The 64,329-nt window shown below is 34.0% G+C and overlaps 4 protein-coding genes across 4 annotated transcripts in view; 3 read left to right on the top strand and 1 right to left on the bottom strand.

Annotated features, from left to right (window-relative positions):
• Positions 1-14,726: 14,726 nt before the first annotated feature.
• LOTGIDRAFT_63729 (hypothetical protein) lies at positions 14,727-18,933 on the bottom strand (the record flags this gene model as incomplete). The annotated part of the gene is made up of 5 exons (XM_009065348.1): positions 14,727-14,833; positions 16,094-16,975; positions 18,117-18,263; positions 18,457-18,600; positions 18,864-18,933. Coding segments are annotated over 5 exons (1,350 nt in total), but the record flags the coding sequence as incomplete, so codon positions are not given.
• A 12,458-nt stretch (positions 18,934-31,391) lies between these two features.
• Positions 31,392-32,394, top strand: LOTGIDRAFT_155135 (hypothetical protein; the record flags this gene model as incomplete). The annotated part of the gene is made up of 3 exons (XM_009065636.1): positions 31,392-31,446; positions 31,599-31,790; positions 32,183-32,394. 3 exons carry the CDS (start codon positions 31,392-31,394, stop codon positions 32,392-32,394), a joined length of 459 nt encoding a protein of 152 aa, XP_009063884.1.
• A 6,520-nt stretch (positions 32,395-38,914) lies between these two features.
• LOTGIDRAFT_107883 (hypothetical protein) lies at positions 38,915-44,429 on the top strand (the record flags this gene model as incomplete). The annotated part of the gene is made up of 10 exons (XM_009065635.1): positions 38,915-39,046; positions 39,468-39,506; positions 39,772-40,007; positions 40,706-40,791; positions 41,258-41,353; positions 41,691-41,827; positions 42,544-42,693; positions 43,054-43,186; positions 43,512-43,753; positions 44,205-44,429. 10 exons carry the CDS (start codon positions 38,915-38,917, stop codon positions 44,427-44,429), a joined length of 1,476 nt encoding a protein of 491 aa, XP_009063883.1.
• Positions 44,430-55,053: 10,624 nt separating this feature from the next.
• The window catches only part of LOTGIDRAFT_155133 (hypothetical protein), a gene marked incomplete at both ends in the record, with an annotated part of 9,848 nt that continues 572 nt past the window's right edge, over positions 55,054-64,329 (top strand). The window contains 11 exons of the mRNA XM_009065634.1: positions 55,054-55,130; positions 57,835-57,962; positions 58,668-58,891; positions 59,237-59,470; positions 60,097-60,184; positions 60,482-60,577; positions 60,916-61,058; positions 61,179-61,334; positions 63,044-63,176; positions 63,522-63,763; positions 64,048-64,168. Coding sequence (XP_009063882.1) covers positions 55,054-55,130; positions 57,835-57,962; positions 58,668-58,891; positions 59,237-59,470; positions 60,097-60,184; positions 60,482-60,577; positions 60,916-61,058; positions 61,179-61,334; positions 63,044-63,176; positions 63,522-63,763; positions 64,048-64,168 — 1,642 coding nt within the window. The remainder of the gene's footprint in view (positions 55,131-57,834; positions 57,963-58,667; positions 58,892-59,236; positions 59,471-60,096; positions 60,185-60,481; positions 60,578-60,915; positions 61,059-61,178; positions 61,335-63,043; positions 63,177-63,521; positions 63,764-64,047; positions 64,169-64,329) is intronic.

The raw sequence follows: 64,329 nt of genomic DNA, 5'->3' as shown, positions 1-64,329 counted from the left end.
TAAGCACAGACTACGTTAACCACACAGAACTAGTTCATCATCTATATCTGACTTGTAATCAACAGGAACAATTAAAGCCAAACGTTGTATCCTTGACTCCATTGTACACTTCAGATTTTTCTCCAACTTTATAGTTCTTGTACGTAAGAGTTACTTGACGCACCTTACCATCTGCACCAGGAAATACCTCTTTGATTAATCCAAGTCGATATTCTCCACGGAGTGTGTTTTTATCGGCTACAATTACAACATCACCACATTGTAGGTTGCGACTAGATGTAGCCCATTTTTGACGTATGACAAGAGTTGGAGCGTACAATTCAATCCATTTCTTCCAGAAATAATCTGTGACGGTTTGTACCAAACGATATCTGGAATGGATGGAGCTATGAGGTTGCCAGCCTCCTGGATTTTTGGCAGTGGCTCTCCCTAGTAATAGACTGTTTGGTGTAAATACTTTTATGTCTGCATCTTCAGTGTGACCCCAATTGGTCTTTCGTTAAGTAAATTAGATACTTCAGTGCAGACTGTGGGGAATTCTGGCACTGAAAGGCGTTGGTTGTGTACTGCAAAGTTTATAGCTCTTTTGGCACTTTTGACAAGGGACTCAACAGCTCCTTGATGCCAAGGGCTGTCTGCAGGTCAAAAAATCCACTTTAAACCATTCTCAGCACTACTTGTTGTTATCAAATCCTTTTCCATGGCAGTCCAAGCCTTTTTTAAATCATTTTCAGCTCCAATCACCACGAACCAAGTAGGGTCCAAACAAATCAAGCATAACATGATTGAAAGGAGTAGATGGTTCCAAACGTGCTTCAGGTAATAGACCCATTTCTTGTTTGAGAAGAATTGGTTCTCTTAACTTGCAAAGCTGGCGACTTCTTTTCGAACTTCTGGCAAGTTTATCTCCATGGGGGACCCAGAAATGCTGTCTAAATTTAGCCAAAGTTGCAGTTCTGCCTCGATGACCGGACTCATGAGCACGTTGCATGAACAGTTTGGTGCCATAATGATTTTTAGGCAGTAGCTTCTGAAGTTCAAAATCAGCTGTCATAGCATTATACTTCTGCATGCGTTGTCCTACAACCCATATCCCATCCTGGCCTTTGACAGGGTTGAGTCTTGAATAACGACCTCCTATTCCTGACTTGCAATTGACCTTTTGTAATTCTTCTGTTATAGTGCGCTGTATGTCTTTGACTATGAAGTTCTCTGCTTTTCGTAAGTCCTCTGGTGTTACATTACTGCGTTGTCCGCCTTTTAAAGACTTGTGTGTGATGATGTTCTTTAGCCTTGCTACGATCCATATGATGATTTTTATTGAACTATAACGATTATAGTCAATAAACTGTTGACAAGCAAGTGTTGCTGCTGGTCTACACACTTTCCGCTCTCCTGGTAGTGAGATATCTTGTTGTAAACCAAATTTTAATCCCCATTCTTCTTCCGGTTTATATAAAATTGATGGACCATTCCACCATTCGGATTCATTTCCCAACTGTTTTGGAGTACGACCTCTGGTTAACCAATCTGCTATGTTATTGTCACCCGAAATCCAGGCCCAATTTGACATATCACCATTAGAGCTTGGATTTCACCAATTCTAACGCCTTCATAAACTTTGAATCTGGTTCTGGTTTTGTTGAGCATATTCAAGACTGTTTCTGAGTCAACAAGATGAAGAATTCTTTCAAAGTTAAACCGCATCTCCTTTTGTAACACTACACTTGCTCTCTTGGAAAGGACTGCACCATTCAATTCCATCTGGGGAGTTGACAATCTGTTGATTGGAGCAATTCTGCATTTGGCCATTATTAACCTTAACCAATGTCCGCCATCTTATAATTTCCACATGATATATGCTGCAAATCCATATGCAACATTACTACCATCACTCAATATAATCAAAGAAGGTTGTCCAACTGCATCTAGTGGATGTAAACATCTTTGGAACGTTAGTTGTTCTAATTCAAACAAAGTTTTGAAGAAATTTACCCATTTCATTCGTAAATTTTCTGGAAGTTGATCATCCCATCCAAGTTTTAATTCCCAAGTTTCTCTTAAATATACTTTAGCAAGAAGTGTAAATGGACTGAAGTGTAAATGGACTGAGTAATCCCAATGGATCATAAATTACCATGACTTGTTCTAATACCATACGCCTGGTGAGAACAACTGGAATATCCATTGGTAGATTGGCTTCCAAAAGGTTAGGTCCTGTGCGTTGTCCCTTTTTCTTCTTGGAGAAATTGAGTGTTACTTGAAATAGCATGATATCTGGAACTGGGTTCCAACCAAGACCAAGTACTCGAAGATTGTCCTTCGTGCCTTTTAGTAACATTTCAACTTCTTTGGAGTTGGTAGACTCAGATGGATCTCCTGTTACATGCACATTTGACTCTCCACTAAATTGCCAACATTTGATTTTGAAACCTCCTTTGTTGAGCATCATCTCTGCCTCAGATGTAACCTTTTGAGCATCAGACAAGTTGTGGAACGAGTCAATCAGGTCATCTACATAACTGGATTTCTTTAGGAATTCAGCCGCTCTTGCACTTTCATGATGAAACATATCTGCTGTTTTGTAGATCGCCTCTGTACTAATTGCTGGAGCAGGTGTGTCTCCCGTGTTGACTCGTTCAATAACATAAATATCAGACTTTCTATCTGGTTCCAGATCTCTCTCCACAAGAAACGATGACATTGTTGCTCCAAAGATTCTAAATATATGGAGTTGAACATTTTCTTGACTTCCCCTACTACTGCAACCTGCTCCTCCCTCCATCTTAATAGTAACCCTACCAAGTTGTTAAGATACGCATCTGGGCCTTTAGCGAGACAGCTGTTCAGAGAGATTCCTTGGTAGATTTGACTAGAATTGAAAACAATTCGAACAGGAGTGGACTGGGACTTCGGATTCGAAACTGCCAAATGACTGATATAAAAAAGTGGACCCTTCCATGATTCTGCTTCCTTTACTGACAATTTCCTTGCAACCTGCCGATCAACCATATCCTGGATCTGTAGCTTATAAGTAGTAGCCCATTGTGGATCTTTATTTAATGTACGTTCAGTATTCATTAGGGTGCTGAATGCTGCCTGATAGTTATTTGGTAAAACAACGGGATCAACTAACCATGGATAACTGGTGATCCAACATTTCATTTCTGCATCATATCGAAGATTATCTTGAATAATCCTGAGCTCCTGTTCTTCTTTGAGGAAGAATGTGTGGCCAACTGTTGGACATTTTCCACAACGACATGCACCACAACGTGGAGTTATACCAGTGCACAGCTCTTCGCCTTTAATAAATGTGTCAATATCCTTGTCACTGTTCTTGTTGTAAAAAGGGTTGACAGCATTCACAGAACTAATGCTGTAAGGTATACCAGACGGTTGCCCTAAACTTATTGGTGCGTACCTTGCTGGTTGATGGCTTGGCGACACAAATTCATGATGAGAATACAGATGATGTGTTGAATGATGTGACTCTGTTAGGATTTGACTATCATGAACTGTTTTGGCTAAGTTGCAGTCTAATGTGGTATCTTCTTTAAGCCTGGAATGGGTTCCTTGTAGACAAACGCCAAACTCTCCAAACATAATACTGAGGTGTTCACCAGCTTTAGCAACTTCAGTCTTGGGATGTAGTCCGAAATAGTCACAACCTAGCAAAATATCTTTAATTTGCGTGCTTTTATACGATCAGCAGCTCTATGGGTGATGTATGTAGTGTTGGAACCTCCATCAAAGAAGATAGTGACTACCTTTCCCGTACCTGCTACTGGAACTTGTTGAATGGGGTAGAGTGCTAGACTTGACGAATCAGTAGCATTTGTGTCTGAGAGAATGCTAGCTTGGTTTACTGAAGTAGTGGTGGGTTTCTCTCTGTTTTCTGCAAATCGATGGATGATGATTAGATTCATTGCAATGGGAACAAGGTTTTCGATTTGGACATTTCACCTTTGGATGGTCCCCAAAGCAAATGAAACATGCATTGGTTTGCATTAACTTTTCAACTCTTGCTGGTTGTTCGAGTTTCTGGAATTCTAAACAATCAGCTGTTACATGTGCAATATCACTTCTTTGATGAACTGCACAAGGATAGAAATTCTTCTGAGGTTTCCTCATATTTTCAGAGCTTTTACTGTAACCTTGGTATGTGGTTCTAGTACGGTCTCTGTTGACATGAGATTGTTCTTTACTGTAATTCCTTCTAGCTTTGTTTTGAGTCTCAGCTAGTCTGGATACGACTTCCCGCTCACGTTCGAGAAACTTCATGAATGGCACAAATGGCTTAACTTTATCAAAAGAACTTAAATCATGATATCTTCTAATCCATTCAAATTTTATATGAGTCGGGAGTAAAGCTGCTGCTTGATTGACGTCTCTCATGGTTAGAGTTGCAAGTTGTCCTAATTCTTCAAGTTGACTGTAGGCAGCCTCTACTTCATCAATAAGTTCCACCAGGCCTTTAAAGTCATCTTCTTTCACTAGCTTTAACCTTTGTAGATTTTCAAGAGCAGCTTGGACGCTTGCACTGGTGTCATCATAGTATGCCTCCAATTTATGCCACATGATGTCATACGCTTCTGGTTTGGTAGCAAAGACTGATTTGATACGTTGAGCAGCTTCACCATGCACTGATCGTTTCAGTTCATGGGCCAGAGTAATCCTGTTATAATAAGCTTTCTCTGCCAACTCCCGCCATACAGCTTTAAACTCTGGCCAATCTTTTCTCTTTCCAGAAAAGGTTGGTAAAGACAATCTTTTAAGTTTAATGTCTGAATTCGAACTGTTATTGGGACCGGTACGTCTTCCAAATTCTGAGTTAAAACCAGGTGAACTATATTCGGAATTGTGCACTTGGGGATTAGTATATGTGAAAGTAGATGCCGGAATTGTTCTACCAACATCGTAACTGGATGACAATGTGTAAACAGGATTGTGAACTGGAGCAGAGAACATAGGTGTTGACACAGAAACTGAACTTGCCACAGATTGAAATGGTTGACTCGAAGAAATGCCGATTGGTGTAAGCTTATCTGTTGTTGAATGTTTTAGAAAGAGATACACTTTTCGTTTAATATTGTCAACAGCATCATTTACTTCATAATTTTCTTCTTGTTCTGGTTCAATTTGTGAAGAACTTAATATGCTCTGTAATTTTTGCATATTTTGATTAATCGCACTGAGAATGGATTCGAGTGCATCACTGTCAAATTGCAATGAGTGTACATCAGGTTGAGCAGAATCTAAGTTAATCTCTATCCTCCGAAACACACCAATGATTCTACTTAGATCCCTTTTCAGATTAGCTCGAATTGGTTCTGCGGATACATGTTGTGCCGCTAACTTTGCTTCCACAAATTTCACTTTGGCATCATCATATGTCTTGGTAAGAGTATCTGTATATTGACTCAAGCTCTCACCATTAACTATTCTGTGTTCAGACATTTCTTCAGTTGACACTCTATCAGAATAATTGTTGTCAACTTCAATAAAGTCACTATAAGAATTCTCCAATTCTGACATTAAAATTGTTAAAACTTCCATATCAGTACTTCTTTAGCACGATGTTATTAGTCTCCTAGCACTGATTGTTACTGTTTGTTTTGCCTTACTTCGTGACTGTTTAAGTGTTTCGATATCCATTGTTGTAGATCAAAAAATTGTCTTTAAATAGATGCTTCCTGCGACTGGCACAGCTTTCAACTATTTTTCTACAATGTTTTCAAAACGTGATATCTTGATTGGAAAACTGGACTGGAACACTGGACTGGTAACAATGGACTGGTAACCCTTCGTCTTAGTGTAAAAGTTTTACTGTATTGGGATGTGATCCCTGGACCGATGTATTCTTTAGAAGGGTAGTTTCAACTCAAGTTGATCATCAATATTCTTTATTGTTAAACAATCTTCAATCGTAATAAAAAACTTGGTAAAACCTTAAATAAACAAATAAGGTTTTCTTAACACATGAAACATATATAAAAGGTATTCAAAAGTTTAAACTAAAATCGTAACTATTCTCTACTGTAACCTATACTATCTAACAATAAAAAGTATTACTTACATCAAGACACATGGACTATACTAAAAGACTAATGCAATGAAACAAGGGGGAACAAAGGAAATAAAACACTATTTTGTTTTACAAAGGGGTAATTATGGCTTAGACTTACATCTGGATAATACATGAACTAAACAATAAGGTTAATCATATGCAAACTAAACAATAAGGTTAATCATATGCAAACTAAACAATAAGGTTAATCATATGCAAAATAAACAATAAGGTTAATCATATGCAAACTAAACAATAAGGTTAATCATATGCAAACTAAACAATAAGGTTAATCATATGCAAACTAAACAATAAGGTTAATCATATGCAAAATAAACAATAAGGTTAATCATATGCAAACTAAACAATAAGGTTAATCATATGCAAAATAAACAATTAGGCTAATGCACTGAAACAGGGGAGAAAATATATACATATAGCAATGTCCAAATACAAACAAAGGAAATATAACATTATTTGCCATAAAAAGAATAAAACCTTGTGAATAAGACAATAAATGCAAAAGATAAAAAAGTGACACATTCTACAATAGTTCCATTACATATTAAAATACAAAAACTTACTTTTCCTTTTGAATACGGTCCTAAACTGACTACTATATTTTAAAACAGCACATGTTTGAAAACTGACAATGGAACTGACTATGGCATCATTCCTCTTAAACTAGGTCAAACTTTCCTTATTTTTGATTGGTGGAACATAAATAGAAACACTAATGCCAATAAGAAAACTGGAGTTGTGCACCTTGAATTTAAAGGTACTACAGAAGTAAAACATATAAAATGATAAAAAATGTTTTGTTGAGAAAAATAATTGATGTGGCGAATATAATTACCAATAACTGTTTCATTGTTTATAGTAATGTCCCATATTAATCCAATACAAGGATATAGAAGAGGTTATGCAACTGTGGATCACATCTTCACTTTGCACGGACTAATCCAAAAGTACTTATCTAAGCCCAAAGGTAGAATTTATTCGCTATTTGTTGACTTTTCCTGTGCTTTCGATTGTGTAAATAGAACAAAATTGTTATCACTTATGTTACAAAAAGGGGTCACTAAGAAAATGTATACGATTTTAAAAAGTATGTACTCCAATGTTAGTTCTTGTGTTAAAATTGGAACCCGGTTAACGCCTTATTTCGACTGTATGTCGGGGGTAAGACAAGGCTGTATTTTAAGCCCTCTACTTTTCTATTTTTATGTAAATCAATTAGCACAAATAATGGAATCTAGTGATGTGAGGGGTATTTTCACAAATCAAGAAGCAAGAGACATACTTATGTTATTATATGCAGATGATTTAAGCATATTATCAGATTCAGTTGGAGACCTACGAAGAAAATTGAATGTTTTATACAAATTTTGCTGTAATTACGATCTGACAGTTAATCGTTCTAAAACAAAAGTAGTAATATTCAGAAATGGTGGTGTAATTCGAAACAACGAAATATTCTATTATAACAATCATAAAATTGATTGCGTTACGTACAACAATTATTTAGGTTTATTATTTTCATTCAGATTGTGTTGGGACAAAGCTATTTACAATTTATCAGTTAAAGCTGAAAAGGTACTCATACCTATTAAATGTTTAATAAGACAATCTGGTATTATATCTGTAACAAAATGTTTTAAAATGTTTGATGCTATTAATAACCCTGTACTTTTGTATGGATCACAGATATGGGGCTACGAATACAGACAGGATATAGAACGGGTGCATATTGCCTTTTGCAAATTTATTCTTGGTGTACATAAAACCAGTACAACAGTGGGTGTTTTAGGTGAGTGTGGTCGCACAGAATTGTCTGTATGTTATGTTTTAAATTGTATTAAGTATTGGATCAAACTAATTTTTATGTCAGATTCTAGATATGCAAAGCAAGTATATGTAATGTTATATCGTTTAGATAGTGCAAACAGAAAAACTTGGTGTACAAATACTAGACTTTTATTGTTTTCTCTTGGGTTTGGTTATGTGTGGTCAACTCATACTATCGGAAACTATTATGTCCATTATGTAAAAAACAAGTTGAAGATATATTTCATTAAATGTGTATTTGTAACGAATTAAATCACCTAAGAATAGATATTTACCGCCAGATTTTGTCAATACAGTAAAATACGACAAGAACAAGTTCTACAACTTTTGCGCTACTAACAACAAAGAATTTTTAATCTCTATTTCAAATTACATAAATCATTCCTTGAAGTACAGACACAGTCAACTTTAGAGAATATAAATCAGTGTTTATTTTATTTACACATGCATATTTTTTTTATTTTTTTATTATTTTTACATAATAATGTAATTTACTGTAAATAAACTATTCTATTCTATTCTAATCTTTGCCTATTTACTGAACAGCACACGTTTTTGATAATAATAACGAATTTTTTTCCGAACCCAAATGTCAGTGTAAATATACACCCTTGTGCAGCTGATCACGTAGTATAGTTGTGCTAATTAAATTTCGACACTAGTAAGATTAGACACAAAGAGTGTTATATATACGAGGTCGTGTAAGACATACTACATTATTCTGCGCAGGACATATTTTGTAAAGTTCGCTATCTTCACTTAAAGATCAGAGCCCTGATAAGATAAAGCACATAAAAGATACTGGCATACATGTATTACGTTAATCCCCGTCGAGTTTACTTTTTCAAGAATAGCTTACCAGGCACGGTAATATGTGCCCACTGGCAGCTTTTGAGTTTGGATACAAATATTAGTCAAAGCAGTAACAATCGCATGTATGAAATATTCAACATTCAGATTTTCTATGGGTTCATCCAGGGGTAATGTCAAACTATTTCCGTCAAGAATTGTTTCTTCTAGAGTGTTTACGAGCAATTGTGGACGAACCGACGGACATGGGTCGCGACAATATACCTCCACACTTCATGTGGGCGTTATTACGCAGAGCACTACGACTACGTGGTTTGAAAAACTTTTATGCCTCCCAATTTAAAAACAAAATGCACTCAAATGATCGAAAACTTCTTAAATTAAGACACCAATTTGTTCAACCTTATTTAATACATACATTTGAAGTACTGAGAAAATTTGATCACCATCAATTTCAATATTTGAGGTCAAGGACGATAATTCTGTTTCAAATTTCAAATCGTCCCAACCTCTACAAATTCATACTTACTAATCCTTTACATTACTTTAATTCATTTTAAACTATAATAAAGTGTAATGAAAGGGATTGTAATGAGGTTTTCTACATTTTTATGTTTATCAGGAAAACCAGTGGCATCAATTTGCACCATTTAAATTTTAAATCAAATGTTGTTCCTGTAAGTGTAATTCCACTAAAACAAAACGATTGATGCCGGCATTAGTGGCTTGGTTTAAGTGGAATTGTAGGAAACACAACATCTGATTGAAAATTGAAATGGTGCAAATTGATGCTATCAGGTGTCCTTGATCAAATAACATTTTTTAAAAAAACCTTTAGAATCCCTCTAAAATTAACAGATAATGCATCATTCGAGGACAATAAATCTACTCCTTATCATTAGAAACCTCAAAAATTCGACCTTGGTATTTATATGTTTTATGGTTTTTTCTTTAAAATTGTTTAAAACCCTATTCGAGAGCGTGTGCAAAGAAGTAAGAACAGGTAGACCGACGGCCATAATTTCAACATGTATTGTCATGATTTTAGATGCCTATTGACATGATTTGAAACATTATACAACAGGGTTCCTCGATCAGTTAGAAAATCATTGAACTACTCTTTCAAGCTGTTCGCACTATTGATGATTCGATCTTACCTTAGCTTCAGAAAATCGTAGCTCTTTAGCTCTTTCTACAGACACATAGTAATAAAATTCTAATGTAACCATCACAATCATCTGTTACAACTTTTCAATATTGTGTCGATAAATGTCGAACTAAATCAAGTTAAATGCTGGTAACAAATAGGCCTACACTCAATGAGGAAGATATCGCATTGCAAGACATTCTGCATGTTTCTAATGCATGGGATGTTTGTTCATTATCTAGGCATATCCCAAATAATACTTAACTAGTTAGTAGTAGTTTTTCAGTTAAAAGATTTTTACTTGTGGATTGCTGCTCTTCTTATAATCTCTTAAATCTTTTAATATTTGAGTTCTTCTCACATTCGGCTCAACCTTCGTTAATGTTCGTAAGTTTCCTAGAGTAGAACATATTATGATTAATCTATACTTCAACGTTGGAACAATCTCGTAACGTTAATTTAATATTTTAGATTTAAAATAACTAATTATCAGTCCCTATGTAACACTCTCTCATTGGTTTAATTCATGTTTAATTACAAATCACTATTATTTTGTTCAGTTTAATTACAATTCATTATAATCTTACTCAGATTCAGATCTCAGGCCAATTTTATCTCTCTTACAACTTAGTGATCACTTGTAATTAGTTTTCTTCTGTCTTGGTAGTTGATGATTAGTTTAGAGCTGGAAATAATAAGTGATTCGAGAGATGAACGCAAGGGTCGTTTAGAGCTTCTAAAAAGTTGGTGTATTTTAGCGAAATATGCGATTGGTTGGGGTTGATGGAATACTACGCCGCTTTTATACGGAAGGTAGAAATGAGATTATCAATCTGGAAAGATCTTTTATCTTTTATACGGAAACCTCATTTTGATAAGAAACCACTTCAGGTGAAATACGAAGAAAAACCATTAAGTGATCAGAAGAATGAAACCTTATGGTTTTGTTCACTATATCAGCGAAATAGATGCAACCAGAGAAACTCTAATTTGCTTACAATTCGTGGTCAACAGCGCTAGGGGCAACATATTTGTGCAGCGTGCTGATCCGGAATGTTCCACGACATGTCCTTATAAACTGTCAGAATTGTGACAGTCTGAGGAACAGATGTTACATGTTTGCGACTTGCGCCTTTTCTACCGATGCATCCTCAAACAATCAAGAACTAATCGAAATGCATGAGGTTATTTGTCAATCTAAGAACCATAACTTTGCTGATTACAGAATTCCTGTGAAATCGAATTTAAAAGTAGACTTGTTCAGAGAAAAGCTCCAAAATTACCATGACCATTTTATTCTAGATTTGATAGAATTTGGCTTTCCCATAGGTTTTTCTGGTGACCTTCCGAAAACCACAAAGCCGCTAAGGATCATCCATTGGCTGTAGACTCCTACTTGTCTTAGGAATTGGAATATGATGCCATATTAGGACCCTTTAAAACCAATCACTTCACTGTGGAATGCCTTATCTCTCCTTTCAATACTGTATCAAGATGAACGTCGAATTAATCTGGATCTAAGTTTCCCTAATGGCTCTTTTATCCACGATGGTATTTCAAAAGACCTCTACCTTAATGAAACAGTAAACTTGACTTTCCCAAACGTTGACGAGCTTGTTAGTGTGGTAAAAGATAAAGGCAGGGGTTGTTTACCTTACAAACGTGACCTTAAGCCGGCATATCGTCAACATCCATTAAGTGGATTTCTCGTGGATAAAGAATTGTACTATGATTGTGTCTTAAGCATGGGCTTTCGTTCCGCAGCTCATATCTGCCAAAGGTCAACAAATTCTGTGGTTTATTTCGATTTCTAGCGCTAAACTATTTAGATGTCTTTGCTAGTGGAGAAAGGCAAGATTTCGCTTTAGATGCCTTTCATTTATTGGGAAACATTTTGCAATGGTGTGGGCTAAAAGAGTCGGTTGAAAATGCAGTTCCACCATCAACAACTATAACTTTTCTTGGAGTTCGTTTGGATACCTGTAGTCTTACGCGTACGATAACCCGTGAAAGATTGACTGAAATATCTGGCCTTGTGTCATATGTTCAAGTGACAGTTAAAGAAATACAAAGCCTTCTTGGCTTGTTTTGTTTCAGCATGTGTTCGTCCGGGGAGGTTGTTCATAAATCGTATTCTTCCATTTCGATTTCCCCCCTTCTATTGTTCAGGAATAGACCACATTAACGAACTGGAATTATTAACAATTGTTTTCTCTTTAAAATTATCGGGAAGTCAATTAAGGAGCAGACGTGTTTTAATGTGAAAATATGATGTCTGTGACTGTATTAAACAAAGGTCGTTCTAAAAATGTTAATTTACAGTCATGCTTATGAGAAATTTGTTTGGTAGCCTTAATCGAACTTGAACCACAAGAATTTTCCACACATAGCTTCCGTCGTGGAGGTGCTACCTGGGCTTTCCAATGTTAAGTGCCAGCTGACCTCGTCCAAATTACATGGGGATTGGAAGTCAGACGCCTTTCAGAATTATTTTGAGTTCAATTTGGAAATAAAGATTTCTGTTGCTAAAAAGAGGATTACTTCCCTTTGTAAAAGTTAAAATTGGCGGCCTTCGACTTAGAGGATTTTTATGTGTTGAATACAATTTCATTAGTTTAGATTGATCCGTTTATTCATTTATTATTAGAGTTTGCTCAAATAATTTTGATATTGTACATATTAATATTTGTTTTATTTTCGGCCACATAAATTAAAGTTTCTAACCTTATTTGCTACTTATTTTTGATATTGCGGACGGATAATTTACAAAATATTCAATTAATTAATGTGAGGGTTTTTGAAAGATGAAATTGAAAATACAGCTTGTCAAATCCTGTCTGCAATCCAGAAACATTGAAGACTTTGATTTTGGGGACCAAGGGAGATAACTCATTAAAAATTAAAGGTTTTTCCGAATACGTCAAGAATTAAGGCCTTCTAGTGTTCATGAGCTAAAAATTGAATGAGTTTACAAGAACAAAGGCACTAACTCGCATTAATTGTTTTATTGGATTCAAGTTCCGTTGAAATCCGTAAAGAATTGTGCCTATTAGAGTATTTACACGGCAATTGTCGACGGACCGACATGGATGGCGCGAATATACGTTCCATACTTGATGTGGGCGTATAAAATTAGTTACTTCAATAATATCAATTACCTCCCTTTGACCTTCATACATAATTTTGTGAATGATATTGAGCTGGTGTGGCGCCAGGCAGCGTCTACTTTTTCTCGCATTAAAAGTTCAACCAATATTAATTTTACATCTGCCCTTTTCAAAGAATGAAACCCAATCAAGCATTGTGTACAAATAAAAATTACGGTTCTGCGATTCTATTGCAGAAAGCATCGAGAAAAGTGTGGATAAAAACTTTGAAATGAGTGAATTGAAATGCTTAGCATTTACTCACAAGAAATGACAAGTTTTAACAGACCTATCCACGATGGACGGCTATATAAATCCACATTTCCATGTGGACGTTTGTATGTAGCTTCAACAAGGTCAAATTTGACCGAAATTTTATCAATTGCACATTAAGTTTCTCCAAAATCAATTGAAAATTTTACTTGTCTTGTGTTCACAATTTGGACACGTATCAACTTAGTCCAGGATAAAAACTTTCATCAAAAATTTTCAAATTCAAACTTTTCAAAATCTCATCCCTTTTATTGACCACAACAAATTTCATGAAAATCAAATGAAAACTGTCTTTTATTGTTGCCCAAACAAACGATCCACAGACTGGCACGACCGACTGGCTCGCAGAATTCTATGGGTCCACATTTATTTCTTGCAAATTTTGCGAATTAAGTTACTAGTTTTCGCATATGAAGGGCTGATTCTTTCTCACATTCCTTTCTTTTTCATTATTAGTGGAAAAAAGACCTTAACACTGACCTGTTTCACGACTAAACTAAAAGAGAACGTGTCATGTGTAACATATGTCACAAGTGGCGAAAATCCATAATTGCATGCCGTTAATTTCAAATCAGCTTTAAAGATATCTGATAACAATTTTTAACCCTTGAGTAAAATTGCTGACTTGGTCACTATGAATGCAATATTGTAACGTCTAATCGCTGACATGTTGACATTTTTACATTATTTGCGAATATGAAATTTACAAAAAATATCGTTGGAAATAATTATTATTTTATTGAAAAAGCAACATTATTCGAAATAAGTTAAGATACCAATGAAAAGTATACTGAAAGATGCGGAAATTATTATACCATTTTGTCACCATTAGTACTGTTATCATTTTTCTGACATGGGACAAATAAATATAGATATAAAAACATTTTACGTCGATTTCAACATCTTACAACAATTCGTAGACTATTATCTGAGCACATCGAAATTGTTAAATTTTCCTATTATTTTTTTTTTTTTTGAAAATTGGAATATCAGCCTCAAAATAGTACTGATAGTCTTAGAATGTCTGAGTTGCTAAAATCTTTTGTAAGTTAACATTGAAAAGAAACATACTTCTCTCCTACCTCAAAATGGTAGGCTGTAAATTGTCCTCTGTAAAAACAAATATTGAAGACACAATGTGTGATTATGCTTATATATTTATCTACGCTAAGTCATTCTAAGACTAACAGTACTATTTTGATGTTGCTATTTCTATTCTTCATAAAAATTAAACTTTGCTCAGACAATAGATTGGATAAAAAAAAATCGCTGCCATTTTGAAGTTTTCAAGACGAAAATACAGGTGGAAAGAATGATTGTTGAAACAATGCAACATTGATTAAAGTGAAATTTAAAATAGAATTTTGATTTATGAATCAGCCTTTTCTTCTGAATTAAGATTGCTATCATTATCATTAGGTTGTTTATATGGTCGACTTGCAAGAGGTTCTAATGCTAATATCAAAGCTGACAAATAGGCACAACCACCAACAAAATGATACGATGCTATATAAGTACCAGTTGTATCTCGTAATGCTCCTGAAATAATAAAAAGAATGAAATAGAACTGCAAAACGAAACAAAAGATTATTTTTCTTAATGTAATAATCATTCAAGATTCCAATCTTGGAAGCCGTCGTCAATAGCTAAAAGGGACAAATGGAATGCGAGAGGCGGTAATTAAGGAGTTGTGTTAAATCCAAACCAACCAACCGAAAGGTCAATGGACCAAAATACTGGCACATTAAGGTAAAGAGACGTTGTGTCCTTGTATGTTGTAAAATTATTTGATTTTATATTCCATTCACAGTTGTCTTCTAAATTCGATACGGTATGTTTTGTAAAAAAATAATGCGCACAATAATGAAATAATAATAATTCAATAAAAAAAAAATAAACAAAAACGTTCAGAAACCTGGCGTCATATTTTACAAAGGGGTTCATATCTTCACAAAAACATTTTTTTAAAATATTATGTTCATATATACTTAGTTTAATTAAAATCTGGGGAAGCCCACAATATCCTTCATAAAACTATAGATTCTACATTTTATAAAGGCGAAGGTGAACAAATGGACGGATGTAAGTGATGCCAAATTATACACTTTCTCATAGAGATGATGATGTATCAAAGAAGTGGTTGCCTAGCAAGATACGCCCTCTTCAATGATAATTTTTCATTATAACAAGGGTGGTCGCAAATCTGTGTCAAATCTTTTATTCTTGATTAAACCAAAACACAAAGTTTAATAAAAAAAAAACTGTCACCAAGATCACGTTCACAAGCCCTATTTAACATAATTGTATATTATTAAAATCAGATAAAAACGGCCGTCTCCATTGTGTTCATAACCAAACTTAACTTTGCCAAGATCTCCTCAACATTATAAACCATAACAGCAAATTTCTTTTAAATCTTTATCCTCTAATGTGTGCACAAATAAATTTTGACAGTTTTTACCGAGTCACGAACAATAACATGAAAATCGCTAATCGAAAAATTGTCACATTCGAACTTGAAGAAGGTCTCATTGTTAAAGATGTTCACACCAAATTTCAGTAAAATCCGACATCAACTGTTCGCTCTATAATGTTCACAAACAAATTTTAACGCGTTTTCAATAAGTCAAGAACTTGACTAAGATCTCACAAATACAAATGAGCACACCAAATTTCATTAAAATCAGATTAAGATTGTAGTCTCTATTGTGTTCACAAGTCAAAAATGGTCGGGCGGCGGCGGCGGCGACAATTTACGACCAAATTGTAATGTGGGCGTATAAAAAATGACTTTCTTACCAAATAATGGATACGTTAGCACACTACTGAGTCCATCGTACAATAGAACGAAGCCAAGAACAGTACTTAATTTTGATAAACCTAATATATCTATTATTGTTACCGATAAGAGAGCGTAAAATGCTCCAGAAAATAGACCTAGCACTACTGTTAACACTACAAAAGCACCAAACGATTCACATAATCTGGTACAATGACACGCTGTTCCGATTATAACCAACGTGATTAAAACAATGTTTTGTTTCTTTATCCAATTTCTATCAGCTATCAATCCGAGAAAAAACCGACTGACAAGATCCACGACAGCTAGAATAATCAGAAGCTGGGACGATTCGTCGTTAGATACACCCATTTCCTTGCATAAAGGTGGCAAAAGAAGACCAGCAACTCTTGACCCTACGCCACCGAAAAACGTGTATCCCAATATTACCAGGAAACGGAGATCTTTAAACAATTGAAAGTCAAAAGCTTTCACCATTTTTGATGAAGCCAATCTTACAGATGTAAGTCGCGACTGACGATCTGAATGTACTTTCAATGAGGGAGCAATCACAGCTATTTCTGTATCTTTATCTAAGCTACCACTTGAAGAAATCGGCTTGCCCTCTTTTGTTGGTGGTTCATCAGGAAACTGCAATTCGTGAGGTTTTAGTGGTCTTAATAAACACCCACAAGGAATGATATTCAATAATATTGCACCATATATAAGCAGCGCTCCCTGATATCCTTCTTGGTCTAATAGGTATCTTAACACTGGAGCAAAAACCATTAACCCAAGACTAGATCCACAAGTAGTCAACGAAGTCGCAAAAGATCGATGTTTTCTGAAATATTGACTCATCATTACAAAAGGAGGACTGAAAACAATACCATGAGCCATACCTGAAAGTAATCACCAAAAATCATGTACCTGCCTATAAAGTTTTGGGAACTGATGAAGTGTCGAGAATAGTCACTTTTCATCCATATATTTTGAAGCCCTTATCTTGCTATAAATTATGTCCTTCTTTAATTATGAAGTGGATATTTTCGCGATCTTAAAGGTTTTTATTTATAGAGAGTTATGACTAATAGGAAGGGGATTATATATTCAAGAAATCAAGAATTTTTACTATAATATTCCATATACATACATTGGTCAAAGATAGCTGTTATTTATATTTCCCCTTTTGTTATTTTGTTTTGTGGTCTGGTATACTTTAGAGGTATCAGATATCTTAATTCTATTACCATGATAGTAACATTATATCTGCATTTAAATGAAAAATTTCTTGAATAGTTAAATCCTTATCTTAATATTTTATTTTATTATTAAACATGTTCTTGTATTATAATAAGACACCAGGGGATTTGCAAAAGCTTGTAACTATATAAATAAATAGTATACTCTGTTGTCAAATATAGTGTAGGATAAAAGTCTTAAAGGGATTTTAAAGCCGATTTCTAGCCTTATAAGCATATCCAAATGACGTCTGTGGTGCCTGTATTTTCATAAATGACGTCAATATCACAAAGACTTTTTTATAATCCAGGTGCCTTTGTGTCTCGCACTATCAGTGATGCTGCCATCGAAAAAACGCCTTGACGCTCATATGAAATAAATACATTTAAACAGATGGTTGACCAAGATAATATGACGTCGTAACGGACTATTTTGACGTTGTGACAACGGATAAACATCTCCATCATTCTAAACTTAATATAAGTAAAGGAAAGACGGAAAAATGTGATAAGCTATTGAATTGTTTCTGAAGAAGGCAATTAGCCGAAACGATAACCAATAGGACAGTAGTATATACATGTATATATCATATATTTAATTTGTGATATAATTTAATAAATTTAAACCAAATCCCCGTGTGCTATACAATGAAAATAACAGATGAAAGTAATTAGGCTATGTTAGTCAAATTGAAGTAAGAAGAATATATGATGATATTAATAACTAATTGTACTGTGATGTTTGAATTGTTTCATGTGACCTTATCCCTTTTTCTAATCAATAAACTAAACATATACATACCTGCAAATACACATTCAGTGAATATCACATACGACATATTGGTTGCAAAGACTTTTAATAGAACACTAAGACCATATATAAATCCACCAAATATTATAACAACACGAACTGAAACAAATTCTAAAACCACACCATGTACAATAAATGCTGAAAAGGAAAAAGACATAATGATAAATATAATATATAAAAAAAATTGTAATAACTACACTGTTAATTAAAAAAAAATGATTTTGTGCTTTTGGAAAAAATGTAATCTTCATATCCAAATCTGTAGCTGACTGTTTCATTGTGCTGATTTCTGTACCATTCTTTGGATTAGTAGAGGAACTGTCCATCTTACCGGTTAGAGATTGTACCACACTTCTAAACCCCATAGTTGATGACGTTATAGTAGCTGAAGCACCAAACCTTTCTTCAAATTCCACATAAAGTATTCCAAATGTTCTTACATAGCCCATTGCTAATACCATTATAATAAAACTGGCTAAAATTTGATATAAAAAATCTTCTTGATTGATATTTCAAGGCAACTGAATTGCATGCAACTGATGATAATAATTTTCACATATAGAATTTTCTGCCACTTTTTCCCCTCAAGAAATATCCCTAACGTTCTGCAAGAAAATAATAGACATTTCCCCACAGATACGTTGAGGTCGATTGTGTCGACTTCAAAACAACAAAATTAATTAAATCACTGTTTACACGGGGCACATACACGAGTAACAGTTGCGGGGGCATACTCACAAAACATAACTACCCACGCCCATCCTTGATCAATTGATCTTTTTCTTTTAGATTTGCTTCGCTGGAGTAAAGTTGATTGTGGTTCTTTTGGTTCCATGGTAAAATTCAGGGTCTAAACGACCTAGAGCAGTTCAAAAAAGCTTAATTATTGCATACTATATTTGTTCCAGACTGGTTATAACGACCAGGAAAGAAACACAATGAACAATGTGCCTTGTTAAACTTGTATAAAATGGGTAACATTCATCTTCGGTTTTAGCTCCGACCTCATGCATTAACGGTGAGGAATCGGGTTAATTTAAATGGAATATCTCGACTTATGCCAGGATCAAAACGATGGAATTTGCTATCGTGTGTAATGTTTTTTTTTCATTTCTGTAGAAACGGCTGACTAGAATGTAAAGGGGTAGCGTGCAAATTTTATTATCAAAAGCGAAAATTATATTTCAAAATATTTCTACTTGATCAAAATTAATTTGTATCATAAGGGTCAATTAAAAACAGAGTTTACTAATTGTTAATTAAGCAGTATGACCTAGTATTGGTTTACGGGGAAGAGGTGGTTTGAAAAGCCACCTGATTCGTTAAAGATTCGTTTCTTAGATTTTGGTGTACAGCTATAAATTTGAGCACAAAAATTTTCGACCTACAAATCTCAAAACAACAGAATACCTCTTTAATTCTGTCACTTCACAACCGTAAATCTTATGTTAGCCAGTGAAACAAGTATCAAAACAAACGAACCTAAATTACGTTGTCAAGAGGGGTCAACACCAATTCCTTCAAACTGCAGCTGAACACATATACAACAGTTGCACTATGCTGAAATCTAAGATGAGATGAACTTCATTAAATTCTTTAACCATGAATAATTATATTCTGTGCATGTTTTATCTTGATATAAAGATTAGAGAAACGAAGATAGGGCACATCGGGATCATGACATAGTTAAAGGGACAGAGCACATCGGAATCATAGTTAAAGGGACAGAGCACATCGGAATCATGACGTAGTTAAAGGGACAGAGCACATCGGAATCATGACATAGTTAAACGGACAGAGCACATCGGAATCATGACGTAGTTAAAGGGACAGAGCATATTGGAATCATGATGTAATAGTGTTCACAGCTCACAGTCTAAATTTGAGCATTCAAATCCATGTCTCCAGAATTATCCGCGTTTGAATGTCGTCTGTGACATATATAAAATACATACATAGAAATAATGAGTAAAATTCCTAGTTATAAGTATTTTTAAAGGATTTATGCGATTTTCGTACATTTCCCGTTCTTCTGAAGACTATTAACGTATATTCAAGACTAAACCCAACCACCAAAATGCCACACATGTGTAATAATATTTGTTGATCATTAATCATTTCTTCAGTGAGTAGGAAAATTGTGACATGGATTCGTTGATGGTAGAATTCTGGTAAGAAACTCAAACGTTAATTTAGCAGCAACTGGCACGCAAATCAGTTCTGGAGAAAATACTGAATCGCTTCCACGTTGTTATCACGTGACTAATTGCAAACTACCACGCAACTTGCTATAAAATATTTTCGGCCTCAGTTTGGGTCTTACACTATGCACAAGTTATAGGTACGTAATAGTCTGATATGCAAATATCATTGACAATTACATGGAATTGTTAAACTGGGCAGATTTTTTTTCTATTACAGCACACACTGTTGGCTACTTGACTCAGTAAATACCACCTTTCATTATGAAACATTACTCTATTATGATTTGTTTGAAATACACCCCTTTATTTGTTATTTGCTGATACTGCACTGGTGATACTTGAGCTTGCAGGAACATACTTCTATTTACGTAACTTTTATGGCCGGCGTTCACTTAAATATTCAGAAATTGTCCATTCTGGGCGATTCCAGCGATACGTATGTTACATTTAGAAAGTTTTTTTTAGTGTCTGTCATTGATATGTATGTTTTGTCTTCAAACTAATTAAGGAATTTTTCTCATTTAGTTTAGCAGTAACAGGTCACATGTAAATACTAAAACAGAAAAAATGGTATTTATTTTTTAGGCAATTTACAATGCAAAAGTCTGTGAATCTCAGGGGGATAATGCCAAGCTCTTGGTTTTATACAGTCATATGCCGATAGCTTCAGAAAAGGCTATTTTCAAGCATGGCAAATTACTATCAACACAGTTGGAAGTGTCTCTAATATGTATGTTACATCAATGAGTTATGTATGATACACCACTGAATATATTAAAATTCTAGGTGTATAAAGAAATAAAAACAGTTCTTGTGAATTAAAAATTAAAATGATTACCAATCAATTATTAAAACTGCATACATTTTTTTAAAATAGAAACAAACATATTTGCATTGTCTAAAGGAAATTTGGATTTCGGGGAAGGGAGGGTTTGATTCTCTCAAATGTACAGGCCTAGGGTGGAGCAGACACTTTATTTAGAAATTAGGATTAAGGGTCTTGATATTGGGTTTTCTTCTGTTCTTATTCTGATCTGAAATTAGAAAAAATAACTCGCCCGAGGGGCGAGAAGTATAGTATCTGTTATGTACTGATTGTTTTTAGTTTACTATGAACAATATTATCATTTAAGTTCTTATTTTTTGAATATGCAACTATCATTTTCTGCTTATAGACATGGGGGAATTTCTCTTGAAGGCTCTTATAGTGGGCATGAACTATCTTGCTTGCTCGATTGCTGGTTGTATTAAACGGGACAACAAAGGGTGCTATGCCTACATTATGATGAATATTTAGTCCTATAGGTCTTGCTGTATTCAATGTCTCAATCCAATGGGCCTCCCTAAATTGACGGAATTTGGTAGTTTCATCTTCGGGCAAGTCAATTTCTATACGCTCAATTGGGATTAGGGTGAGATCTATTGAATGGTCGTCGAGGTTGAAATGATTAGAAACAGGCTTGTCTTTCTTTAATTTGATGTCTGACCTATGAGCATTAAAGTGAGTTCGTAAATTATTCTTAGTTTCTCCTACATATTGTTTGGGGCATTTCTTGCATGAAATTAAATATATTACATTCGAATGTTCACATGTTAGATGTTCCTGGATCGGGTACCTTTTATTCGTAGAGTTGCTTACAAAATAATGAGTTTCTGATATAAAGGGACATGTTTTGCATCTACTGGACAAACATGGAGCACTTCTTAAACCTGGAGGTACTTCGACATAAAGTCTGTTTTTAGCTGCTATCTGTGCTAAGGTGGAATTTTTTATGTTTCGTAAAAATCGTTTAGAGTACCCACGCTCTTTCAGTTTTGAGAAAACAATCGTACAGGCTTGGTTGAAATCAGAAGATCTTGTACAAATTCGATGAAATCGTAAAACTTGTGACTTAATTATACCAGAAAAGGTATGTTTTGGGTGAAAGGAGCTCTTGTGCAAGAGTTGATGAGTATCAGTTTCTTTGAAATACACTTTAATATCCAGTTTATTTGTTTCTGCTATGGAATCTCCCTTAAAGACTGTGGTATCGAGAAAGTCTATGCTTTTGTCACTCACGTTTGCGGTTAGTTTGATAGAAGGATGGTGGTTGTTGAGAATTTCAAAGAATTCCCAAAACTGTTCGATAGAATAAGTCCTTATGCACAACCCTAACAAGAAAATTATCTCCATTGGATTTTTGAAGTTCATACAACAGTATCTGAAACAATTTAAACAAGGTGAAATTGTAAGCTACTGCATCTTGGTCAGGTGGGTTGGATGGTCATTTTATATTCCAATATAATATCCAGCTTTTTTGCCCTAAATAATACCTAAACTAAATGCCCAGTTTACCTTAGATATAGGCAATAGAATGATTTTATATAACATAACCAGTTCAGAGAGGGAATATCTTCCGGGGTATAATATGTATATAATAATAATATCACACACTAAACAAATATACAAATCACACAAAAAAGAACTACAAATTGTGCAAGAATTTTGGCCTCGACCCTCTCTGGTTAAATATATAGGCCTTAATGATAGTTTTAATTAAAAAGAATCAGTATAAATCTTGTGTACTTAAAATTTCTATAGATGTTTCTTCTGTCACCTTTACAGGTGAAAAGAAAAAACATATTGAGGGATCTCAGACTATTGCACAATGTACACTACATTATTACACTATTGACTAATGTAACATACGTAACGTTACGTGTATTACCAATTTTTTATTTTGTAGTTTCCTTTTGTGATTTTTGATTGTTTTAAAAAGGGGAATGATTGTTAAATATAGAAAATATCACTAGATTGCAGCACAAGCTTTTAATAATTTTTTTAGGGAAAAAATGTTAATTTTATGTTACGTGAAATATTATTTAGGTTTTAAACACAAAATTCTCACGATAGTCTTGTATTCTTTTTTTTCTTTCAAAATTGATATATTAATCTATAATAAGTGTAATATCATATAAATAGTCAAAACTTATTTTTTATCATTTGTGTCAAGAAATCAAGATTTATCCGAAAGCTCCAGACAAGAGGACCTTCCACGGTGCCTGTGCCTGTATTTGTTTATATTTGAATCCTCCATGGATTCCAAACCGGCACAATACCATCATGAGATATTCAATCATAAAAAGGTTAACCTTGAACTAATCAGTTGCGCACCCTGTCAGCTGGGGGCTACTGGAAGGAAACATAAATCCTCGGGGTATATATATTAATATAATCAGTTTCATATTTCCAGCTCTGGTGATATTTGGATTATATTCCACTATATGCCCTTTAAACACTCTCCGATTATACTGCAATATTGTCAACAAGGAATACGACATCAAAGCATTTCAGTTTGATATACATTTACTATATGTACAAATGTTACTTTCCCTGTGGTAAAAATCTTGGATAGGTTTTGGAACTTGACCAGTTCGCAGTTTTTGATATATCTGAAATATGGCAACCAGAATTAAAAGCAGCTGAGGGAGATGCTCCCTTGTAGTGTGTGCCTTAGAGTGTGAAAAGTCTGTACCTTCTAGACCAAGGCTATGGTTTCCGAAATAATAGCTCTTAAAAGTTAAAAAATATACAAATAATTAGAGATGATTTCCGGATTACGGTCAGTTCTTTTAAGGATATATCTAGCGGATACAAAAGCCAAGAAATTTCAGTAAAACAAATGCATTGCATGTATAATGAAATCGTGGTCTGGGGGAATTTTTGTTAATATACCAAGTGATCAAAGTTTAGTTATGTCCAAAAAGTCCACCTTTTCCAGGCCAGATCTTATTGCTTTTTTGTTCGTGGTCTCCAAGAATCATTGATGATTGTAGTAGCATTTTCTGATAAACCTTTACTAGCGAGGTATATCCTCACACAAGACATACTGTCAGGTAAAGTTTCTTTCTCCATAATGTGTGGTTTATTCAAAAGCATGCCCAAAATGTCCTTCCTGGCAGGAAGAGGAGCTGGATGCTGTATCAACATTGAAAGAAGTATCGGATACCATACCTGTGTTTCCCATCCGGATACTATCATCAATACTCATGGAATCCTTTCTTATTTTTCTACAAAACTGGACTTATGAACTGAAAGGAGGAAAACATAAGGGTAAAAACTAGACCAATTTAAGCATCGCATCCAATACTAAGCGGATCTATAACCAAAGACTCAAAACTATATAACTGATTATTATAACGCGAGGCAAAGCTAGTAACATATCTTAAAATCATGTTTATTCAATTCCCATTCCCACTTTAGTGTTTGTCTGCTAAATGATTCATAACGACAGCAATATATTGAGCGGATATAAAAAATATTTCGCTCATTACACCATAGCCAGATTTTCTTTGTGACACAAAATAGATTTTCAACAGATCCACCAACGAGTACGCTATAGCAGTCTGTTTATCAGATTGAACGCATATGTCACAAGTGTACACCTTTAAATTGATCATTGTCATTATGTGCTCCCCATCCAAAGGAAGAAGCATCTGTTGTCAGTAACAAGTGAGTGGTTGGATATGATGACCACTCTATATACCAAATGGAATTGTTTCTCCCTAACAAAAACAAAACGTCAATATTTCCTTTGTTCCCGACGAATCGGAATTTAAGAATAAGCATCTTTCAGATCAATATATGACAGAAATTTATCTGGTCGTATCGATTTTAAAGCTATACAAGGTTTCTTGTTCATTTTCCACAAATTCGTTTAAATTAATCACAGGCCTGTAAATGTCATTTTTTACGAGAAATATATTTGAAATAAATTGTTATTATCACGAGTTATCTAAATTCTGACTGACTTCACAGATTGGTTTTCTTATCGAACATGCTGCTTATTTCTTTATCTATTGCGGCCATCTGGAGGGAATCAAATGGAGGACTGACCGGAAGACCAAACTGAATTGGATATGAAATCATTAAAATAACCCTTGACAATCTCTAAGACCAATTGGTCAGTGGTAATATACGTCTAGTTTTCAAATAAGCCAGACAACTGGTCAGCAATAAACTGCTCGCTTACCCCGTTATTTACAATATGTGCATCACATGTAGGATTTGTTGTGGTTGCTGATAGTTTTGGAAATTTGACTGCAGGGTGAAGCGTCCCCTGGAAGAGAAAGATCGGCCTCTTACTCTGTAGTTTTCCTGAATTGACCTTGACCTAAACAAGAATTTTTGTTCCTTTTTACGTTGTGACACATCTGGTCCAAAGAGTGCGTCTTTAACAAGCTTAGTGGAGGAACATTAAATTCCTCGTGCATGCTTTCTGGATCAAGGGCAGGTCCATTGTATGCAGACATATTATTATTATTAAAGGTACCATTATTAATATCATCATTTATTTATTATTAACATTATAACGGCCATTGTTATCATTATTGGTCTAAATAATCCACGTCATTTTTCTCAACAGTCAGCATTAGAGGTCCTGTTAGAATTTTCATTACTGGTACCAGCAAAAGGCCTGCTCAAAAAGAAACTTTTTTGTGAAACTTTTTGGGTCCACAATAGGCCTTCTATTATTGTTATCGGTATGGCTCACGTTTCCACCCGTTGACAAAACCTTCTAAATCACGGTATGGCCAAGTGAGAGATTTCTTTAGGTTTTGATTACAATATGTTTTTAGAGTTGATACTAAACCCTTGAATGCCGGTGGATAACCCTACCAAGTCATCCAGTTACGACATATATATATTGAAGTAAGTTAGTGTTTTTGAGAGCCAACCGAAATGAATGAGATATGACCTATATTGTCGGCTCGCTAAATATCAGAGAGCGTCCATGGTTTCCCTCCCTTCCCCGAAATTAAAAACACTTTCTACTTTCATCAGAAGTTTTGATTTTATTTTATATGAATATGATACTTACGGGCTTGTTGTATCCAACTATGTGGACAACAGACGTTTCGTTTTGTTTTCCCTTTAATCGATAGAGAAAATGTTAGGGAGTCTTGCACAATCTTTTAAACCTTGTTTTTTTGAATTTTAAGGTCGTTTAAATAAAGAATAAATGGTCAAATCAATTGCGATCAAATCCACATCAAAAAGAATATCAAAGTAGACGAAAAACAAGAAATAACCCGCTCTCATGACGCTTATTTACTTTTTGTGATATTCTTTGATTTTTTGTTGCATAATTGATAATTATCAATAGCTTTTTCTTTCGATAAAGAAATATTTTAGACATGATCGAAATGAAAATATGTAGTTCAAAAAAACTTTTCAGTTATTTTTTAGTTGCCTGTTGTTTGCTTACGCTTTTTTTTTTTATTCAAGGCCCATTTTGATGTCATAAATACCCATTTCGCACTGCAAAAGAAATTCAGTTCCACACTGGCAAATAAACATATTCTGTATTAACCATAAATTATACTTATAGATCCCCGGTTCCCAAAAATTTAATTTTTCTACTCTGAGGGGGTTAAAAGCATCTTCACTCGAATAGAAATTTCCATTATATGTAGTGTGCACAGGCGCAGTGCATATCTTTCCATGGACATAGATTGAGCGATCCACGATAACTGACATTTAACTTATTTCGGGTCTACCTTTTGTCGGCTTGTGAATGGTTGCAGATAGGCTTTCTTATTGTGATAAACATTTTAATAACGGTCAGCAAATGATATTTCTTACAACGTCTTTTTTCGACTGATTTGCTTTAACCCTACCGTCATAGTCGTATCAGATATCCATACATATATGCATGTCAGACGCAATTTTTATTATGACAATATAGGTTTCTTCCTCAGAGCAATGAATGCGATATTTGTACCAAGCCCAGAATTCTACCAATAACACCAGTGAACAGCTTGTTGAAAAGTAAAAACAACACATAACTAATAAATCCAAGACTGGAGCTAGAGAATAGAAAGAAAAGATTCTAGGAAGATACTTGTCCCAAAAACTGAATGTCTTTCATTGAACAGCTCATTGTTCCTTAGCTAAAAAAGCATTTTGTGTCGTTTCGAGCGAAGCAATGGTTGGAAGAGGTGGAGATTGCAAGTATTACTTTATTCTCAAGTCTACCAAAGCAAGCGGATATTTTTCAAATTTGAAAAAAACAAAAAAACAAATTCGTTTACTTTTAAAAGGCTATGACTCAAATTCAAAGATATACCCTTTACTAATCTTAAATACATTAATAAAATGCAAATCCAATGTCTATTATAAAACTAGATTTTCTAGAGAGATTGGAAGAACAATATGGCTACTTACGTACCTTTATATTCAGAAACTATAACTATCTACGGTTATTCAAAGGGACAGGTGGACCATTTTTTTACCAACCATACGTTAGTCTCAGAAACGGGATATTTTTTATTACCTTATCCAATCTGTAATAGAGTTCAAAGCTCACCGCAGAGATTTGAGCTTTCAAATTCATGTGAATCTAGAATTATCAGCGATTGAATGTTAAAATGACAACTCTTCAATTTAAGATACTCTGTATTATGTAGAAAAGACATACACAGAAATAGAGAGTAAAATTCCTAGTTTGAAGTGTTTTTAAAGGAATTTTGCGAATTTCGTACATTTTGAATACTTCTGAAGACAATTTACAAAAAATCAACCCCCAAAAATGGCGCATCTGTCCCTGTAGCACAATATAAAAGTATGCACGAACAAAGCAGAGGCTATAAACGGAGCCAAAAGGCAAGCAAAGTTCATTTCCATAGACTCCTTAACTTCAAATATCAATTTCTCAAAATTACAAAAAAAAGCAGTGATAGTAACAAGTAACAGTTTATTGTTTATGCGACGATTTGTATCCGGTAGAGTTTTTGCTAACAATTTAGTAAATAAATGAACTTTTGTTGATCATCATCAATTTTGTTTTGTTTCATTACCTTGGTATCAACCTACATAACACAAAAACATGAAAAAACTATCGACACTTTCAGACAATCGCACCTAGACAATCTTCGAAAATCAATGAAAAAATTCGATGAAACGAAAATCTATAGGCATCATCAAAACCATATCAGTATTATTTTAAAGGACACATTTGTAATTTGAGGCGTCATTTAAAAAAAATTAGATGCAAAATCTTGCATTCCAAACATTCTAAAGTCATGGAAAAAGTCAGTTTCTTGGCTCCTTATTGAATAGAACCGTTGACTGAAGTTGTATGTAAATGAGTGTACAATAAACTAAATTGTACTGGGTTATTTTTAAATTACCAAATATTAAAGGTGGCGAACTACTTGGTACTATGATCACTATATGTGAGTTTCAGTAAGAGGTGTTGAATATGCATTTTCAAGTTATGAGTGATCATGAAATAACAGATTTAATATGCACTATTTGGATTTGCATATGCAGAACAGCTTTTAAATCAAAACGTCATAAGCATGAGCTTAAACAGTGTCTTCAAAAATTGAGGACAATTTTCAGGCAAAAATCGGGACTATCGGAATCTAAATGCATCAGTTGACTAGCGTGAATAAGCTCTGATAATGTCCGCTCTATGTTTTCTTCCTGTTCTGCGTGTAATGACTGTTCCTAAATTTACTTCCTAACCTTGGTAGAGGTTACCCACATTTGAATGGCTGGCTTGACTACTGATTGCCCATTAGATGAATTAGCTCATTATTTATTGATACAAAATTGTAATATGGCCTTGATTGTGTGGTTTCTAAGTATTGTTTCTTTGTATTGTTTTAACATTTCTTAGAGCACTAGAACTTAGCTCTGACCACGCGTACTGATTCGTTGCACGGTTTTAACTCGTAGGTATAACCGTTATTGATTAAATAACTAACTTCTAGGTGCATAGTTAATTATATAACTTTTTCGGTACACTGCATAGATTGAACGTTCGGAGCAAGATGCTAACTAATAAGATGTGTGTCCACTGTGGGTTTTAAAGGGTTTAAGTCTCTATCCACTTGCTATACATACTACTACTTATACTGGGAGACTGGAAAAGTCTTCCCAGTCTCAGAAAAACGGCACATAAATCAACCTAATGCAGCAGAGACTCGTGAGTAGCTGATACTAAATATCGAACTCAATAAAAACAATTCCATTAAAACATACCTTACGCGTTGACAATCCTTAAAATACTAACAGGTCCTTGAACGTCACATTGAACACAGGATTTCGATTGACCAAACACACGGCCTTCATTTTCCAGTATTATAGCTTTACGGTGACGTTACAAAAGACGAGCCAACCGAAGGGCTCAAATGGAACTGTTTTCCCGTCATATAAACGTCGCATTTACTGAAAGATGGCGCGAAAGACGTTTGACCAATTTTAAGAAACTTTCCTTTTACCTTTCAATGGTTTCTCTAACAGTATTGGGGTATTTTCATCCCCAGTTATTGTCCTTGACATAAACGCATCCAAATTTGTTTGTGCGAACATCTCATTTGGATTCAGTTATTGCGTCAAAATTGGTTCATGAGCACTATAGAAGCTGCAATTGTCATTCAATTTGAAACTTGGTGTGATCCCTGAATTGATAAGGTCATGGTTAAGGAGTTGATGATATTAGAACATTTTCTGAGTATTTAATAGAAACTTGAGAGGGTATGATTCATGCTGCTTTAAATTGAATCTAAAAATTTAACAAAGCTGCTGTTCACCTTGTCTGGCAGGCTTTCTTTAAATATGTTGTGGAAAATTGGTGTTTCTATATTTGCAGAAGATAAATTGTAGAACCTACATTTTTTTTGCATCTGCAAATATTCGTAGTCAGATAGTTTCAGACTATTTTATTACTATGACTCAACATTTAATTCTTCATGGATATATCAATAATACATAATTATTTATTCATTGATTTCAGATTTTGGTAAAGCTTTCAAATAGATTCATTACATATGGATTAATGCGCGAGTTCGTAGAGATTTCAACTGATAAAGATATCCTATTCCATATATTATCCATTGTTCTAATTCAAGAGACGCAATACAGGGAAGTCATTTTTAATTATAATGTATTTGGGAATAATTATATGTGCGCTCGCTCTTGTGGATTTAGGTTTGACGACATCATGGAAAATAAACCTAAAACGTGAACCATTTAATATGACTTATGTTGATTCATTTAAGCACGACAGTGTAATCACTTGCGTTGCCTATTGTATGTCGGATTCCTATCTGACCACAGCATCATTGCAAGATGGCGTTTGCTATTGCTTATCGGATTTGCCGAATTCTTTTTCGAGTCAAATTCGTTTAACATCAGTCATTGAAAAATTTTCAGGTAAATATTAAGAAAATTATTTGCATGTATCTTTAAGGAGAGGAAAGCAACATAATATGATTGTGCTTTTAATAACCCTGTCACATCGGAAAAGTATCCTTACCGACCTGCTACGGCGACGGAAATTAAGCTCAGAGCCCGTTAAGGTCGCTATAAGCGTGAAGGAAGGTTAAAATACCGTAAGATGGACGACGTTGTCGCCAAAAGCGTCGTTGAGATCGCCACGGAATCGAGAATGTCTGACAAGCGTCTAATATCTCCATAAACGCATTAATGAAGTGCATCAGACCCATAGATTTTATTAGGGAAGGAAGATCGCAGGTTGACAGTTGTAGTATTTATATTATTATTCTCGCGTTTTCTTCAGGTTTGTCGCCGACCGAGTGCAATTTTAGTCGGCGTAAGATCGCAAATAGACGTAGTCCTGTTTGTCGGGACCTTAAAGCGGAATGGGATCTAAGTAAGAACGCATGAACTATTAAATGGTATTTTAAGACCTAAAATATGAGTCCCTTTTTATTTGGTGCGAGTTTTGTGTCACGGTTCACTGTCGACGTTCATACCTTTTCATTTTAAAATATTCAGAAATTAGAATGTATAAAGAGCTAGGTTGGAGATCAAGAGATTATTAACTGGTATAATGTGTTCCCGCTTCCATAAAATGATGTTCCAATCTTTGAGTTTTGAATATTCACTCGCATCGTGTCTGCTTATTATATTATAAATATATATTATAAAGAACTACAATAGAAACTGACTCAGTTGATCGTACACCAAAACACATAAATAAATAAATTTACACTGAGATTGCGTTAAAACTATGTTTTTTTTATCATTCCATTGTCTTATAAATATATTATGTCGTATCCTTTTTTCAAGAATATCGGAAATCCGTTTTCGAATACTGGGCGAGGTTCGTTGACAACTTGTTTGTTTCATCAGAAGACCATAACAAAATAAATCACATTTTCATGCAGTTATATTAGTTTTAATTTTGATAACCTGTGCTGTCAACATAAGATAATAAACGCAAGATATAACATTTAAAATGTAATATTATTCCAGGACCATCTGAATGTGAATTGAAAGGTTATCAAGTATATGTAAATCTGGGCATTTGCCTGAAAATAAACGCAACTGAAGTTGGCTGGGATGCTGCTTATGACGTTTGCCAACAAGATAGTGGATATCTTCTAAATATATACACAGATGAAATATACAGTGCTCTTGAACAGTTTACCACGGATCATGGTGTAGGTAAGGAAAATGTATGATTAATAACCAAACAAAAGTCTAGTAATGCTGGTGGCACACGAACGTTTTTTGTCGCCGACGAGAATCTTGAGTAAAATATCTCATATATCCATGCCTCCCCAACAAGATGCTGACATTTTGATATTTGTTTCCGATTGTTTTAATCGTGTGCCCGCACTAACGGCGGGCTCCACAGGGCGAGATCAGACTATCAGAAAATGGCGAAAATATGACCGACTTAAGATATTCCGTCTCGTGTGCCCACAATCAGTTGGTGAAACTCTCGATAAAAAACCGTTCGTCTGCCCAAAGCATAAGAAAACAACAGAAGTAGAGATTATCAGAGATCTTCGTCATTAGTTGGTAACTTATTTACAGCCTTTGCTACTTTTCAGAAAAGGTATATATTGGTGGTTATGGCGTGAAATCTAATGGGTTTGAATGGTCGAGAGGTGGACAAATAAAAACTGAATATTGGAATGCTTATGAACCAGATAATCATCAAGGGACAGAATACTGTGTATCGTACTTCAATGGAGATACTATTGGCTTGTATGACATAGTCTGCACCGAAAAGCAACCATTTGTTTGTGAACTAATGCTTTAAATTCAACTTTTTTTCTGTTCCGGTAATACAAATTGCACCGAAGCATGCAGGCGTTCATTTTAACGCTTGTTTCTATCTCATTGTTTTGAAAGTTCTATGGATTACATAATTGAAATGAAAATTAAACTTTGTTTTACACACTTCTGCTTATGGAGCTAATGAAGGCATGGGATACGGGTTGGAATTAAAGTCATGGCAGTAATCTCCAGCAATTTTTCGAGTTCCAAATGGATATGAATGTTACCTTAACACATGGCTGTTTTATGCTTCTCTTTAACAACCTGAATTTGGAAAAAGCATCTCTGTTGGTAAAATTCACAGTGAGATAAGCAAAGCGATATTTTTCCATGGTCCAGCTTAAAAAAAGATAGCTGCTCTGTTTTACAGATTTGACAAATGAGTCTTTACACCACCAGACAATTTCTAATTAAGATGGGTTCCCTTATTTTCATTTATGAAAATGAAAACCCTAATACTTATATGAATAGAAAGTAGAGGTGTCCTAATGACTTGGAAAAATACCAGTTTGTCTCTCATGTCCATAATTAATTCATAATTAGCTAAATTAGAAGAGAATTACCAACAAAATTCCAATCAAGACCTATCAAGGACGGTCAAAAAGTCTGTTTATGAAGACTTACATACACGGACATTTATGATTGGTTAAAAACTATTATTATATGCAAAAAGATCATAATGATAAGATTAAGAATACATGATAATTCAATAAAAGCACTAATTAATCAAATAGTTTGCTTGATTTGACACTTAAAAAATAAAGAAACCCATCTTAAAGGCCTTTAAAAAAAATCTCAAAATCCACTATAAAAATCCCACATTTACTATTCTTGTTGGAACGATTTAAGTCCATCTAATTATATGGAATTGAGTTGTTTTTTTGTAGCATGTAAATGGTTTGGTCGATTAAGCCGACCTTATTGACTGGACTTATTAATGTGAACGAAATGGGGTTATATCATCGTCAGTATTCTAAGTACATGTTTATTATTATCGATGTAGAAGTCTTACCCAGTTTGTTTCATTGAAAATTACTCAGGTGGTTTTCAATGGTTCCAAATGAGTCAGTTATATGCCGACCTTAACAAACTTCATTTAGCCAAGCTCCGAATCTCATTGCTGATGCTTGGTAATAATGATACATACATTCCGTACATTGTAATCAATATTTTATTGATAAGAATATGATTTTTCTCTTCTAAATTTTAAATGAAGAATCTATTTCGCCATATGTATGGACATTTTGGAGAAGTCAACCTTCCTTTCCCGCAGGATAAAATATCAAATATATAAATATAATTTTCAGCTGTATGCTATGCATCCATGCTTAGACCTATGGTAAGTGATTCCGTTTTCGCATTCTCTTAATTGCATTGCGCAAAACAAGATTATAAGGTTCTGGTAATTTTGTACCTACCATCTTTTATATAGATTGTTTTCTGCATTATATGTGTAAAGCTTGGATTGCAATAATTGACAACCACACCACTTTCGGCATTTCCCACGCCATCAACTAGGTTTATCAGGGTTTGATTAGACCAAATTGTCGATTCCTATGTAGTTTCTTAAATTTCAGTTAAAAAAAAAACTCAACATATTTGCAGTGGCCGGGGAATTATACACATTTTCAATATTAAAAACGTAGTAAATAATACCTGAAAATATTTCTAAAATATGCTATGTTACAGCTGTGTATCTACGTGATCAAACTGAATTAGTTTTAAAACGGCTAATTAAAAACGGAGTGTACTATTTGTTAACTAAGCAGCTTATACTAATTTTGATGTTAATATCTTATAAAGAATCAATATTTTTAGTTGAAACTTTTAGAACACGTAGGAGAATTATTTCTATAGAATATGGCTTTAATTTTGCTTAAATCCGTATATTATTTTTCTAACAACTACCAAAAAGTTTTATAAACTTAGCAAGTTTACGTACACCTTCTAAATAGTTTTGAAATAAGATATTTGCATACTGCCTCTGTAATGTAGCAAAGTAGAATCTCTTTAGCCTACTAAACATAATTGCATTTGGCGCTGTTAAAGGAGAACCTTCAATATCCGTTGACCAATCATACCTTAGTTTCAGAAACAGGAATTATTTTAGCTTACATAATCTTTCAAACCCACGTATATCCATAATTATTCACGTTTGAAAGTTTTGTCTCAAATTTTAGTGAGACTATGCCATATATAGAAAACATATTTATATCCTAATAGACAGTTTGAGGTATATTTGAAGGGATTGTGCGATTTTTAGTGCGTTTTAGTACTTCTAAGACGATTACAGCATAATAGAGACCCAAATCAATCCCCGAAAATGCTGACTGTCCCTTTTAACGGTAAAGTGAATGATGATATAATATAAATTCGTATTTATTCAGAAAACTTTGTTTTTTTTTTTTTTTAGTTTTTTCAATTAAAAGCTTCACAGGCGAATAATCAATGATGTAAGCTTACTGATGCTACAGGAATACCATTGCGTTTCAATAATTCTAGTTTCTTTTGTAGTCAAAAATATCTGTGTTTTAACACAGAAATGTGGATATATGTTTATATTTAACAACGCAATGGTATTCTTTTAACGTCGGTAAACTTATATCATTGATTTTTCGTGAAGCATTTAATTGAAAAAATTTCTTTTTTTTTTAGTTTGTTTATACAATAATTCTAATGCTGCAGAGATATCAACACCGAATCTTGATCAGCGCCATGATAGCGTAATTTATTTTAAATATGAAATATGTCCGAAAATAGTTATCTCTTACGTAAATCGATATAGTTTTCCAAATAAGGTTTCGCATATTCTTCATTCTCTTTTATCAAGTTGCCATTAATAAATGTTAAGAGATGAAATTAGCAAAGATTGTGATAGAAAATTGTTTAGATTCATCTAAATTATTGGCTCAAACACACATGGCCAGTGTGTAAAATATTTATACCAGTTGGTTTCTTACCTGATGTAAGTCACGTTGAACCATGTAATAACATACAGGATGTTATAGTCTAGTTTAAGACAAGATTCAGTTTTAGATTTATAAAGGTTAAATATGTTTATTGTAACTTTGTACCTGCAGAACGTCTGCAGAGTATCTTTGTGAATTGGTAAACCTACCGAAATAAACTGTTCAATTTACCTCTTACATCACTCATATCCGTCATTACATTAAATTCTTTAAACACTTTAAATTATTGTTATGAAAAAAATATTAACCCCTTTATATGAATAGGGAAATCCCTACCACTCGGCTGTTTTGTGGTACTGTGTGGGGAACACTAGGTAACCAGCAACCAACAAAACTCTCTTAAAATGCGACATTTTATATCTGTCCCTGAACGTGTTGATATCCCATCCGTACATAAAGTTCGGGGAACGGGTAGGACCAGATTTGTCCAGCTATATTCGAGAGAAAAACATACAAAGGGACAATAATCTTATTCTCTCCTTCCAAGCGATGTACAATTTATGTTGCACGAACTAGTTTTGTCAGTCAATACTTCTTAATGGTCACGACAGGCGATAGGGCGACTTTCTACCAGTCGCAAACAGTTCCGTTTTTACCTAAGAAATAGCTCTTCAGTAGTCCCTGTGCAGGATTCTGTTCTGTGTACCCTTATTATTTTAAAATTGAAATAGAACAAAATTATTACATCAGTCGAGTTCAGACGTCTTCCAATGATTCACGCCTCGACTTAATATGATATGAATTGTGTGTGGACTGACATTGAAGTCACCTTCAAGGATTTTTCTAGCAGACGATTTCTCAATACGTCCTTGATTGAAGGTCAGTTTCATGAACGGCATTGAACAAATCAGTTTTTAATACGCAAGTACGGAATAAATGTATCTTATGCCAAACACATCAATATTGGTATACAAAGACACTAAATTTGGTTTATAAAGATAGAGGTAAGATAAGGTTACTTTTTTTAGTAGACACTTTTTATGTTCCTATTTGCTTATGCTGAAGAGTATTTTCGGCCCATTGACAGTTTGTCGGAAATATTAGCCACGCAGTTAACACAATCTTCGCAAAATTGTCCGTTTGGTACATAATTTTACGGGTGCATAATGGATGTTTCATATTTTATACAAATTAAATTGTGTTTTATATCCACGCATGCCTACACCCAACAAGTTTTATTTTGCAATAAAGCGACCATACACAACAGCCTTTTGTAGTGGATTAATATCAATAGGATCTCAACCGTTACATTATACAATTAATGCATAGTTATAGTAAATATAATGGCAAATATATCCGTGTTGTATCCTGTTACTTAATAGAGTAAGTTAATATTATTACAATAAATAATGGCGTGTCCTAAGTGTCGTGTACAATTCGTGTGATGAATGGCTATATTTTAAACGGCTAATTTGGAAGTAAAAGTGATATTTTGATCTGATATGCTCAATATATGCATGTAAGGTAAATAACGCATCGGGCGATTACTTATTTCTCAATGACACGAGTATAATAAGTCAATTTCTAAAAAACTGAGACTGTTTGGACGGGACAATATTCATCCATTCCGAAATTAGCTGGGAAATCAGCAAAGCATTTGTTAACCCTCGACTCTCCACGAAAAGCGCTCAAATAAGAAATTGGTCATAAATTCACGATCATGCACAAAATTCACGCTTCGTAAAAAATATAAATTTGTAGTTTAGTTAGAGTAGAATTGTCAACACGTCTAATAACACAGGGAAAAAACCATAAAAAGTACAAAGTGAATGATAATTTTTTCTTCTTTGAAGAAAAAAATTATAAATGTGTTTCATTGCCTACGATAAATTGGATTAACTTGTATGATGAAAATTAAGTAGCGAGATAGATTACTGTTTGTTTACTAGGTATAAAATGTCTATGATGTCTATAAAGCATTTCATGATGACGAAATTGTTGAATGAATGAATTGTTGCACATTAAATTGTGAAGTTATATGGTTGATGATGTCACTCTAATGTCACAGTGTTTTATACTAATGTCATCTTTATAATATCAAGCTATTACGGACATCGTACCTTGATTGCAATAGACACTTTTCTAGTATCACGGAATGCAGTGACAGATTGTATACATTATGGCTGCTGACAGACTTTCTGTCAAGGCCTCTGGTCGGCTATATTCGTCGCGTATGATCATATCGCTTCATTTACAAACGTTCATGATACATGAAGTCATGGTTTATAAGTACGATATTCATAATAGCTTGACATTGTGAAGATGCACTGATGTACGAGAGGCTTAATTTTTACATTAATAGACACGTGTTAACTTGCACATAATATTATATTTTATAACCACATTTGTCTCTGATTAGATTGTAATGAGGTGTGATTGTAACTATTGAACTAAGAGATGTATTAATATAATTATTATAGGATTATGATGATCTGGTAATCTGAAATCAATTGAATTGGTCTGTAAGCCTATATGTTTCTAATTCATCTTTGGACGAAGTGAAGTATTTAATTATAAGTATTTAGTAATGGAACACAACTCTCACAATGTTGAAGAAAACAGTCTTGTTACAGAAAACTCTCCATTGAACAAAGATGATAACAAGAAAGAAATATCCACAAAGACAGGAATAAAATCTCTCGAAAGGTAATCTAAAAGTCAGACATACGTTTAGCTAAGTACAACTAACTATTTTCAAGAACGTTTGGTGGCTACCACTACGTGCCCCACGGAAAGAGTCAAAATTGACAACACAACTATAAAGTTTACAAGCTACAAAATGTAGGATTTTTAGATTGTTAGAAGTTTGTACTAAATAAAATATCGCTCAATTACAGGGTTAAGAGACAAAGTGAAAGAACAACATCAGAATGTAGCGTAGACTCTAATGCCTCTAGTAAAAGGTTGGCATGGCACAGGATTAGTTCGTTAGACCTTCATCATCATGACAGCATTATTCAATTACCACAAGGTTTATCGGAAGACTTAGATACTTCAGATGGTACGTACACCAAAATCAGACGTCTGTGGTTCCTCAATTCCACTAAAACTAGGTATTTGATGAGGTCACTAATCGCGTAAATATACATTATCACAAAAGGCCCTTTGCCTTTAAACACTTAAGTTTAAGAGGAATAGCAGGAACCACAGACGTTTGACTGAAAATTTGAATGGTGCAAATTGATGCTGTCAGCCCCAAAACTCGTCAAAAATTAAAAACAACCTTTAAGGTGGGAAGATCCAAACCTCTCTACAATCTCTTTTAGGTGGAAAGATCTAAACTAATAATAGTGGGTAAAGTAAACAGATGAACTAAACGAGATCATTTTCTCCTTGATTTCTTCACAATGTACATGCTTACAAAAATGTTCAAAAGTAGCCGTATTTGATATTTTGTGCTCAACAGCCTGCATTCTTGAGAGTATAAATTCAGCAAATCGCAAAAAATGACAATAACTCCGATACCTGTATTGTATTTCCTTTTGTCGGAGATCTTGAAAATTTTCTGATTTCCAAATGTGCTTTTTCCTTTATATGCTAATTGCTGCTTTATTTTTAGTACCATGGTGGACATCGCAAAGATTTTTCCTCGCGATCATTTGTTTCTGTGGGTTTGCTTCTCTCTACGGTCAAAGAGTAAACCTCAGCATAGCTATAGTATCTATGGTTCAACACCAACCAAAAGATATCATATACGATAATAATATGACATATCTTGCCAACCTCTCCTTATCATCTAATTATACAACCAATGCCAAATGCCCAGAAGCATTGAAAACCGATTCGAAGGTAATAGTATGGATTTTATTTTATTTTTCAAAATATATAAAATACTCATAAAAAAGAAATTAAATTTGTAAAAAAAAAAGTGTTAATCGAACAAGTTTTCTTTTTATTTCTATTTGCGCTGTCGGTCTGGTTGGTATTTAAATATGAAGAATAATATGAATATTGTAAGATTTAATTATTTGCGCATTCTTTTATGTAAAATCACCCTCCGATTGATTGTATTTTGTTTAAAGATGGTTTCCTTTTTTTTCATTTATGAAAATGAAAATGCTAATACTTATACGAATAAAAAGTAGAGGTTTCTAATGACTTGGAAAAATACCAGTTTGTCTCCCATGTCCATAATTAATTCATAATTAGCAGAGAATTGCCAGCAGAATTCAAATGATCAAAGTCTTTTTATTTTGTTTATCCAGACTGTTCATACATGGACATTATTGATTGGTTAAAACTTTTAATTTTATGCAATAAGAACATAATGATATGATTGGGAATACATGATAATTCATTAAAAACCCCAATTATCGAATAGTTTGCTTAATTTGACAATGAAAAATAAGGAAACCCATCTTTAAATCTTATGTGCAATTTTTATGTTTCAGCCGGGAGAATTTCTCTGGAATAAAGAACTTCAAGGGTTGATACTTGGATCTTTTTTCTGGGGTTATCTTCTCCTACAAGTTCCCGGAGGATGGCTAAGTGAGAAATTCGGTGCTAAAAAAGTAATAGCTCTAGGCATGTTCCCAGTAGCCGTACTGTCAATTCTTACTCCAGTCTGTGCCAGGACTAATCCTTATTTATTAATAGTATTAAGGATAATACTTGGAATAGGTGAGGTGTGTTAAAAAAAAATCATCATTTTTATGTCAAATATTTAATTTCAGTTAATGAGTACTTTAAATTATCGTGGCCACAAAAAGATTTAAATTTTAAAAAATTATAAACATTAAGACTATACGCGTCTGCGCTCGGTCACAGATAATGCAAACTAATATACAAAGTTGATTATTGAACAGAAGCTTAAATCTAGTCACCGGTAGTGAAAGTTGAAACGTAGTGTGTAATAAAACTAAGTAGTATATCATAAAATTGTGTCTGTTATTTAATGTGATCTCTAAAATGTCGCTAAAAAGGATTAGGTTAACATGACAATTGCTAACCTGAACTGTAATACGACTCTTTATCACACAATTATTTTCATATAAGTAACATTGCAATTGCTAACAATTGTGTGCCAAAATAAAACCAATCCAAACTTTAACTTCTTGCTTCTTGATGTCCAAGATCTACTGACAAAAGTCTGATCAACAAACTTGATGGACAGTTCCTTTTAAATCACCAAATCACGATTTTAAATCAACAGTTATAACAGATCAGATTGGCGTATTTCTTAATTCCTTTATTAGCCAAGTAATCTTTTCATTGAGAAAATCGTGAATTTCAATCTAGTACAAACAAACAACAATAGACAAAAGGATTTACAATAACAATATTGTTTAGCAACAAGTCATGAGAAAAATATGTCTTTTTTCAGAGCGTCATGTATCCTGCCGCACAAGCTCTATGGGCCAACTGGTCACCCCCTAATGAAAGAAGTCGTCTAATTGGTCTTTCCTACGCAGGTAAGATTCAGTTATTAAGAAAGTGTACATGAAATTGACTGTTAATGGACAAACAATAATATGGTTTATATACTTTTTATTACTTAAAATAATTGCAGCAAAATATCATACTTACAGGAAAATTTCATACTTAAGTGCCACATATTTAATTTTGGTCAAAGCAGCAGCTGGTGAAGCAAACCGTTGAAATATCGTTCGTTCTTTTTTGGAATGATTCACTACTATTTGTATTCCACTTTGAATCAGGAAACTACTTTGGGCTTCAGCATCATAAAAGGAATCAGAGAATTTACTGTAGAAAGAACCATTTCAGATACCATAAACATAACACAAAGTTCTCTTTCAGAGGACGAGGACGTTTTGGTCCACACCTCTTACTTGCATCTGAATATATTAATCCCAATGTGCATCATTCCCAGTAAATAACTGCATTTCTTTTCAAGACAGTCAAATACTCAAATTTCAGGAGGACAGTTCGGCAATGCTTTGATATTTCCTATAGGTGGATTCTTGTCGCATTATGGATTTGACGGCGGATGGCCTTCTGTATTTTATGTAATTGGTAAGTGCAGTTTATGATTTTAATCATGTATGTCCATATTATGAAAGAGTACAAGTCTACTGCGACAAATCTCTTGATGTTGCACATGAATTCAAATTTAGTTATATCCTCTCAGCACTTTGCGAAATACCATGGTTGGTAAGGTTTTACTTGAAGGGACGAGTTATTGGAAGCATATCTAATATGATAATCATACAACTATTTTAATTAGCATGAAACGTACTCGAAACCTTGTCTTCGGTCCTGTATATAATAACGTGTGAATTGAATTTGGTCAAACGCAGTTACTGGCTATCAATAACGATTTCAACTATTAAAACTATCTGTATTTTTATAGGTTGCCTGTCTTTCATATGGGTAGTATTTTGGTGTATTTTTGTGCATGATTCACCAAATGAGTGTAAAAGAATAACAGCGGTAGAAAAACGGTATATAGAAGCTAGTTTACATGTCAACAAAAATATTAATAAAAGGGTAACTCTTTGTATTTCTAAGATGACAGACAAGGTGATAGTTTGTAAAATCTTTGAATTGTTCGTGAATGGTCGGAATTAACATAATAAGCACAAGCAGTTTTTCATTGGAGACTAAAATAAAATCAAATTTTATATGAACATTTCAGGGTTTAAATGAGAATTTATGATTATAAGTTGTAATTAAAGGAATATTGGCATCAAATTGGCTTAACAGTTGAAAAGATATAATATCCCTTGATATATACGATAAATCAATTGAATAGGCTTAAATATGTCATCTGAAAACTGCAACTGATAAAGGCCATGGAATGCCATTTTTAGGGTTTGATTTTGGCCTTGAATATAATATGCAAATAGTTTTCAGAAACACTAGAACTGCACAAAATCACAAATTCACATAAAGCTGTAACTAGAGTATTTACTTTTGTATATTGTTTCATTCACAAGCCTGTACCCAAGTTTGGGTTGTACGTCGTTGATAAGGTCTATAAGAGAAAATACCATTGACGTCGCTGTACGATAATACTCAAGTCTCAAACCGTTCTTAAGCTTACTGATATTACCTACTAGTTTAGCGGAACTATTCCCGTTTTTGAGACCAAAGTACGATATACTCTCGAAAATGGCGAATCGGTCGTTTTAATTAAATATTTAGTATTACTTATTAGATTGGAATGTCACTACTTACCACATTGTATATATTTCTGTAATCAGGATCAAAAAACCCCATGGAAGAAAATATTTACATCTAAAGCAGTCTGGGCTATTATAATTGGTCATGTTTGTGGTAATTATGGAATCTATATGTTACTGACACAGCTACCTAGTTATATGAAAGAAGTGTTAAAATTCGATATTAAATCGGTAAGTGCACTTACCTGAAATATCTAAAATATAAGGGAAAAACGATTTTGGTTATCAACATATTGCAAAGACATAGCTAACTTGAAGATCTTATAAAATGTCAAAACCAGGCCCCATTCCACAATAAACCTTACGGAAGCGTAGTATTTCTCATTCTAAAACACACTCGGGGTCCTGGTATCTACGGTGAGAGTTATTGGTTCTGAATATAATAAATGTTCTTGCTTGTAGTGTATTAATCTATGACAAACTATGATAATGTTTCACAGATCGTTTGAATTGTACTATTTAGTGTTTATTTCTTTTGGGTTACCCATTTGCTTTTTATCAATTTATTTATTAAGATAATTGGCATTTCAGAATGGTCTCTTTTCGATGTTGCCGTATTTGTGTTTTTGGTTTATGATAATTGTATCTGGGAATATAGCTGACTTCATGATCAGAAAGAAATATTTCTCAGTGGCCACAACAAGGAAAATATTTTCAGCTCTAGGTAGGTGTAGGTATTGAAGTCCATTGCGGATCTCAAAAACATTTTTTAGTAGAGCATCTTGTATTCACTGTATACATTGAGTATTCGTTTGCTGTGTTGGTTATGTCAAACAAATGTCGATTGTGATCGGTGTGCGCAAGTACTATGACCTTGAATAGGTCGTCTTCACTCATAATTTCAGTCGATCCAGATGTACATGGGTACGGATAATCCGGGAAAGATCAATGCCAAGAGGTTTGGCTTAGGTGAACCTAAGTTATCATTGTTAAATATAGTTGCTTCTTTGCTCTTTTTAACAAATAGAAAATATTTTATATTTGTAAAGGCACGGTATGTCCTGGGATATTTCTGATTGGTACAAGTTTTATGGAATGCGATCAACAAATAGAAGCTGTGGTTATGGTAACGTTAGCTGTAGGGATGTGTGGATTTCATTTTAGTGGCTTCTTCATAAACCATAGTGATATAGCTCCACGATTTGCTGGTACATTATTTGGTATATCAAATACTGCCGCCACAATTCCTGGTATATTAGCTCCTTACATTGTGGGTGCTTTAACTAAAAACGTAAGTAGAAAAGCAAGAATCTGTTCAATACTATTAATAAGGAGAGAGTGTTGTATTTTATATATCAGCAAAATATAAGGTTTTTTGATAGCCAGGAAAACTTTAAGAGATAAATATATAACAAGAGAGATAACTCTTATGAAATTTTCTGACCTGTTCTGTGTGATATGAATTTCTATTTTTGATGAGGAACCCAAATCATAATTATGAGTAAACAAATCGCACTCCATGTGAAATGGGTCAAATGCTGCTGGTCAAAGAAAACTGAAATATTTCCTGAAGATTCACACTATTTGGCTGGCAACCGTCTTGGTTGTGTTGTTTCCAAATGTAATTTATGTGAACTTTTCCACCTTTTTACCCTAACTTAAAATATTTCATTTCTAAAGCGTGATTGTATGTGAGCGAATATTCTGTGGCCAATAATAGCTGAAAATGAATGTATTTTCAGGGTACTCGAGAAGAGTGGCAAACAACCTTTTACATAGCTGCTGGTGTTTATTTTTTTGGAGCTGTATTTTACGCTTTGACGGGGGAAGGAGAAGTACAAGATTGGGCTATGATACCAGCAAGTGAGGATACAGATGTCTCAGAATTAACAACTTTCAAACAAACACCAAGTACACTCAAAGGCGACGATACTCAAACGTTACATAATGGAGTAAAGTCAGTTTAAGCACCAAAGTAACTTAAATTCGAGTGAATCTTATTCTATTTTCCATTGTTGTTATACCTTGAATTTTCCTTCAGAAAATAATGTTAGCTTTATAATTCCATTCATTCAATATAAAAGACATGTTGATATTGGTTATCAAACCACACGGAGAAAGGGGAAATCAGCACACATGTGGGTAGAAAATAATTCCTGATCATTCTACATGAGGAATCTTAATCTGATAGAAGCACTCCAGGCGAAATGGGTCATAGTCCTTATTAGTGGTATATCTGGCAAACGAAATATTTTAGCTTTTAAAATGGGGATATAGGGAACCCAAATCAAATCATGGAAAATTGTTTGTAATGTAAACACAGAGCCAGATCAAAGTCATCTGGGATACTAAATCATGATTTAGAGAGATAATCACGCAGAGCAAACATCTGACTTCCTTGTGACCGAATTTCATGCCTTTCCTAAGCGAGACCTGTCGCTAAATCCATAATTGCAGAAATGTACGTTGTTCTGCTATATTAATTGACGATATGAGACATTTTTAAGATGATTTACATTTTTAATTCATTACTTAACATAACTTCGTAATCAAGTCAAAGGTATTCTGAATTATTTTTGGGAAGATATAATTTCTCTCTAAAAGATACCTATAAATTGGGCTTTGTTGTCTGTAAGAGTTTACGAATTGTGCACATTTCCTCAAAAATCGTGATAAAGTGAAACGAAAAAGTCATTCCATCAGATTCTGTAGAACCAGAAAATACAACTTTTGGTAAAAGATAATACAACTTGGGTAGTTCATGCAAATTTAGAACAAATGCGAGACGCAAAAATAAGTGGTGCAATAATAAGATCTAGAGCTGAGTGGCATGAAGAAGGAGAAAAACCAACTAAATTTTTTTTTTATCATTAGAAAAACGTAATTACACAAGTGAATTAATAAAAGAACTAGAATTAGAAAATGGGTGTAGAATAACGAAGCAAGAAGAAATTATTTTACAACAGGCAACATTTTACAAAAAATTATATAAGACTAATAACATCACTAATTGTATTATCTTTGAAACTGATTCTTGGAAAAATATGCAATTTAAGGTTCTCTCAGAACAAGAAATAAATCATCTAGAAGGACTCCTCACTATGAGGAACTTACAGCCAGCCTTTCTAAAATGAAATCTAATAAAAGTCACGGACTAAGCGGTTATAGTGTTGAGTATTTCCAATTTTTCATCAATGATTTAGGATATTTCTTGCTACGGTCTATTAATCATGGTTTCTAACAGGTGAACTAAGCCAAACACAGAAAAGGGGGTAATCACATGTATTCCTAAAACTGATAAATAAAGATCACTTCTAAAAAATTTGAGGCCCATTTCTTTACTTGACATACCGTATAAAATTGCTTCAGCTTGTATTGCCGAAAGAATTAAATCAGTTCTGGATTCTATTATATCTTCGGACCAAACTGGCTTCATTCCAGGCAGATTTATTGGGTAAAATACCAGACTGATTTTTGATACTCTTTTTGAAACTGAAAAACAAAATCTACCGGGACTAATTTTACTAATTGATTTCGAAAGCGCTTTTGACACTGTCAGTTGGGATTTCATGCAAAACGCTTTAAGTGCTTTCAATTTTGGGCCATCAATAAAACTTTGAGTTGAACTTTTTTATAAAAACATTGAATCATGTATTATTCAAAATGGCCATCTCTCAAATTTCTTTGAATTAGGACGTGGATGTCGCCAGGGGGATTCTTTATCACCATACTTATTTCTAATATGTGCTGAAATACTGTCGATTCTGATCAGAAATAATAGGAATATAAGGGGGATAAAAATAAATGATAATGAAAACTTGTTATCACAGTTTGCAGATGACACAGCCATAATATTAGATGGAAAAGAAACCTCCTTGAGGGAAACACTCAACATTTTAGATTTATTTTACAAAATGTCAGGCCTTTAAAGCAAATTTAGATAAAACTAAAGCAGTCTGGATTGGGTCAAAAAAATATTCAAAAGAAAAGCTAAGCACAGATTTGAAATTAATATGGGAACAAGGAAAGTTTAAAATTTTAGGGATAATGTTTACAACTGTTTTGGAAGATATAACAGAGTTTAACTTCAGAGAAAAGATAAATAGCGCAACATGATGATGGAGTCCAGTATCAACAGCGCAACAATGTTACCACCCTACGAAGAAGAATTCGAAACAGTTGATAATCTTCATTGGTCTCCAGAAACAGCAAACAGCATTTATTTGTTTTGGATACACCAGCTTCAAGCATCGAGTAAGTCTTTAAACTAATTACTGGGGATAAAAATACTGAGAGGCCACCGCTAGGCCAAACTGTAGTTAACTTGAGCCGCAAAATTCTCACACCCCTTCAGCATTCAATCTTAGACCGTGGACTTAAGTTTATTCCCACACCAAAGATAGCTAACTTGAATTATCTCCGACCATCCATTGAACGATTTCAACGAAATCTTAGCTGCACATATTTTTTTCGAAACCACCCCCCACGTGGTGCTAGAACAATGTTTATTCCCAAATCCACGTGGACACCCCCTCAGGCCGCCATCCATCCTGAAATATTGAAAGCATTTGCTAGTATGAATAGCCAAACAGTGAACCTTTCCATAACACACGAAAAGCCTAATCTCACACGAGTGGAACGTGAAGCGTTAAACTTACTTAAGAAAGACGATAGCATTGTTATTAAAAAGAGTGACAAAGGTTCATGTTGTGTCATTCTGAATAGGGAGGATTACGTTTCAGAAGCAGAGAATCAACTGAATAATCCTAAACATTATGCCATTTTATCGAAACCAATTTTCAAAGAAACTGCTAACATGATTAATAATATTCTTGCCGATTTAGTCAAAACTAGTTATCTCAAACAGAAACAATATCACTATCTGTCTGCCAAACCTGATTGTCGCGAGAGACATTTGTACACTTTGCCTAAAATCCATCAGAATCCAACCAAGGAGTGGTTTATCGCGAATAAAATCCCTAAAGGCCGCCCGATTATATCTGACTGTGGTAGTGAGTCATATGCAGTGTCAGAATACATTGATCATTTCTTACTACCTCTAGCATGCCAACATCGCGCCTACCTTAAAGACACAACCGATTTTGTCAATAAAATAAAAAATCTTCGAGTTCCCTCTAATGCTATTTTAATTTCTATCGACGTTTCTTCTATGTATACCAATATCGATAACACTACTGGTTTAACGGCAGTTCGTAAAGCTTTTAATAGAAACCCAGATCCAAACAGACCCGACGATGCAATTCTACAGCTTTTAGAGATTTGTCTTAGTCGAAACGATTTCACATTTAATGGTAAAACATATTTACAAACTTCAGGGACAGCAATGGGCAAACGATTCGCCCCTTCGTTGTTGAGGGTGCTGAGTTTCTGTTGTGCTTTCTTCGAGATTTTATTTGAAATGGCTATACATGTGAAGAGGATCTTGGAGTTTGGGAAGGTTTTGTTGGCTGTGGCGATTAATTTCTGGGCTTGGTTAAAGGAGGTCTTTGGTATCTGATCACGGTTGTTGAGGCCTACATGAAGAATAATGGTAGTAGGTTTGGGATCATGGTCGTATGATTCCAGGATTGACTGTATGTGATGGATTTGGGCACCGGGGTAAGAATGTATTTCGGTGTCCGAACTGGTTTTGGTAATTCGATTCAGGTTAGATGATCCAATTATTAAGGTTGATTTCTTTAGAGCAGGTAGTTTCCATAATGATTTGTCCTTGGTTTGGTGATAATACGGTTTGGTAGCGGATATAATGGTCGTCGACGGTGTGATTGAAAGCCAGACAAGATAAAAAGAGAAATTATGAATTATTTCACAAACAAACATATAAATTTCAATGTATTTTTATTCTCATGCGGTTCCACATACTTGGAAAGTTTAAAATCAAAAAGTCCTTTTTGGAAAGATGTTTATAGTTCGTGGAAAAGTTTATGCAATATTATGAATGATTCTGGAAAAATCATAGCCTACCCCATCTGGTTCTCTGGTAGTGACAAATTTTTTCTTAAAGAATGGTTTGATAAAGGGATACGTACAAATTTAGATCTTTTTAATAAGAGTGGTGAAATGTATTCATTTAACGATATAAAGCGTATATTTAGATTATGTAATGGAATTTTCCTTGACTACGAAAGAATTATTCGAACAGTCAAAAAAGTATATAAATACGATTGTATAAAACCTACAAAAATGTATGGCCCAAATCTCTCAATATATTATAAAGTTCTTTTTGAACAAACTGGCAGTAGACATATATATGATCTTTTAATAGGAAATAATTCAGTAGAAAATATAAGTCAATTAAAATGGGAAAATAGATTTAATCAAGAAATGGACTGGAAAACAATAAATATGATCGCAGGACGAATTCTTCAAATACTAAAATGATAGAACTTCAATTTAAAATCCAAAATAATATATTAAACAGTAACGTCTTTCTTTTAGGATAGGATATGTGCAAAGTCCACTTTGCACCTTTTGCCAAGAGGAGGAGGAAACATTAGATCATCTTTTTTATGCGTAAATGTATTCAAACCCTTTGGAATCACATCACTTTACTTTTAAAACAAATGCAGATCGATGTTTGTTTAGCTACCCATTAAACTAAAATCCAGAGATAAATGTGTCTTTAATTGTAAAATATTATATATACCTCTGTAAAAGGCAAGACAGGAAGCCAACTATCCAGAACATGATTATTTACATTAATTCACAAATTGACTCTGAGTATTTTCTATCTCTAAATCATAAAAATTCCAACACCTTTAGTGAAAAATGGCTTCTTTTCCGCTCTATTCTCAATAATGTAGAATAATTTAATAACATAAAACTTGTATCTGTTTTGAAAAAAAAAAGAATTCCGGATCATTATCATTAGCGTTTTTTACCTAATTGTTTATTTAGACATGTGTAGCTTCTCCATTGATTTTCGACTTTTCGCCCAATGGCAACATGCCCCATTTTTGTTGAATGAATGCCGTGCTAGGCTGGATCGAAGCTAGGTCTTCAATGTTTCTGATTATTTCAAATCATAATATATACAATGCCTTGAAGGAGCAGTTGTTGCAGCCAATGCCTATTTTTGTAACAGTATCCAGGTCGTACTATAACTGTACAATTTATACTATGTTTTACTATGTTTTTACTGTATTTTAATATTAATGTATATGTATAGATGTTCATCTTGTAATAGACTTTTGTCCAATTAAAAAAAAAAAAAAACTAAAAAAAAAAACTTAAAACCTTGAACTGTTGAAATAGATTCAGGATCGGTAATATTACTTGAAGTTGAAACATTATTCAATAACCTACTGTCAAATTCAGGGCTTATTTTGTAACAGTATCAGATAGGCCCGTTACTTTATTGTTCAATTCACCAAAACCTGTCATATTTTGAATTCCTGTACGTTTAGATTTACCACTTTCAATATCTGTTTGCTCTGTTTTTGAATCATCTGTTCTAGAAATTCTGTTTCCACTACCACGTGATCCAACGTTTGGTTTCGATAAAACTATCCACACACCATAACACGGTAAATTTTCACAGTAAATAATATTAACAGCGTATATTGTTGATTCGGGAATCAATTATCATATTTTTGAACATATTTATTCTCCAGCTAACACTGTCAAATTACTTTCAAAACTTTGAAGGATCCAATCCGCGCCGCCATGTTTTGTCACCAACTGGCGCCCATCTATGCCGTTCTTATGTTACAAAGTTCAATATCATTCGTTTTTATACGCCCACATCAATATGTGGTCGTATATTGTCGTCGCCCCTGTCCGTCGGTCAACATTTCTTGTGAGCACTATAGAGACTACAGTTTTCATCTAATTTTGATAAAACTTGGTGTGATGCTTTAGATTGATAAGATCTCGGTCAAGTTCGAATTTGACATATTTTCGATGAGATATGATACGGTCTTTGAGATATTGCTCTTGACTTTGTTAAAACGCTTCAAAATTTGTTAAAAATAGATCGTGAGCAGGATTGAAGCTACAGTTTTCAACCGATTCTGATGAAACTTGGTGTGATCATTGGAATTGATCTCGGACAAGTTCTAACATGACGCATTTTCGATGAAATGTTTTTGAGTTATTGCCATTAACTTACGAAAAACGCATCAAAATTTGTTTGTGAGCAGGATTGAAGCTACAGTTTTCAACCGATTTTGATGAAACTTGGTGTGAGCATTGGAATTGATACGGACAAGTTCTAACGAGATATTTTTCATTAGAGCTGTGTGATTTAATTGTTTGTTGTATTTGGGTTATTTATATTGATTTTAAAAAAAAATTGTGGAATTATTCAGCATAAATAACTGGCATATATATATATTTGAATTCAAACTAATAAAATTTCTTCAATTGCTGTTTAGCTACCCATTAAACTAAAATCCAAAGATAAATGTGTCTTTAATTGTAAAATATTATATATACCTCTGTAAAAGGCAAGACAGGAAGCCAACTATCCAGAACATGATTATTTACATTAATTCACAAATTGACGCGTACTTTAGTCACTAAAGACTGTTTTATTATTTCTGACAGCTGCTAGTGGGCGTATGTTACCTTGCATCTCAAGCAATCTTTGTGAATTTGTTTGACAGTTGATACAACGTCTTCCGTAATGTATATAAAGTTTAATGATAATAAAATGTTCATTCTTACAGATTCATAGAGGCTTTTACGCATAATATTGGCAAACCGCCTATTTCTATCCGCACAATCCTGTATTCTCAAACTAGAGTTATCTCCCTTTTCATATATGATAATATTTTGACGGGATAAGTTATATAATATTTAGGAATGTATTTAATCCATCTCTCGCGATGTTATTCCATCTTCCGGTTGCAATGGGTAAATGAGGTTTTAAATTTACTGAAATATATTCTTAGAAAAGAGTCCAGTTTCAGCAGATATTCTTCGGTGCTAAATATTATTGTTATATTATTGTAATATTGTAAATCTATTGGGAGTTATATATTTCTAATTTTCCTATTTAGTGCAAACATTTTCATGTTTGTCCAGTAGATGCAAAACATGTCCCTGTATATCAGAAACTCATTATTTTGTAAGCAACTCTACGAATAAAAGGTACTCGATTCAGGAACATCTAACATGTGAACATTCGAATGTAATATATTTAATTTCATGCAAGAAATCTCAAACAGAAACAATATGACTATCTGTCTGCCAAACCTTGATTGTCGCGAGATTTGTACACTTTGCCTAAAATCCATAAGAATCCAACCAAGGAGTGGTTTATCTCGAATAAAATCCTTAAAGGCCGCCCGATTATACCTGACTGTGGTAGTGAGTCATATGCAGTGTCAGAATACATTGATCATTTCTTACTACCTCTAGCATGTCAACATCGCGCCTACCTTAAAGACACAACCGATTTTGTTAATAAAATAAAAATCTTGGAGTTCCCTCTAATGCTATTTTAATGTCTATCGACGTTTCTTCTTTGTATACCAATATCGATAACACTACTGGTTTAACGGCAGTCCGTAAAGCTTTTAATAGAAACCCCGATCCAAACAGACCCGACGATGCAATTCTAGAGCTTTTAGAGATTTGTCTTAGTCGAAACGATTTCACATTTAATGGTAAAAAATCTTCGAGTTCCGTCTAATGCTATTTTAATTTCTATCGTTAACATAGTAAACTAAAAACAATCAGTACATAACAGATACTATACTTCTCGCACATCGGGCAAGTTATTTTTTCTAAATTCAGATCAGAATAAGAACAGAAGAAAACCCAACATTAGTGCGGAGCAAAACGGACGAACTCGAGAACTCTTCGCGCTGTTCCTCTGAGCAGAAGTTGTAAAAAGAACAGCCAACAGGATATTTTTCTATAGGAAATACTTTCAAATAATTGTTATGATTCTTCCCAAAATTAGATTTAGTAGAATTAGAATTAGATAAAGTATTGGGAAATTAAGCCTACATGTACCTGAATCTGGTTGGTCAAACACATCTGCACTGTGCAACAACTGTTTCAAATTGATCAGTGGGTAGGTTGTACTAAACGGTTAGGGAACTATTTTACTTCGTGCACAGTTCCGGTACTGCTGATCTGGTATTTGTCTTATTTATAACGCCTCCAGTTGCCTTTCGCAGCATATCAGCTACGTTTTTTAAGTTATCCATTTTATGAAATTAAAACAATAACCTAAATCGCAGTTGATCTGCTAAGCTTAAGGCGGCAAGGGTAATCAACACTAACACAGCAAAGGGAAAATGTAGTACAAGGTCATTGGAAACCTGAGCAAACGCATTTCCCCTTTTACATGAGTATCTCTCAGGTGTTCAAGAAGTCCAACCTTACTGCTATTTCACCCAAGATATAAAATACTATCTAATAGTGATAAGCCTAATGTAACGCGTTACATTAATAAAATATACATGTATTTACAATGTTTTATTGATTTTGCTGATTTTGAATGCTTTTCTGAACACATTTCCACTGGGGTGCCACTCGTCTGGGGAATAAATTTTTATGGACCAAATTATCAAAAATTTATAGTAGCACAAACAGAAATATATTATGAAATGATGTCGAAAAAAAAAATGTTTGGCGTGAAATATATAGATTTGTGCAAATTGTGTTTTAAGGGGCGTTCTTTTTTTTGTAGGTGATATTTTTTTTGCTGAAATTTATGTAAATTATACATCAAACTCTAGAAAATGTGTCCCTTTACGCATTTAGAAAATTTCCCCAAAAAAAATCCAGTAGTTAATTTATTAACGATAAAACTATTTATGAATTTTACGTAAAGCTGTTTGGTAGGTGTAAGATAAAACTGTATGGATTTCAGCAAAATAAAATCCTACTTGAAGACAAATATTTCTCCTACTTATTCTAAAGGTTTCAACTAATAATATCGAGCCATTATAAAGCCAAAATCAAAACTAGGACAAACTGCTTAATGAACAATTAGTATTCTCTATTTTTAATTAAACCATATTGAAAAGAAATTCATTTTTACCAAGTAGGAATATAGATATATAAATAGCATAGTTAAGAAATATTTTCAGGTATAATTTAGGACGTATTTGATAATGAAAATTGTTCATACCGTTAGCCCCTTTTACCATAACCAATAAATCACTGCATTAGGTTCATTTTATATTTCGTGATTTATACAGTAGCACATTTCAGTAACCTTTAATCTCTTGACATTTCGACACTTACTATCAAGACAGATTGTCAGACAAAATAGATATAATTTCACCCATTTGTTTTCTAAACTGATTTATATGTTAAACTGGCTAGTGTCTACAGCAATGTGAATGTCATTTACTGTCTCGTTACTATGATTCTCACAGCTGATAAATTCAGAAAATATTAAGTATATTTTTGGATAAACCGTTGGGTAAGTTTAATTTATGCCGCTTGCGCAAATGTACAAAAATAACCTGTTGCATAAGAGCGTTCATTATCGTATGATTCATAGAAGCCATTGACACTCTTAATATAATCCATTACAATCTATAATTAAACCTTTTCATAGTTGTCTCCTTCTTTATACTTATCAATATCTCGTGTTCTAGGAATACGTGCAATATTAGTATTTCATTGCATTGCTTCATGTCCTTGCTATAACAACTTGCGTCACACGTAATATCTCTAGGTAGAGGTCATCGTGACATTTTCTATACACTACCGTTTCAAGTGGCTTTAAGTATCGACTAGGATATTGACGTGTTCACCACTTCGATTTGTAAGAACGTGTACTGAAAATGAAAGCATTTGCAAATAGAAAGAACGTTATATTTTTTTCTAAAACAACATTCTAATTAAGCGGCGGTCTACAAATTCTTAAGGTAATACTAAACTAATGGCAGTTGTAAGGTATATTAAACTATGCAAATTGAGCCCTTGACTGATTACAGAAGACACGAACTTGACATTGACAAATATTCAAAATAAGATTTTCAGTTGCGTGCTCTTTGTCTAAGAATGTCTTCGGGTCCATATTGATATCAACACACCCTACCAGAAATTTCGGCAATTACAAAATGTAAAATACTATTTCCAAATGCGATTCTCTTAACAGACTTGTTTTTTCGGCCCAAGAATTAAAGGGTTTGATTTTTTAATCCGATTCCCCACAGTCAATGATTCTTATCAGATGTCCCTCTGCAATTTAAGAAACAAATAGTCTGTAAACGTCATTGTCATAAACTAAATTACACCTTTACAAATTACTCATTGTTGTGCGTATTCTTAACAGTTATAGTCACAACAATAACATAATACAATATTAAACAACAATATCTTATATACCTTAAACTCCGTACCTAATTGGCACCGACATCAAACATCTGGCTAATTTCGAGTTTCCCATGCACTAATTGAAACCTCACACGCCTTTATAAACTGTACATTGCAATTATCTTCATTAAGACATACTACTGGTGTATTATCATTGATATAAATAAACTCGAAAATGAAGACTTATACTATGATGTGAATGTTTACGTCTGTGATCTGCATCAGATCCAAAGTTATTGATATATATTTCTTTAAATTTAAGATTTAAGGGCAAACAAGAATATGACTATCACCATAGAAGATAATGTAGATTCCAGTGAATCAGTGGTAGACCTACAAAATGATGAAGACTTTGTCACGTAAGTTTGTTTTTTAAATTTATTGATATCGCCCTGATAATCGTACGTGTCTACCTATTGAAATAAATAAAACCCATTGATATGGGTTTTAATGTATTTAATCTCAAATGTAAATATACACAGGAAATTGGTATGCAATTCAACCGTGAACACATTCTTGAGATATATCAGTTCAATTTCTTAATTGTGAAAACCATCTCTGTACAATCATTGTACTAAAATTAATGTTTATGGAATGCTAATGTTCATTTATTTCTTTTATCTATAAATCCTAAATAAAAAAGTAAATGCGACTGTTGCACTGACTCACATAGTAGTTAAACTAACTGGACTCGTTCCAATAATTGTTGACATTTGAACTAGTGTGAAGGCCAATTACTTAAAGATGGTGTTCCTATGAACAAAACAGTTTCCCTGGAAAATGATAATTGGTGCGACGAAACATATACAATATATCCTTTTGGCAATGTCATTCTCCGAGTTGATGGGATAATTCCTTGTATTTTCAAATTAAGCTTCTGGTTGGTTATCGAAGAAAAAGTATTTAGACTTTGAAGCAGTTATTTTCTCTATTCGATGCAGATTAGTATAATACCATGATATTTTATAAACATATTTTTATCTTGATATTAATCTTTTAAGTATTGAAAATGATCAACAAATATGAAAGAAGGGTCGCCACTTAAACACTAACATTCGAGAATATAACATAATCTGTAATCATAGTTTCTTATCAATAACCCAAATATAACATATCATTAACCTGACAAACAAACGAACGGAATGGAAATGTGCTGACGATAATATATTCAATGTACCGAATACAATAAACGTTATTAGCAATGTGGTGGTATACTTGTACCGTGTAAGGATTTATTTGGAAGTAAACAAGAAGTAAATGTAATTAAATGGAAATTTCGATGAGTGAAGAGAAGTTTCTTTTTTATTTGGAATGAATGAATGAATTGAATGGAGTTTTACGTCCTACTTTTCTGCACCATGTGGGCTAATGAAGACGGGCAACGCCATGTAGGGTGCAATGAGGGAAATTTTGCCAGGACAGCGGCATTAGCCTGCTCTTTTTCGATTTCCAACTGTCGAGGGATCTTTAACGTGCACAGCCTGTAGCACACGGGGCCTCGTTTTATTGTCCCATCCGAACGACTAGACGCTTTTTCCATATCCCCCTCGTACCTGCATCACTGACAGGGGGAAACCGGGTTGAAAAATCCGAAGGTATTATCTCGACCTATGCCGGGATTGAACCTTGGACCTTCAGGTTAGCGAGCAAGCGTCTAACTCACTGAGCCACCGCGGCTCCCTCTTTTTTATTTGGAGATAAATAAGTCATTTTGAACATTGATAGAATATGATTTCCATTTATATTATTAATCGATTTACTAGTATAAGCCGTGGTCACACTCACACATACGTTATGTACGGTTCGCAAATATGGGCTGGTTACATATTCGTACGTTATCATATGCGCCAGCCCTACTGTCAGAAACCATATTGAAACTTTATTGCTTGGTTTTCGATACCTAGGTCCATAATAACCGTAAGACATGATAGATTTCATATTCTTCACAAAACCACATTTTGGTACATACCACACACGATAAATCTATTCTGAAATTTTTCATTTCATTTTTGACTGCCAGCGTAGCCATCTTGAAGTCATGGTTTAAAGTACGAAGCTCTTAAAAACTTTCAAGCTTTTGTGGAATTTCTTAACTTAAAATGTGATTTTCTCTAAGGTGTTATTTCATTGTAACTGTTCATGTAACGCCTGTTATATCCATGACTTTGTTTATCTATTCCCAGATGTTCTCCATAACATCTATTTCTTTTATTTATTAGTCTTATCATATAGGACAGTGCTTCTCAACCTCAGAGAGATCTTTCCTTCCTGAAAGAGTTCTTCCAAATCTATTTCTCCCGAAAATGAATTAGTAATTTTGAAACGCATTTCATTGGTAAAATATATTCAGCGATTAACACTCCACACATCGATACCTCAGTCGTAGATGCCCGTTTCAAAGGACTGACAAAGGGCACTGTTCTGTTGCACCAACGAAATGAATTTTCGGTTATCGTCATCATTAAGTTTTATATCACCCTTTCTTCTACGTTTCGTCACTTTAATGAAATTATGAGAGTAGAACCCCACGATAAAGAAATGACACAGCACTAATCTTATCGGATGAGAACTCCCGATAGGCCTAAACCAACGGATGCCGAGAAAAAAATGCGAAGCCGAGTTATCTTTTAAAGGGATCATTGGGCTATAAAATTATATGTTCATTGGATATTCTGCTAAATCATAGCGTAGGGCTACATCAGGCTTTCCTATGTATAGGTGAATACCATGTTTTTAGATATGGTTATATTTCAGTAGATTTGCAAGACTGAGTTGAAAATTGATGATCTATCGGTTGTTGTATATACCGAAGACGACCTTGATATTGAAATATTCAGAAAATTTGATGGATACATTTTTATCGACGTACGACTAGGTGTGACCACACAAACATTATATGCAGTCTCGAGGTACTGCTCGAGTGAAGTATTCATATGGTCTCGCAAGCATAAATCTTTTAATGTAAAATATGAGCATCTAATGGCAACATCTACAATTACCCAACCTTCGATGTGCCCAGATCAAATTTTCTCTGGTCGCTGGTACTTTTGCTTTTTATTTTAGCATACCTGATACGACCATGGTATCAGATAAATGCAGTTGGCAAGATTCGTCAACTGATATTCCACACAACAGCAGAATTAATATGAACGATTTTCCGCCATTAACTGAGACTTTTGATACATCCAAAGGTAATACTTATTGTAATTAAATAATTCTTGGATGTCATTTGGGCAAAATTAATTTGTAGATTAAAAGCAGATTTGTTGAACAGCTGATGGAATATAATTTTACATCAAATATTAATATCTTCCTAACTTATTGTTTTTATTGCATTTTCTGTCATATTGTCTGGATATCTCACATAATAGTGTTAAATGGCTCAAGTCGTATCACATCTTTTCTGCTTCTTCTATTCCATATAACTTGACCCCTATTTCAACATGGTGCTCCACCAAGACTCCTTCCAAATGCTGAAAACAGTTTCTGAACACATTGCTTATTGCCAGCATTTTGCTGGATATTTTCATCTGAACACCATTGTTTTTATCGCATTAAGGATGTATGTAAGGATATCTTCCAAAAGTATCAATAGTATATATACATTCTGCCGGGACTCTCGCCGATGTTGAACGGTGATGAATATTACCTTTGTAAAATTTTGTTTTAAGACAATAAATTTCAAAAGAAACATAAGACACGCTAGATATTTCTCCTATAAAAAAAGCTACAAGCACATCTTTTCCAAATGTACCATAATTACCTTATAGTACACGTTTAATAGTTTTTTGTCTTTTTTAGTTTATTTCTGATGAGCTACTTCAACTGTTTTAGTCTTCAGATTGTGACCATTACGACATTCGTTTCATTGATGTAAATCCATTTTCAATATTCAGTACCCTGGTGGACATCAAAAAGATTTTCTTTGGCTGTCCTCTGCTTCTTTGGATTTCTAATTGGAGAAGCATCAAAATCAAATTTGAGTATTGCAATTGTATCAATGGTTAGAAGTATTCCTAAAGATCTTCAGTTGACAAATGATCATCATAATAAGCAAAATTCTACCTCAAACATAACCATAGTTATACCAGAAGCAGACCTTACAGATACGTTATTCAAGGTAATGCAATTGGACGCTAAGTTAATGAAATGAGATGGATGGTCAGGTTTGTTTGAATAAGAACTAATGCTTAGGTCGGAAGAATGTAAATGAACTAGTACAGTTTTTCGTTTTATGAACACAAACAAGCTATAGATAATGGTTAAGGGTAATGAAAAAAACTGTTTCATTTTACAGATTTTCTGAACTACGTCCAATTTAAACGTTTTACCAATTCTTTGGCAACGGTAATAAACTATATTTTATACTTCATAATTATATAAGGGCAATTCTATTATGGACATTGGCAATCTGTTTACAATTACACTACAACTATTGTTTTTAACTTGATCTTTATTTTCATAGGGCGGAGAGTTCGACTGGAGTAAAGAACTTCAAGGACTCATATTAGGATCCTTCTTTTGGGGGTATCTGATACTTCAAGTAACTGCTGGTTGGATGAGTGAACGGTTCGGACCAAAAAGAGTTATTGCTGTAGGAATGTTCACAACTTCTGCAGCTACCCTTTTGAGTGCAACGACAGCTAGATGGAGTCCGTATCTGTTCATGGGAATCCGCATTATAATAGGACTTGGACAGGTCAGTTATGGACTTGAATCTAGCTAGCAAGAAATTTCGTTTTGGCTATGTGTAAGAACTATCTGGAAACCTTTAGTACTGTGTACTCTGTCTAATCCGACATCCATTGGGACCGTAAAACTAGGTCGGAGTGTCGGATTACTCAGAGATCCGAGTTAATTACATCTGTTACTATTTATAGCATTTAGCTATATTTATAGCTCAATGGCCTAGTGATGAAAAATAATAATAAAGACAATTCAATTCAAACATTTATTCATTTGATTCATTAACAGGTATATTAAAATAATTAGATAATGTACTTTGAACCGAATTTGTAGTTTTAATCAAAACAGAATGTTCATGCACCCGATCTTCTAGATCCATTAGTATCTTGCCACATGAAGCGACCTTGCCGCCTTGATCGGTCACACATCGGTAATATTATTAATATCTCGAGTATTAGAACACAAATCCAATAAATGGTAACGTTCTATATTTTTCGAGAGGATTATATACCGTCTAAAGAATGACACTGAGCATGGCTAAGCCACGTGATTTAGAATCATCATAATGTGATTTGATTTTCGATTGTCCCATTTGTGAAGCTCATGTTGGCCCCTGGTTGATTTGTTGGTTATTTTCAGTGTGTTTTGCACCCATGCATCCAGTCATTGTGGATGAAATGGTCTCCCCCTAAGGAAAGAAGTAGTTTAGCGGGTCTTTCACTGGCAGGTAAAATTGAAAAATTCTAAATCCATGCTAAAACATATACCCTCATTTCAACTAAAAGAACGGTTATTTCCAGTTAGGTGAAAGTTTTTGGAATTTCATTCTAATAATTAAAAAACCATCACATAAAATAAAACTGTCTACTTTTTTCATCAACTGGAAATTTTCTGGTGGTCTGGTTAATTTAGGTTTGATCGACCAACTTTCCAGATCATGTGACTGCAGACAGATCTTCTTTAACAACCATCTCCGTATGATTCTATGCATTGAAATTGGAACGTCTTAAATTTCATTTTACAGGTGGGCCTATCGGAGCAGCTGTGATGTTTCCTATTGGTGGATTTTTGTGTGAATATGGATTTGACGGTGGTTGGCCTTCCGTATTTTATGTGATTGGTATGGATTTTGGTTCATTTCGAACAAATGATGGTCGAGGGTTCTAATCTCGGTCGATGTGAGAAAGTATGATGACCATGATTATTAAATGTTCTTATCTCACTATTCCATTCATCTCATCTATTAAGGAGTAAGGAAAATATTGGAAAGATTTATGTCAAGTAGTGTTGCCAAGAACCAGGTGTTATAAAAGATCCTCGCGAACCTAAGATTATGATTAACAAATTGTTGTGAATCTTTTCCTTGTATAAAACTTTTTCTCGACTGAAAAATTTCGTTTTCAAATGATGCATGTTCTTATAAGCTACTCTAATCTTTCCAATGCCTTGTGTTTTCAGGTGGGGTATGTTTCCTATGGACTGTCGTATGGTGTCTCCAAGGTTATGATTGCCCAAGTCAACATCCATCAATTTCCCCGATTGAACGTAATTATATTGAAGATTCTTTAGGTTTCTCAAGAGGACAGGAATTGAAGGTGAAGGTGAGCACGTGAAATAAACATTCATTTTGCGGAAAATCTATTTTGACAGTTTTATAAAAATAATAAGTTACATTACATAAATGAATATTCAATTTTTTGCAATTATTTAACCACTTTCAGATCCGAATAAATCCCACGCCGTGGAGAAGTATAGTTTCATCCAAACCAGTCTGGGCAATTATTGTTTGTCATTTTTGTATAAATTATGGAAATTACATGATTGGGACTCAATTACCAACTTACATGAAGGAGGTTTTGAAATTTGATATTCAAACAGTAAGTTTTTATTTCGAGTATCAAGCAGTGCACTTGCCACCAACATAATCTGATCACGGTTAACGTCATGGGTCTAATCCACACATCTTATCAAGCGATTACATCAATATGTTGCATCTTCAATGAACAATTGAAATTTCATTGTAATTCGTTTGGAATTATTATGTTGGTAGTTTACACGCCTATTGTTATAAATCAATTGGTTTGTGAAGATTGTATGAGATAATTCGTAGGTCAATAATAATAATAATTTGAAATCCATGAAATCGTGATTTAAATAAATAAAAGTCTATTCATTTAGGAATAGTGAATAAAGTCTTGTCACATGAAGTCTTCCAATGAAAATGTAATCAAACATCTATCAAACACAGTCATTGTGTGATCCCACAGCATCAATAGAACAAAAAAATTAATCATGCATAAATGATTGCTCCATCGCACATTATGTGATCCCATTCCCACAGCATCAATAGGAACAAAATAACTCGTGGTACTGAGTGGGACTTTGCTCTTGTGCCAATTTGCTAGAGAATCTGAAAAAATCAACGTTCTTAGCCAATCAGGTCACGTGCTAAAGCAGTAAAAAATTTTGAAATTTCGTTTTTTTGGAAGGTTGTGAAAGCGGAAATTGAAGCCAGACATAAAATATGAATATTAGATTTCCAAGGTCAATGACCTTTGGCCATGTTAAGGTCAACGTCACTAGATGAGTCATCAAACTTTGAAAATACAAACATTATAAAACCGGAAGTTGACGATGAACATGAATATGAAGGTATTAATCTTTAGCCAAGGTCAATGACCTTCGATCCTACAAAGGTCATCAATGGTAAAGGTCAAAAGTTGAAAATATGCCAAATTTAAACCCTGTTCCTTTTTTTGAACTACGAAGCGGAAACAACTGACCTTTTCACACGAACTGGCCAAAGGGGTGGGGTAATTGTGTGCAAGGTCCTGTTTTGAACAAATGTAATTTAACCCGGATGTGCCACGCCCACCTTATTTTTTTGACCCAACTTAATTGATATTTTAGATATTATGTTGTGTTCAAAATTTCAAGCTTCTACATCATGCAGGTCAAAAGATATAGGTCAACAAAAGTCAAAAAATGTCAAAATCGAAATTAGAAAATATGGAAATTTTTAAACCCGTTCCTTTTTTGGAACGAATTTTCGAATTTCGCAATTTTTCAAGTTCTATCAGGTCAGAAATAACAGATAGATTGTAAAAATGAAAACCCGAAGAAAATCGATGCAAAAATGCGCCTTCTAGAGCCGATTTTCGAATTTTTGCACGTGGACCTGTGGCACTTCCGTTTTTGCAAAAATGTCCAAATACACTCATTTACGACGTTGCCACTACAGAAGGTCTACACATGTAATAATGTTGATACAGCTGTTGCAGCCTTTGCTTGAAAAGGTGTGGAAAAATCGGGAAAAAAAAAAAAAAAAAGGAATGGCATTTCGATAACAAATATATTTCACAGACATCAGCAGAGTTTAGATTCCATATATTAGAATGCACTCAACCGTTAAAAGTGTTTTATAAGCTGTCTAACTAGTGAGATGTCTAACCCTTCGTATCCGCAATGTTACAGCCTAAAATTCCCAATGAGGACTCCATCATTCAACATCACTCCATCCTCATAACCCACAAAACAAAATTCCATAGTCAAGCTAGTTTGAATTTATTATTTGATATATTTGTAGAATGGCTTGTATTCAATGTTACCCTTCCTATGTTTGTGGTTTATGATGATGATAAGCGGTATAATAACAGATCGACTCATAATTAAAGATATACTGTCGTTGAGATATACCAGGAAGATGATGACCTCTCTAGGTAGAGAAGTACATATTTTTTTGTACACATTCAAAGCATTATTACCAGAAACGTACCGTGTCTTAATTTCACATTCCCAACTTCTCGTTGCATATAGAATGCTATATAGAATGCTTACGACAAACATTTTGCTATTTTCATCTTCACAAAAAATTAAAAGAAAATGATCTTTCTAATATTTAAATCCGAAAATATTTTATGATAAAGAATTAGAATGAAATCTATTATTACTATTACGATTAATACAAATTCCATCAGAAAATATCATTCAGACAATTAGGGGATCAGATAGTTATTGGACTTGCGTAACTATCATTAAAATAAAGGGTTTTTTTTTTGTTTAAGGAACTGTTGTACCAGGATTATTTTTAATTGGAACTAGCTATATGTCGCAAGAGCAACAGTTACCAGCGGTCGTAATGCTTACAATTGGAGTTGGTTTCTGTGGATGTCAAATCAGTGGGTACTACATGAATACTGCCGATATTGCTCCAGCGTTTGCTGGAATTCTGATAGGAATCTCTAATACTATAGCTACCGTCCCGGGTATTATTGCACCCTTTGTAGTTGGTGTTATGACGCCCTCAGTAAGTGCTTTCAACATTTTCAATATATCATTTAAGCTTTATTGACGTAGGTCTCATAGCAACAATAGCATTTACAAATGTAACGTAATCAGGAAATATTGCATTCAAGTCTTGCCATGTAGTAATTTCCAGTAACACAGAAAAGATTATCATATATTCCATCTGGTAAAAACTAGATACCAGTACTATAGTTATTATTTCATTGAACAATTGTTTAATGTATTAAGCCCCAATTTAATTATTGTTCACTTTTTACCTGGCTCATAAATATTATATATTTTAAGGGCTCTGAATTGGAATGGCAAAGATCATTATATTTAGCCGGAGGAATATATTTCATAGCTGCAGTAGTATTTATAATTTTTAGTGACGTCGATATTCAACCATGGGGTCTTGTTTCTCAAGGTAAAGAAATAGTTATAGAGACTGAAAATATTTTGCAGGATAATGATTAAGGAGTAATTTAGTAAAAAAGCCATTTGGGAACCATACATACTACCTACGTAACCTACTTTAGTTCGCAACAATGACTTGAGAAAAATAATAAAACGACAACATTTTAAAGA

The sequence above is a fragment of the Lottia gigantea genome (assembly GCF_000327385.1).
Source record: "Lottia gigantea unplaced genomic scaffold LOTGIsca_7, whole genome shotgun sequence".
NCBI classification, from domain to species: Eukaryota; Metazoa; Mollusca; class Gastropoda; family Lottiidae; genus Lottia; species Lottia gigantea.
The sequence above is the reverse complement of the archived record's forward strand: the minus strand, read 5'-3'. Positions and strand labels throughout refer to the sequence as shown.